Source organism: Pan troglodytes, chromosome 3 (assembly GCF_028858775.2).
Source record: "Pan troglodytes isolate AG18354 chromosome 3, NHGRI_mPanTro3-v2.0_pri, whole genome shotgun sequence".
Lineage (NCBI taxonomy): Eukaryota > Metazoa > Chordata > Mammalia > Primates > Hominidae > Pan > Pan troglodytes.
Genome location: NC_072401.2, coordinates 35,773,392 through 35,845,480, shown reverse-complemented (window position 1 = coordinate 35,845,480; position 72,089 = coordinate 35,773,392). Strand labels below are relative to the sequence as shown.

Sequence of the window (72,089 nt, the reverse complement as noted above, 5' to 3'; positions counted from 1 at the left end):
ATTGTAATTATTACAATTAGAGTAATTAGAGCACCAACATCAGAGTACCTAAATATATAAAACAAATACAGAGAGATCTTCAGGGATAAATAGGCAGCAATATATGAAGCAGGAGACTTTACTACCCCACCTTCAATGACAGACAGATCATGCAGGCCAAATATCAACATGGAAATAGCTGATTTGAACAATGCTGTAGACCAAATGGACAAAGCAGACACACACAAAACTTTCAACCTAACAGCAGCAGAATACCTGTTCTTTCCAAGAGCACAGGATTCTTCAGAATTGATTATGATTAGGTCTCAAAACAAGTCTAAACATATTAAAGAAGATTAAACTTATAGCAAGTATCTTCTTAAGACCACACTGGAATGAAACTAGAAATCAATAACAGAAGAAAAATAACACACCCTAGAAAACATTACAAACATGTGGAAACTAACTAACACACTCTTGAACAACCATTAGGTAAATAAGGAAATTTAAATGCCTTTTGACAAATGAAAACTAAAACAAAATTTACCAAAATGTATCAAAAGTATTTAGAGGGAAGTTTATAGGATTAAGCATCTACATTAAAAAAAGAAAGATCTCGATTAAACAACCTGAATTTACAACTCAAAGAATTAGAAAAAGAAGAACAAACAAAACCCCAAATTAGCAGAAGGAATGAAATAATAAATATTAGAGCAGAAATAAAATAATTTGAGAATAGAAAAAAGAAATAAAAGGCATTCAAAATTGAAACAAAGATGTAAAATTATCTGTTTACAGATTACATAATCATATGAATGAAACTATAAAGACTCCCTCACACAAACACGCAAGAACTATTAACTAATGAAGGAATTCAGTAAATTTGCAGGAAATAAAATTAACATAAAAATCTGTTGCATTTCTACACACTAACAATGAATTATTTAAGAGGGATATTAAGAGTAAATAATCCCATTTACATTGGCAACTAAAAGAAAAAAAATTAGGCATTAACTGAGCCAAAGAGGTGAAATACTTGTATAAAAATATTATAAAACCTTGATTAAGAATGTTTTAAAATATATAAATGAATAGACATTCCATATTCGTGGATCGGAAGAATTAATATTGTGAAAAATATTCATACTTCCCTAAGCTATCTACAAATCCAGTAGAATCAAATCTATAAGTCCCAGTGACATTTTATACAGAAATAGAAAAAAATAATGCCAAAATTGCTATGGAATCACAATGATCCACATAGCCAATAACTACTGAACAAGAGGAACAAAACTGAAGATTTCACACTTTCTAACTTCAAATTATATTATAAAGCTATAGTAATTAATAAAGTATGATACTAACATTAAAAACACAAACATTAATCAATTGAACAAAATAAATTTTCCATGAAAGGGCTGTGTGTAGAAAGTGACCCCCAAACACAGAAGGAGCTGAGAAACAAAAGAAGGCAGAAAAATCCTGTTTGTTGGTTTTGGATCATTTATTAGCGGAACTCACAAAGATAAGCATGGCCTTGGGCAGCTGCAAGACAAGATCTCCATACTGAAACCCCCAAGACACAGGGCTTATATTTTGTGGAAAATACACATGCTCTAGAAGGAATGTGTAGGTGGCTATGAGTGTTAAGGGCTATAATTTCTGCAACAGCATCAAGAGTTATTTGGGAGGTAACTTACAGTGAACAGCTTTTTCTCCATAAAGAATAATACATCAACTAGACATTTTGGAAGCACTCCCAAACTCAGGGTTGGTCAGGAGATACATGGCAGATTAGCATTTAAAATAAAAATCCCTCTTGTCTTCACTCTAGAAAACCCAGAAATAATCCCATGCATTTGCAGTCCACTGATTTTTGACAAGGCTGCCAAGAACACACAATAGGGAAAGAATAATCCGTTTAATAAATGGTGCTAGGAAAAGTGGATATCTACATGCAAAGAAAAGAAATTGGATCCTTATCTCACACCATACAAAAAAAATCAACTCAAAATTGATTAAAGACTTCAGTGTAAGACCTGAAACAGTAAAATTCCTCAAAAAAGAAAATATAGAGGAAATATTTTTGACTTTCCTCTTGGTAATAATTTTTCAGATATGATACCAAAAGCACATCAACAAAACCAAAAATAGACAAGTAGAATTACATCAAACTAAAGACCTTCTGCACAGCAAACGAAACAATTGAGAAAATGAAAAGGCAACCTAGAGAATGAGAGAAAATATTTACAAACCATACCTCTGGTGGGGGATTAATACCCAAAATATAAAAGAAACTCAGAAAACTCAATAACATAAACACCAATAACCCAATTTAAAAATGGGCAAAAGACCTAAAAAGACAGTTCACGAAATAAGAAATTTATTGGCTAACAGATGTATTAAAAACGTGCTCAATCAACATCTCTAATCAGCAGGGACATGCATATCAAAACCACAGTGAGATATCACCTTGTACACTTTATACCCGTTAAGATGATTATTACCAAAATGAAAAGAAAAAACAAGTGTTAGACAGATTTCTTTAAAAAAACAGAACCGTTATACACTCCTGGTGGGAAGGTAAGTACACACATTATGCAGTATAGCATGGTTGTTCCTCAAAAAGTTAAGAATAGAATCACCACATGGTCCAGCAATCTCATTTCTGGGTATATAACCATAGGAATTGAAATCAGGATCACAAAGAGGTATCTGCATTTCCATGTCCATTGGAGCATTACTCGAAACAGCCAAGATATGGAAACAACCTACATGAATAGATAAAGAAAATGTGGTATATATTTATGCATTGAATATTATTCAGCCTTTAAAAAAAGAGATCATGCCATTTGTTTCAACATGTTTGGAGCTGAAGGATATTATGATAAGTGAAATAAGCCAGATACAGAAAGATAAATATTGCCTAATCTTTCATATTTCAAAGCTAAAATAGTCAAATTCATAGAATCGGGGAGTAGAATGGTGGTTGCCAGGGGTTAAGTGGAGGGGGAAATTGTGGTAATGTTGGCAAATAGTACAAAGTTTCAGTTATGAAACATGAATAATATCTGGAGCTCTAATGTTCAACATGGTGATAATAGTTAATAATATTGCATTGTATACTTGTAATTTGCTAAGGAAATAGATCATAATCTTTTCACCAGAGACACACACACACACATAACTGTACGGTGATAATGAAGATATTAATTAGGTTGATTCTGATGTTCATTCCATAATGTACATGTATATTAAAACATCAAGTTGTATATCTTAAATATGTATGATTTTCATATGTCAAAGATTGTCTCAATAGAGCAGTTAAAATACAAAATAAATAATAAGGATATTTGTTGAGATGAAGAAAGCTTACCTTTAAAAGATCTTATTGTTTCTGCCTAAGAATAAATAATAAGTAGTATTAAAAAGTAAATAGTATTAAATACTATTACATAGTATTAGATAGTAAATAGTAAATAAATAGAACATAGGATCTCTGAAACATGTTATGTAATCTATGCAATTGTCTGATATAAAATGGAGATGTATCGTATGCATTATTCTCACTTCCTATTCAAAGTCTCCCAATTCCCTTTGGTAACGATACAGGAGGGGGAGGGAAGGGCTTGGTAGAGAAGGGCGGGGTCCCTGGCAAGGGCTCCACCATCAAGCTTGTGCTCCAGACCTAACAGAGAATAGGCACTCCTGATTTCACGCCCAAATGTTGCTTTTTCCAAGACCACTGGGGGCCGCCACGCCCCGCATCCTGTGCACATAAAAAAACCCGAGACCCTAGCAGGCACAGACACAAGAGGCTGGACGTCGAGAGGAGCAGAGGAGCAGAAGAGCACACTGACAAAAGGCAGCAGATGCCAGCAGGCCATCAAGGGTGGGATGACGTGCAATTCGGCTGGGGCCAGTCGGAGGAGAATCCGGCTGCTGGGTGACCAGACTCCAGGGGAAGACCACCTTCCTACTCCATCCTCTTTCTGGCCTCCCCAACCATCTTACTGAGAGCTACTTCCACCACTCAATAAAACCTTGCGCCCATCCTCCAAGCCCACGTGTGATCCGATTTTTCTGGTACACTAGGGTAAAAACCTGGGAAACAGAAAGCCCTCTGTCCTAGCGATAAGGCAGAGCTAACTAACACAAGCCGCCTTGTCATGGCAAAACTGAAAGAGCACACTGTAACACAACGCCCACTGTGGCTTCCGGAGCCGTAAACACTCAACTCTCCACGCTGCTGTGGGGTCGCAGCCCAAAACGCTCCCCACGTCCTGCCAGTCTGCACGTTCCTTATAAGGGTTTGAGCAACAGGACGCCAAACAAGTGAGCCACACCCTTGTCACAAGCCCTGTGAGGCGGATAAGGCAACTCCTCCCATTTCAATACGTGCACCTGGGCCTAAGGATATGCAAGCAGTGAAGAGAAGCACTGGCTCTTTCATTCTTTTCTCTTCCACTACCTCTCTCTGTTTCTGCACTGGTGGCTCCTCCAAAGTTGGGGTGAGATGATAAGGAATTCACGTAAAGAAGTAAAATTCCCTATATGACTGCTACTGTGTTAATTCAAACGTCAGTAATAGCTCGATTGCAGGTGTTCACATGTTGCTGTTTTCAGGCTTTTCTATTTACATTTTTGGAAGCCACATGAAAACTTAAAAAGCCACACTTCACAGACCCCAGATGCGGAAAGAGCGTATTCATGAGAGCTGGACTCTTGAGATTCCATCCTCCACAATTCCTGAGAAGGTCACCTCGAGGTTTGGGAAGGGTCTGTAAGGCAGCCTCTTGGAGAAGTCTGACTTACCTGTAAGGATAGGAGACTATTAACGATTATCTGCAGAACCGTTCAGGCTTAACTGAATGAATCTTCAAATGTGTTGCATAGAAAAGTGTACTTTCTGTTCACAAAGAGCATTGATATCCAAGTGAAAATTACTACCTGCATCACATAAATGAAATGCTTTTGCCCCCTTCTTGTTCTCTATATCATGCTCCCATGCTTCCCCGTCTGAAGGAAGCTAAGCTACGGTTCTTGTGTGAGCCCAGAATAATAGAGAAAAATTTTATTTGCCGTAAGATTAAAGTTTGATACAGGAGTGAACAGAACTTTATTATATCTGAAAGTAAGTAGCAACTACCAAAATAAGACTACTCATGTAAATAAAAGTAAAGGAAAGGCTCTGGGATTCCTAGAGATCATCGATGGGTAGATGTGAGAAATTTGGCAGAGCCTGACTGAACATAGTAGTGGAATAAAAATAAAGTCATTTCTTATTTTCGCCCCATTAAAGCCAACAGACTCAATGCATCAGTTATGTATGTGAGTCATTTGGGTTTCTTGTCAAAATTGCCTCTTTATAGCCTCCTTATATTTTTCTTCTAGGTTTCCTGTATTTTTTTACTCCTCTGTCAGCCAAGTATTATAAGACTCATCCAGGAAGTAAGAGCTTCACTATTCACTTCCCATACTTAAATATATTAACTCAGTTTCTATTTCTTCCATTATATTACTGCTGATTTTCTAGAACGGATTCTTCAGTATACATCTTACTGAGACTTTCTGATGCATTTGATGCTCATTTTTCAAACTCTTTCTTCTTCTATCTTATAAACACTATTTTGTCCGGTTTTCCGCCAGTCCTTTGTATTCATTTTATGGGATTTGACCCCCATATTTGACCTTTAAACATTTTATATTACAAAGAGTTGTAAACTAGTTAATTGTGCTTTACTTTTTAGCAGATTTTATTGTGTATATTTAGGGTATTCAACATGTTAAAGGATCCACATAGATAGTAAAGAGGTTAGTGAAGCAAACTAACATATCCATCATCTCACCATTGTGCCACTTTTTCTGTACTTTCTCTTCCATTGTTTTAATTTACACACCTGATTGAAAATTCCATCATTATGCTAATGACTCCCTAACGACTCCTGCCTGGTGTTTCTCTTTCTCCCTGACCGCATCCTACATTTCTACCTCCTTTATGTCCTCATACATGTTGTGTGTCATGTCTGTCTCTCAGTTACGTTAAGCTCCTAAGGTTCAAAATAAAATTGAATTATCTAGTATCATAAATCTCTTAGCTCTCATATACGTACAACTTACAATAATGGCAAAAACGTATCCCAACTACACAGACCTGAAGTCTGTTTTATAAGTTTTCACCTCCCCACACTTTCAATTAATTATCAGTCCCTCTGGGAAGCTCTTCCTAAATTGTCCTTTCCCTTCTTTGCTCTCATATCATGTTGCATATGCATTTATTTTAATGACTATATTGGAGTTTGCCTGTTTATGTGTTTGTTTCTTTCATTACAATGTGTGCTTATCTAGGATAAGAAATCTTGGGCACTTCTATAGGATACTACCTAACATAGAGTCTGCAACCAAATGGTAAATGTCCCATACATATTTTCTGCTCTGAACTGACTTTCAGTACCCTCATCTGAGTTTTCTTTCCTTTCTCACAAAAGGATTTCAGTGGGTCTAAATGTTTATGTAAAATACTTTGTAAATAAGAATGGGATGTGCAAATATTAGCTGTCACTAAGAATCTCAATTCCTCTGTGGAATGAAGCACAGTATAAATAAACAAACAACAAACAAATCAATCACTAAATAATTTATGAATGCATTTTAATTGTTCTTTAGCCATATATGATGACAATTTTTATAAAATTATTGAGTCAATTAGGAAAATATTATTTTGCATAGAATATACAATAAAAGTACAAAAACACTTCAGTGAATTTCCGTAAAAATAAATTTCACAGGTTCTCTCTCTGTCCATTCCTGCTACATAATATACTATTTTCTTTCTTTGGCATCAACAGAAGACTTCTAGCTTGCAAACAAGCTTATTTGCCCTTGCTGTGCACTGAGTTTCTGTAACCAGTTTTTCACCTCTGTTTTCTACAAAATGTATGAATTTGTTGTTACACCTACTGCTGTCCTCAGGATGTATTAACTTTCTTTCCAGTTATAATCAGGCTTCTACATCCTCTTGATCTTTATTCTCCTTAATCACTTTGCAGCATGTAGGATTGTTGATCACTTCCTTGTGGACATATTTCTTTCTCACTTAAATATCGTTCTCCTCCAACTGCTTGCTCTGCCTCACTTTCTCTTCATAATAGAGAAAACAATACATTTCCATTTCGTAGCCAGTCAACAAACACATATTCAATATCTCCTGTGAGTCAGCATTTTGCAAATGATAACACGAAGACTGTTCCCAAGGCATTTTGTGGGGAAGACAAATCTGTAAGAAATACAAAAAATGAGTTATTTATGGCAGTGAGATCACAGTGAAGGAACTGAGGGACATAGGTATTCTGAATGAATGAGGGTTAATATGACTATGTAAACAAAATAACATTAAAGGAAGAATTACATATCATACACCAATAAGTTTCTCTTTAAAATATTTATTTCTGTATAAGACAATAATAAATAAATTCAGGTATGAATCACTGACAGAAAATCAGAAAATATAAATCAATAATAAACAGGTTTACATTCACAAATAATATTGCTTTAGAAATGTCTATGTTAATTTCTCACTGTCTGTAATTAATGTTTCCTTTAATAATCAACTCACTTTAGCAACGAACTATGTGGTATTTATATAATATTTTTTAAAATCTGATACACAGTACACCTAATTTAAGTGCAGTAGTCTGTTGTAGCCCAAAGCTTTTATCATTGCTTTTGTGGTATTTCAGACTGATAGGATGTCTCCTGTCACTCAGAATGATCTTGCACAGTCTTGTTTTGAGTAGTTACGCATATGAAAAATAATCCTTTGTGACACTTTTTCTCCAATTTAAAGCAGCAATTTGTTTTCTATCTGCCTGTTTCATTGATAACTGTCATTGGTGAAAGGGAATTGTCTGTAACCCAATATAGATGAAAATGAATAGTGTTGCAGATTAACTATAAATATAACCCAGCTAGAGAAATTATATCAATTTGAGAAATATTGTTTCTAGAAGAAACACTAATATCAAAGAGGTGAAACACACAGTTTATGATACAATGTAGTGTTTTGTCCCTTTAAGAAAATCAAAGCTAACTTAATTTATTCCTCTTTCCATCTTTTTCTCTTCTCTTCTTTTCATTTTTGCATTGTATTGACTAATCTTCATTTCAGTTTATGTGTATATAAAACTGGGACACCAATCATACTTACCTCACATGATTGCTGAGAGGATTAAATATAGGATGTTCACAATAGTGATTGGCACACAGTAACTGCTGTTTTTGTGCTGTAATGTTATTTCATTATAACTTCATCAATTTCTTATGGGCCATTTGAATACTTTGTACCTTTGAAAACTTCTGATACTTACACTTTGAGTCCGGGACTCTGATTCTGTCTTTTACACTGTGTATGATAGATAGAAATGCTCCCAAAGCTATCTATGCCCTACTGGCTGAAAGCTGTGAATACGCTACCTCACATGACAAACGTGATGCAGATATGATTAAGGTTAAGGACTTTAAAATCTGGAGAGTGTCATGGAGTGTAAGGGTGAATTCTATCTACTCACATGAGGTCTTAAAACAGAATACTTTCTGTCAGGAATCAAGTGTGATGAAGCAGAAGGAAAAAGAGAGATATTTTTACTAAGACAACTCAATGGCTGACATCACCACTGGCATTGAACGCCAGAGGCAATAAGCTGAGAGAAAGACAGGCGGAGAGCAAGAGCAAGAGCCAGAGACTGAGGAACAGCGATAGCATAGAAAGAGGAGGAAAGATATACAATCACGTCATCTGCAAACAGGGACAATTTGACTTCCTCTTTTCCTAATTGAATACCCTTTATTTCCTTCTCCTGCCTAAATGCCCTGGCCAGAACTTCCAACACTATGTTGAATAGGAGTGGTGAGAGAGGGCATCCTTGTCTTGCGCCAGTTTTCAAAGGGAATGCTTCCAGTTTTTGCCCATTCAGTATGATATTGGCTGTGGGTTTGTCATAGATAGCTCTTATTATTTTGAGATACGTCCCATCAATACCTAATTTATTGAGAGTTTTTAGCATGAAGGGTTGTTGAATTTTGTCAAAGGCTTTTTCTGCATCTATTGAGATAATCATGTGGTTTTTGTCTTTGGTTCTGTTTATATGCTGGATTACATTTATTGATTTGTGTATATTGAACCAGCCTTGCATCCCAGGGATGAAGCCCACTTGATCATGGTGGATAAGCTTTTTGATGTGCTGCTGGATTCGTTTTGCCAGTATTTTATTGAGGATTTTTGCATCAATGTTCATCAAGGATATTGGTCTAAAATTCTCTTTTTTGGTTGTGTCTCTGCCCGGCTTTGGTATCAGAATGATGCTGGCTTCATAAAATGAGTTAGGGAGGATTCCCTCTTTTTCTATTGATTGGAATAGTTTCAGAAGGAATGGTACCAGTTCCTCGTTGTACCTCTGGTAGAATTTGGCTGTGAATCCATCTGGTCCTGGACTCTTTTTGGTTGGTAAGCTATTGATTATTGCCACAATTTCAGATCCTGTTATTGGTCTGTTCAGAGATTCAACTTCTTCCTGGTTTAGTCTTGGGAGAGTGTATGAGTTGAGGAATTTATCCATTTCTTCTAGATTTTCTAGTTTATTTGCGTAGAGGTGTTTGTAGTATTCTCTGACGGTAGTTTGTATTTCTGTGGGATCGGTGGTGATATCCCCTTTATCATTTTTTATTGCATCTATTTGATTCTTCTCTCTTTTTTTCTTTATTAGTCTTGCTAGCAGTCTATCAATTTTGTTGATCCTTTCAAAAAACCAGCTCCTGGATTCATTAATTTTTTGAAGGGTTTTTTGTGTCTCTATTTCCTTCAGTTCTACCTGATTTTAGTTATTTCTTGCCTTCTGCTAGCTTTTGCTAGCACAATGTGTTTGCTCTTGCTTCTCTAGTTCTTTTAATTGTGATTTTAGTGTGTCAATTTTGGATCTTTCCTGCGTTCTGTTGTGGGCATTTAGTGCTATAAATTTCCCTCTACACACTGCTTTGAATGCGTCCCAGAGATTCTGGTATGTTGTGTCTTCATTCTCGTTGGTTTCAAAGAACATCTTTATTTCTGCCTTCATTTCGTTATGTACCCAGTAGTCATTCAGGAGCAGGTTGTTCAGTTTCCATGTAGTTGAGCGGTTTTGAGTGAGATTCTTAAACCTGAGTTCTAGTTTGATTGCACTGTGGTCTGAGAGATAGTTTGTTATAATTTCTGTTGTTTTACATTTGCTGAGGAGAGCTTTACTTCCAAGTATGTGGTCAATTTTGGAATAGGTGTGGTGTGGTGCTGAAAAAAATGTATGTTCTGTTGGTTTGGGGTGGAGAGTTCTGTAGATGTCTATTAGGTCTGCTTGGTGCAGAGCTGAGTTCAATTCCTGGGTATCCTTGTTGACTTTCTGTCTCGTTGATCTGTCTAATGTTGACAGTGGGGTGTTAAAGTCTCCCATTATTAATGTGTGGGAGTCTAAGTCTCACTACCTGACTTCAAACTATACTACAAGGCTACAGCAACCAAAACAGCATGGTACTGGTACCAAAACAGAGATATAGATCAATGGAACAGAACAGAGCCCTCAGAAATAACGCCGCATATCTACAGCTATCTGATCTTTGACAAACCTGAGAAAAACAAGCAATGGGGAAAGGATTCCCTATTTAATAAATGGTGCTGGGAAAACTGGCGAGCCATATGTAGAAAGCTGAAACTGGATCCCTTCCTTACACCTTATACAAAAATCAATTCAAGATGGATTAAAGACTTAAACGTTAGACCTAAAACCATAAAAACCCTAGAAGAAAACCTAGGCATTACCATTCAGGACATAGGCATGGGCAAGGACTTCATGTCTAAAATACCAAAAGCAATGGCAACAAAAGACAAAATTGACAAATGGGATCTAATTAAACTAAAGAGCTTCTGCACAGCAAAAGAAACTACCATCAGAGTGAACAGGCAACCTACAAAATGGGAGAAAATTTTCGCAACCTACTCATCTGACAAAGGGCTAATATCCAGAATCTACAATGAACTCCGACAAATTTACAAGAAAAAAACAAACAACCCCATCAAAAAGTGGGCAAAGGACATGAACAGACACTTCTCAAAAGAAGACATTTATGCAGCCAAAAAACACATGAAAAAATGCTCACCATCACCGGCCATCAGAGAAATGCCAATCAAAACCACAATGAGAGGATGTGGAGAAATAGGAACACTTTTACAATGTTGGTGGGACTGTAAACTAGTTCAACCATTGTGCAAGTCAGTGTGGCGATTCCTCAGGGATCTAGAACTAGAAATAGCATTTGACCCAGCAATCCCATTACTGGGTATATACCCAAAGGACTATAAATCATGCTGCTATAAAGACACATGCACACGTATGTTTATTGCGGCATTATTCACGATAACAAAGACTTGGAACCAACCCAAATGTCCAACAATGATAGACTGGATTAAGAAAATGTGGCACATATACACCATGGAATACTATGCAGCCATAAAAATGATGAGTTCATGTCCTTTGTAGGGACATGGATGAAATTGGAAATCATCATTCTCAGTAAACTATCGCAAGAACAAAAAACCAAACACCGCATATTCTCACTCATAAGTGGGAATTGAACAATGACATCACATGGACACAGGAAGGGGAATATCACACTCTGGGGACTGTGTTGGGGTGGGGGGAGGGGGGAGGGATAGCATTGGGAGATATACCTAATGCTAGATGACGAGATAGTGGGTGCAGCGCACCAGCATGGCACATGTATACATATGTAACTAACCTGCACAATGTGCACATGTACCCTAAAAGTTAAAGTATAATAATAAAAATAAATAAATAAATAAATAAATAGGAGGAAAGGAGGAAGAGATACATAAAAACCATTCATAACTAGTTAGAAAATAAAACATCTAGAGGAACACCATTTAAAAGAGCAACAAAAATCTAAAATATTTAAGAATAAAACTACCAAAAATTACAGAATTCATGATTAAAAGAAAATTGAAAATACATGATTGAAAGACAGTAGATTTCCCTCTGAAACAAAACAAACCAAAAAACAATCCAATAGCAGTAAGTTAGATGGCTTTCAAAGACAAGGCCACTCTGAAAAAAAAGAATACATCAATGGAGGAAAGTTTTTACTACATATCAAGACTATATGATAAAACATACTAATTAGAATCAAGCGGTTGCATAGGATTCTAAAAATAGACTAATGTGATGATATAAAGAATCAGAAAGATAATGATATACATATAATACACTTCAATTTGATAGCAGAAGCACTAATCAGGAAAATACTATTTAATACATTTTTTTCAAAAAAATAAATTGAACAAATATGAAAAGAACAAAATGATAGAGGCAAGAGACAGCCAAAAGCCTAGGAAGGTAGGGAAGTGTTCCTGGAGGATTTCCAATCTGCCCCACAGGTGTTTACACAAGATATTTTGTGCACATAAGGGAACCTGCACATCAGGCTTGCCTGGGCATGCCCACAGTGGACTGGAGGCCCACATGCTCTAGGAGAATGTGGTGGAGCCACCAGGAATTTGGTCCTCACGCAGGGGAGGATCCTGGCCTCTTAAACTTGTAGTTGGTAGCCCTGGTATTCAATTTGTGAGGTGGAAACCTGCATGCAGTACCCCTCTCTTTGTTGAGAGCTTTCCTTTCACTTAATAGATTCTGTCCTCTTCACCCTTCAATGTGTCCACATGCCTAATTTTTCCTGGTCATGAGACAATAACCTGGATTTAGGTGATCTCAGAAGCAAAAATCCTGTATCAAAATTAGATATCAAATTGCTCAATATGGTGCAAACATGAAAATTAAATAATTTTGTATTTAGAGAAAAACCTAAGGAAATATCTTTTTATCTTGACAAATGGAAGTATGTGTTAAAAAAAAGCAGAAAGCAAGTATCTTAAAGAAATGATCAATTTTAACATACTCAAAATATAATTGTCATAAAACAAAAGCCCTACTAAATGTTCAAAGAAGAAAAAGACAAATGGATCAGTATCAAAATGGCTATAAAATTATGGACAAACTATAATGAGTATTAATTTATATGAAAAAAGAGAATAATCGATGATCAAAGAAAGAATTCCTCATGATCAAAGAATGGACTAGTTTAGAGAAAAAAAAAGAAATCCCCAATGCACATGTATCGACATGGATGTTTTTGCAAAATATTATAAGAAATGGTAATAGCAATTTGGTAAGAGACAGGATAATAGGACATAACTCATGTGTATTAAACACTTATTCATCAAACTTACAAAGTTTCTTATGCAAGATAAATAAGTTCTGGATATCCATTATACAGTGTAATAGTGCCTATAGCTAAAAGTACCGTATTGTACGCTTGACATTTTTTAATTGAGTAGATCTTAGGTTTTGTTCTTATAATAAAGACAGAAAGAAAGAAAGAAAGAAGCAGTAGGAAACTTTAAGAGGTGATGGATACATATATACCCTTGGTGTGTCGTCATGGTTTCACAGGTGTATACTTATTCTCAAACTTATCAAGTTGTATACTTTAAATGACTATAACTTTTTACATGTCAGTTAAACTTTGATAAAATGCTTATGGATATGCATATATTCAATATGTAAAAATATACACTGGAACAACATACATTTTTTTTTCTGAAATGTCTTTTGGGAAATAGAACCAGAAAAAGTATTTATACATATCAATTTTGGGTGATGTATACAACTTGTGGCTATTTTTAACAGACTCTTTACTTTTTATATTTTAATAAAAGTAAAATAGGGCCGGGCGCAGTGGCTCACGCCTGTAATCCCAGCACTTTGGGAGGCCGAGGCGGGCGGATCACGAGGTCAGGAGATCGAGACCATCCTGGCTAACACGGTGAAACCCCATCTCTACTAAAAATACAAAAAATTAGCCGGGCGTGGTAGCGGGCGCCTGTAGTCCCAGCTACTCGGGAGGCTGAGGCAGGAGAATGGCGTGAACCTGGGAGGCGGAGCTTGCAGTGAGCCGAGATCGCGCCACTGCACTCCAGCCTGGGTGACAGAGCGAGACTCTGTCTCAAAAAAAAAAAAAAAAAAAAAAAAAAAAAAAGTAAAATAGGTGGAGGACAATCTATCAGTCTTTTGCTCCTTTTTACAACACTATAGTCCCATTAAAAAACACCACAACCCACTTCAATTTTCACTATGAATTGTGGAAAAGTCTGTAGTTTAAAAGTTTGACTTGATTTCTGTGAAAATATTTGTATTCTGAATTGGCTTAAAATTAATTTTTCCTGTTAACCACTGAAAATGTAACATAAACTGAAATTTGCATTTAAAATATTTAATTATTATTCAGTTGAATTCTGCTTTACGTTTGTAAAGCTACAAGAGGCAATAGAAGTTTTATTTTATTCTCAAATAAAAATCTGAAAATTATTCTAATTTTGAGAACTTTTAAGTAATTGACTGATTAATTCATGTGTTCATGATGGCAGTACACGTCTATTGATCTAAGAAGAGTGCTAAGCTTTGGACATCAAACAGTGTTTAAGAAATTACTATCATGATTTCTAGACTGTTTAATGTGTTTGGAATATTTTCTATCCATCTTATGTAGACATAAGAAATAATTTTTCTAACTAATATTGAATATCTGCTTGGGAAAGACCAGGAAAATTTTTACTCTGCAAAGTGACAGGGATTGAAAAGAGATATGTAAGTAACTATATGACAACTGAAGAGGTTGGCAGGTTTATTGAATAAATACATATCTGTTGATTTTAAAATCATTATTATTTTGTCATTGTTAAGTACACCATAAAATGCCATCAAAATGACCTCTTTACTGAGGTTTAATGAAATAATATATGTAAATGATCACATCTGTTCATTATAAAAATTAATACATTTATATTTTTAGAGTAATAAAACTTTTAAATGCTAAAATTCCCAACTCTTTTATTCTTTTATTCATAATAACCAGAATCCTGACTCCTCTAGCAGACAAAATTGTAAAAATGTAATGCGTGTGTGTAATTATAAAATATAAGAGTCATGTTTAAAACAATTGTAATCATTTTCTCTTGACAATAAAAAGTCATAATCACTCATTTTGACAACAAAATGATAGCTTCTTTTTATAGTTGACTCAGATGTTCTAAGAACTTAAGGAATTGCAGTTAAATTACTCACACTTAAATATCATTTATAGAGCATAGATCTGTTCAGATATTTTTACCAATTTTGCAAATGGAATTCAAATGCGTATTTTTAAAAATTTAGGTATGTCAGTTTTAAAACTGACTTGAACAGAAGTGCTATTTACAAATCAAACATCTTTTTAAAGTTGATGTAAAATAAACTCCTCCTAAAAATGGCCTTATATTTTTGCTATGTATTACTATAAAGTATATGGTTTTTAACTTGCTATAATTTTTTCTACTTAGAGAATCATATTTTGTGATAAATATAAAAACATTACAGACCTCATTAAATTATCTAGTACTATTTTTTGACTACATATTTTAATATCCATGTAAACTTCAGTGGCAAGAGAGCATTTTTATATAGTTTGAAATTTTTTTGGCTAAGAAAGAAACATCTTTTGTGGGCAATGGACACCCAGGGTTACCACAGAATTAATGTCATGTATTTTAATATGTGTATTTGAAAAATTTTGCCTATGTTCTAGAAAATCTTAAAGATTTGTATTTTGCTATTCTTCAAATATGTAGAGGTGGCTGATATTAATATTTTTTCCCAAGTAAATTTATATTTTTGTCACCAAATTAAGTACATTCTCATTCAATGAATACTGACAGCATGAATGATATGAGGTGGTAGTCTAAAATATTTAGAAATAAAAGTGTTCTTTGCATTGAACCAATGAAAAGATATTCCATTATTTGCTCATTTTTAGAATTATCGTCTTTTTATTTGTTCAATGTTCTCTTATTTTTATGAAACATTTTATTATGATGTCTGTATTAAAATTATTTTTCTGCAAAAAGTTTATATTATGATTAGTCTCTGAAAACAGCAAATATCCATAAGCAAAATTTGTTTCTATTGGAAATAATAAATCACATTTAAAAAAAGAGATGGTCAGAGATAGGATATTCACAATATGACATGTATATTTAGTCATAATCTAAACAACAAATTATTCCCCTGCATTTCAAACCTATTTGCCTTTTAAATAGATGAAATGGGTATCTACTACTGCTATCATCTCAGTATTTAGACAATTTTTATGACAATTAACCGGTGACTGTCACCACACAGGATGCATTTCTATGGAAGGTGTAACATATTTCATGTTGTATGATAGTATAGTACTCAATGATGTATTTTTGTGTTGTTTTATAATTTGATAAGAAGAGTTCACCTACTTATCTTAATACTTTTGGATTTTTTTTCATGATATACATGGCATATGATAGTGTGGCCAGATAATTTACTTTGTTTACTTTTTGAGTTTTAGTTTATTAGTCATTTATATTTTCTCATTTATATAATCTATAATCCATCATATACAATTTTAATATAATTATTTCCCAGCTCTCAGATTAAAATCTATTCACATGAAAAAGCATTTTCTAATTAATAGAGCTAGGTGTTTCAATATTCATATTCCACCAAATGGCATACTGCTTCTCATGAAAAGTCACGTGTGTGTGTGAGTGTGTGTGTGTGTGTGTGTGTGTCTTCCTCATGGTTGGCTTGGTAAATTTACAACCTTCTCAATTGTGAGACACATGGCCTCCTCGTAAATGATTCACAGGATGCCCAGAGGTATAGTTAAAGAGGACAAACTGATGTCATGAATACGTTTGTATAAAGCTCTATTAATAATACATTAGTTCTCTCTTGTAGAGCTCAGGATATAGTGCCTAAGTCCAGTAATGGTGAGCATGAAACTAAGCAATTATTTATTAAGAAAATGTGTCTGCCAGCACTTCCTTTCACTCTTTGTAATGATTGCCTCAGAAGAATAATGATGAAAGTACAATAAGGCATTTAAAATAAATGTTTTACTATACTATTGTTAAAAACCAGATCATCTTTATTAATTTCTATTTTAGTAAATTGTCCTTATTTCTTAATCTTTGCTGGTGGAATACTACTAGAAATTACACATTGTGATAAAAATATGCCAGCAAAGGTGTAGCAAGGAAGAAAATATTACATTTAACCTTCCATTTAGCAGATGTCTTATACCTTGATGACTTTATAACATGTTTCAGAATCATTTTTATATGTACCTTTTATATGGATATAGATAATAGCTGTACTAATACTTGTAAAGTGTTATACACATTTTCCTCAAAGTTGAATTATTTTACCAATCTATCATGAAAATAAAAATGTCCCTAAGAAAAGCAAATCCTCTGATTAAAACAAGTGTCTTAAACACATCAATTTATATCCACAATGTCTGCAAATCACTAAAATGACCATAATGAGATTTTTAAAAGTATTGCCCACAAGGACAAAAACAAAGATGAGGAAAAAATGGCAATATATAATGGGATCTGGAAGGAAGATAAATGAGAATTGGCTTATTTGAACCAAAAGTTTTGAATTCAAGACAAAATGAAAATCAATTTATATCCTAAAATTCCAAAACACTAAGGAAGATATGGCTGTGGAGATTTTATGAAGAATTAAAATGAAAAGATTATGTGGCAGCATTTTTAAAGAGGCCAGTGGGTCTGTTTTACAGATAGGAATTTTCTCTAAATCCCTGAAAGAAGCGTGGAGGTTATACCCTGCAAAGGATAAAAGGGAAGGTCTCCTGATGTCAGGTAAAATAGGGCACTCAGGTGTCACACAAAAGAACAGACATTGAGTATGTAATTTTGAAATGTAAAAGCCACAACCTACTTTCTTCATATGCTAGACAAAACATTGGTAACTAGGAGGTTTAAAATTAATGTAGGATACTGGAAGTTTTCCCTTTAAATGCATTGAATGCAAGAGAAAATGCATAAAGGTAATCTTATGGAGTGTTTGTGTGTTGGGGGAATAGAAAATGGTCTTTTTGGAGCAGTTTCTTAATTTTCTATCACTGAATACAAGTAACAGCTAAGGATCACCAAGTATTTATGAAAATATCTAAAATCAAAAGCAGAAGTAAAAAAACAAAAATAAGTACAAATTAAAGAAAAGAGAGATAAGGCTAGAATAATAAAACATTAAAAATTACTGTTAATATTCTTAGCCTCTTAAGTACATGTGATAAAAGAATACTGTATTAAATACTTACTTGCCCAAAAATGAAAGTTAAAAATATGATAATAGAAATTTTAAATTCTGTAGAAATATTGGAAAATAAAGACACTTTAAAAAGTCTGCACAACTCACTTAGTAACATGAAATTACAAATATTTCATTTTCTAATAACACTTTTTGTGCCTACATACATTATTGATAAATACCATTACAGCTATGTTTTATATTATTTTTATTCACAATGAGATTAATTATAAACATAAAATGTACAAGCCACATAAAAGTTCACATTTTATTCTGGAAGTAATCTTTGACCAGTGTGATTCTGTCTTGCTAACTTATCTTGAATTATATTGTTACCAACCAATATTCAATAGGTAATATTCCAGTTTGGGACACAGCCAAACAGTATAAAAATATGTGAATTTTATTACTCCATTCTCACACTGCTATGAAGAACTACTTAAGACTGGGTAATTTACAAAGAAAAAAGGTTTCATTGGCTTCGTTCTGTGGGCTGTATAGGAAGCATGACTAGGAGGCCTCAGGAAACTTATAATCTTGGCAGAAGGTGAAAGTGACACAAGCACCTTATTCACATGGTGGCAGGAGAGAGACAGAACGCAAAGTGGGGAGTGCCATACACTTTTAAACTACTAGATCTTGTGAGAACTCACTCACTATCATGAGAACAGCAAGGAGAAAATCTGCCCCCATTGATCCAATCACCTCCCACTAGGCCCCTCCTCAAATTTGACATGAGATTTGGGAAGGGACACAAATCCAAACCATATCATGAAGATATAATGGAAGTACAGATTTAGGTGAGTATTATAAAGGAAATATACACGCGTTATGTTTCTTCTTCATGTAGTTTTCAAGGAAGGCCTCTTGGAGGGGATGACATTTAGCTGCAGATATATAAGATGAGAAGAAATTGTTTTGCAAGATGGCGGTGGAATGTTTTTCATGGTTGAGGTATAAATGATGCAAAAGCTCCGAGGTGGGAAAAAGCTCAATGTGAAATAGGACTTCAGAAGCCAGTGTGATTAGATTGCTATGAGAAAGTATCATGAGATAAGAAAGAAAAGCTCAATAGGGATCAGACCACACAGATTCTTATAAGCCATGGCATGCAGTTTAGGTTTCCTTTTAAGTGAAAAAAAAATCCCCTGGAGACTTTGTAAGGAAATATTATTATTTAATTTGTTTTAAAAATGGTCCTTGTTTTAATCAGTTAGAGCTTCTATGACAAAATACCATAGACTGAATGACATACACAACAGGCATTTATGTCTCTGGTTCTGGAGGTTGGGAAATCCAGGATCATGATGCCAGCAGATTGAATTCCTATTGATGCCTCTCTTCCCAGCTAGCAGATGGGTGCTTTCTTGCTGTGTTCTCATAGGTGGATAGAGAGAGCAAGTTGTTTGATCTGTTTTTAAGAAGGGTACTAATTCTCACTCTCATTAACTCATTTAAACCTTATTGTTGCCCAAAGACCTCACCTCCAACCACTATCTGTTTGGGAGTTAAAACTTCAACATATTGATTTTCGGGGAACACAGTTTAGTTCATAATAGTCACTCTGTATGCTTAGTAGAGAAGTGATTGTGAAAACAACAGAAAGTAAGCAGGAAAAAGTTACATTTTCTTCATATGAAAATTAATAGTTGCTTGGATATTTGCTGATTGAATAGAAGAGAAAGTGATTGATTAAAAATGTAATCTGCGAGTACAACAGAGAGATTTCTAACTGACTGTGGGTGGCTGTTGGACAAGGTAATTCTTTGATCTCTTTGGAATTCATTTGGTTGTGATATTATAATGATTATTGTAATGAAAGGTTTTGTTAAAAAGTTGCTAATTTCATAATCCAGTTGATTATAAAAATCTATATTATCATGCAATTCTTAAAATAATATTATAGATTTATATATATTTAAATTAAATTTTTCCTTCAAGACTTTAATCTGGCCCCAACGGCACACTCAGGGATAATAGAGAGCTAATACCTTGTACATCTGTTTCACTTTTTAAAATATTGCATCTGAACGCGTCTATAATGGTTAGTAAATACCCACTGCCCCAATCCCTAGAGTGTTCACTCTTTCTCAGTCAGAACTTTTGGACTTTCTTGTGATCCAATAATTAGAGAATTAAGCCCTGGCATAATAAGGGGTATTCAAAAGCCTGTTCTAGTTTTATGGTTTAGTACTTGTGTTCACTCAGAATGGAAGATACCCAGTCACATATTTTGCATACCACACAAACCAATTTTATTTAATTTTTCTCCAGCTAAACTTTTCTGGTTAGACCCATTACATCTTTTGAAACCATTTTCTTAATTTATAAAAAATACTTTAATAGAATTTTGTATTGTGATTACAATAAATATGTAGATAAATTTATGAGACAAAATCTTTACAAAACTGTAAATTTTGTGTCAACAACACAGTTCCCTCATATATTCAAATTCTTTCTTATGTCTCAAAATAAACTTTTGTAATTTTATTCATGTTAAATTCGGCACATTCCTCAATTTTCTAGTGGTTTTTATTTGCTTGTGCTTTATACTTATGAAATTAAATTATTTTATTGGTAAATAATTATCAGTTTACTTCCTTTTTTTCTATACTTATATCTCTTGTGTGTATATTACACACATCGGTGTTTTTGCCAAGAATTTTATGGTATGCTTCTGAGCAGATGAGTGATTGCACTTCTGTACTTCCTTCAAATCAAGTATGACTAGTTGACTGGCTTTGAACAGTATCTGTATATGCCATTTCCAGGTAGGATGTCTAATAGCCAGATAATAGTTGGTCATGTTTCCTATTCGCTGACTCAGTCATCCGTAAATAACATGTAGAGGTGATTGCTACATTAGCCTGGGTACCTGAGTGATTATAATGTCATACGTTCAAAGAAATTTTTGGGCTTGTGATATAAGACATTCACATTTTTAAAAAACACTAACTTTTTTCCCCTAAATCACTAAGATATGACATTATTTATTCTTTATTGTGTTTTCTTAACTTTTGACAATAACAAGGATTCCAGAGTAGATTTAAATATTTCATTGTGGGTGCCTTAATTAAGGAACACAGCATAATCTTAGATCTTGCATGCATTCATTATGCTACATGTCTGGAATAATTTCTACAAAATATGCTAACTGTGGTTAATATTAATCTGTACTTTCAGTTCAGAGAGAATTGTCATTTTTGTAATGTTTTCTATAAGGAAATATATATAAATTATTCTACTAGAAAAAAATGACAACCAATTTTTGCCTATAATATGTGCATGTGTATGCATACATATTTATTTCTTTTTAAAAAATAGTGTTTCTAAGAAGACATACAGGTGGCCACTAAATATAAGAAAAAAATGCTCAGCATCACCAATCATCAGAGAAATGCAAATCAAAACTACAATGAGATACCATCTCACACCAGTCAGATGGCTATTTATTAAAAAGTCAAAAAACAACATGCTGGTGAGGCTGTGGAGAAAAGGGAATGCTTATACACTGTAGGTGGGAATGCAAATTAGTCCAGCCACTGCGGAAAGCAGTCTAGAGATTTCTTAAAGAACTTAAAACAGAGCTACTGTTTGGCCTAGCAATCTCATTATTGGGTATATACTCAAAATAAATCATTCTACAAAAAAGACACATGCACTTTCATGCTCATCACTGCACTATTCACAAAAGCAAAGACATGGAATTAACACAGGTGCCCACCAATGGTAGACTGGATAAAGAAAACGTGGTACATGTTCACCATTGAATATTACACAGCCACAGAAAAAGAATACAATCATGTAAAAAGAATACAATAAGGTTCTTTTCAGCAATGTGAATGCAGTTGAAGGTCATATCCTAAGTGAATTAACACAGAAACAGAAAACAAAATACTGCATGTTCTCATTTGCAAGTGGTAGCTAAACATTGAGCACATATGCACATAACGATGGGAACAATAGATACTGTGGAATACTAGAGAATGAAGGGAGGAGGTGTGAATTTAAAAACTACCTATTGGATACTGTGCTCTCTACCAAAGTGACAGGATCCATATTCCAAACCTCAGCATCTTGAAATACTCTCCTGTAAAAAATCTGCACATGTGCCCCCTGTATCTAAAATAAAAGTTGAAATTAAAAATAATACTGTTTAAATTTGAAAAAACTAACTCAAACTATATATATAGTTTGAATATATATAAAAATACATGTATATTTCTACTATATAATGAGTTTATTGAGAGGAGAAAATAATTTTTTTAAATTTACCTCTATATTATCACATACGTGGTTCAGGAAAAAAAAATTTTGACTGACGTTCTAACTGCAAATGCTGCTATGCATCTTGTAGTTTCTGTACTTCTGATGTAGTCAAATACTTTGTACTTATAAAAGGATATAAAACTTGCCTTTGTTTAGAAAAGAAAAAAATTAATTTCATTTTCAGAGATAATAAAATACTGACATAAGAGAGCTTTAAATGACTATATATATATATATGTATAGTAATCTGCTTATATTTGAAAAAGTAGTTATTATTTTATGAGGCATCATTAACTTTAATGGTAGTTTTTCTGCACATATCAAGTCTCTGCCCATTTATTGTACTGAAAATTCTTATTATAAAATTAGTATAAATAATTTCACACACAGTGCTCCAGTTATCTTTTTGTAAGAGCATACTTTAGTTAAATTTGAATGCCTAGGCAAGGAGACAATAATTAGGATGCCAAATTATTGGCATAAAACAGTCATAAAATAAAATCAGTCATCTTTATCCAGAACTGTTCTTTTTGCTGATTTTAAGATTTAAGTCATGAACACATTATTACATATATCCTGGCATACAAATCTGAAGACAAGTGATTTATCCTGTCAAGTGTTTTTAACTACTCTTACTGGAATTCTTTCTCAAAACACGTATAAAACATGGTGGTGTGCGTGTTGGCCAACTACTGTAACTCCAGACCTACTTGACTTTGCCTCTAGATATTCAAGACCAAAATGTTCTTTACAAAATTGTCAGTTTGAGGTAGAAAATATATATTTTTTCCTTCCTAGGAGGTAAGTGAAATGGTCTTAGTAAATAAGTTTTAAAAATGTAATGTGCCAAATACAAGAATAAAGTAAAATGAGATGAGTATATGGTAATGATGGATGAAACATGGTGATAAAGATTTGTATGGCAAAATAGCTAAATAAAATACCCAAATCACAGGCACTGTAAAAAGTGAAGTAGTTAAATTGTAAGAAGGATAAAGGTAATTCTCATTCATTTTTATACATCTATCATATCCAGAAAACATTCTTGTCACTTGTTGGGAAGGTACAAGACAAAGATTTTAAGAATGAAAATATACAATATGGATTATTATGGTCTCATTAAAATATATAAATGAGGGGCCGGGTGTGGTGGCTGGCACCTGTAATCCCAGCACTTTGGGAGGTCAAGACAGGTGGATCACCTGAAGCCAGGAGTTCAAGGCCAGAGAGGAGCCTGCCAACATGATGAAACCCCGTCTCTACTAAAAATACAAAAATTAGCTGGGCATGGCGGTGCATGCCTTTAATCCCACCTAGTCGGGAGACTGAGGCAGAAGGACCGCTTGAACCCAGGAGGCGGAGGTTGCAGTGAGCCAAAATTGTGGCAGTGCACTCCAGCCTGGGCAATAGAGTGAGACTCCTCAAAAAAAGAAAAATATATATATATATGTGTGTGTGTGTGTGTGTGTGTACGTGTAAGGACTGTCTTGACATTTTCAGCTTAAAGGGCATCGGGAAAGGTATAATTTATCACTGTATTTATTCTGTCTTCTCTTTAATACTTAAAAGTCCCAAATTATTCTTTTACGTGTTTCAGGGTTCTCATTTGAAGAAGCTCATGGATTGGATGCTGTTAAGACATCAGCTGTTAATGCCTCAGCTCTCCACAATTCCCAGACATTGTGTTCCATATTATTAATTCTACATTTCTAGAAAGGTAAATGTGAATGTCCAAGATGAACCAGTCAATTGTAAATGGAAGGCTGGGTCCAAACGCAGGGATCTGACAAGAAGCCATCATTGTGTAAAAAGAAGCAGACATTTCCACCAAAGAAATAGTGGGCTCTCAAACATATTTGTGTCTTATTCTGGCTACCTCTGCAATTTCACCTTGAATCATTGTCACCATATCCCACTACGCTACAGGTATTTTGTCTCCCAGCCTCTTGACTATACCAAACTATGGTTTCAAATGTCGGCTCCTTTCACTTACTTCTTCTAACTGGCATGAGCCTCCCTTTACTTCTTGCAGCATTTACCTTAGGAGTCTCCTCTGCTTGCCTGCCAAGTTTAAATTACCATGTTGAAACTAGCATTCTCTCCATGTGTATTCTGTCAAATAATCCTTTAACCATCTCTGCAAATAATTTATTGCAATCTATGATCTCCTTTATTCTTTTTTGATACTTTTTAAAGATTTGCCGTTAGAATTTAACTTCCAGGGAGAGAAAATCCTTTTTGTCTTCATACCTGTTATATCGCTAGTGAATAGCACAATAATCAATACATTTGTAAACAAATAAATTTAAATATTTCAATAGTAAAAGCAGATTTGAATTTATGATTCCTTATTTTTTCTCTTTCCATTTCACAATTTTAGAATATAAAGAATTATCAGTTATGTTAAGCTATTAAGTGTAATTGGTAAATATATATAAGTTATTAATGTAAAACATGAGAAAAATCATATACTATTAGCATTATTTGGAGTTAATGTTGCTATCTGGAAATCTTCATGTTCCTAATAACACTAATTTTTAAATTTTTATACAACACCTAAGAAATATAGTAAGATGCTAAGTGTGTATGGAGTGAAATCAAACTGTAGTTTAAATCCTAACTTGACACTTTCTATTTATGTTGTTTGATATCTCAGTGCCTCAGTTTCTGTGATATGAGGAGATAAAAATGGAACCTATGAAATCGATTTTATGACATTAAGTAAAAAAATACAACACAGCGTCAAAAATATGTTGTCTATAATTATGTTTTCTTCTGAAGATTAGAATCTTCACTAATCATTTGTTTACCTCTCTTAAAACGAAACACACAGAAAACTACCCAGCTTCTTCTTAGTAAATTGGTTGGAAATGTTATAATCCAATGAGAGAATGTACTATATTTTATTGTAACAGATTCCAAAGCAACTGTGAAAATATTTGCACTGAAATTTGCACCATACTCAATATAAATAAATTGTAATTACAGTGGTGATTTATTTTGTAAATCATGGATTTTTTTCTGTAATACAATTTAAAATTTTAATTCTCTTTTTCATCTGCTTTACAATAAACAATAAACTCTTCTTCAGCTTGAACACATACAAAAAATACTGCTTTTTAACAGTATGTGGTTATCTTTCTTATTTATGCCCACAGCGAAAAAGATGAATTTGCTGTTTAAACTATATGACAAATCTTCAACTGTTACTGGCAATAATTGTCATTCTACAGCAGAAGTCTCACTTTTATTTTTGCTAAAGGCAGAATATGTCTCTTTTATGTCTAAAACAGAGAGGATGGAAATAATTTATCTATATAACCATTTGAATCCTAGGGAAAATATTAAAAAACTATGTTTAGGAATTCAGTGTCTCATTTTCTTAAATGTAAGTTTTTTCTTAAATTTAAGTTTATTATAATAGTGGGATGTATGATTCAAATGATTTGCTAACTTAAGAAAAATCATTTATGGTTTTACATAATTGGTGTTAAATTCTGTTTTTGAAAAACGAATTCATCAGATTTCACATTTTAAATAGATTATAAGGATCAACAGAGATGTTAAATATACATAGATGAGAGAAGGGAACGTAAGATTAAAGCTTAAGTTATTTTCTCGAGGTACCAGAGGTGGTCCCTAACAGAACTACTACTTATTGAACCCAAGACTGTTGATTACCAATATTATAATTTCATTACACTGGGTATAAGATTTATTACACCAAGTAAAATATGTTTTTAAATTTGCAATTGTATATTTTGAGACTCTGTTTCAGCTGTGCTATTACACGTGCCATTTTTCTACAGATGCTTGAGACCATTATAGAGATAGCATTAAGATACTCAACATAATAACTTGTATTTTGTTTTAAGTGTGAAAGTACTTAAAACACCTGTTGAAATAAAACCAGATCATTACAAGATCATACATTTGAAGAATCGACTGACCCTTGTCTACCTCCTAGACTTTTTTCTTTTTATTACCAAGTGGTAACAAATCACACATTTTATCCTTCACCAGATCGAAAACAGAACTCAGGTTGTGTTAGTCCATTCTAACGCTGCTATATAAAACTACTTAAGACTGGGTTATGTATTAAGAAAAGAGGTTTAATTGACTCACAGTTCTGCAGGCTGTACAGGAAGCATGGCTGGGAGTCCTCAAGAATTTTACAACCATGGTGGAAGGCAAAGGGGAAGTAAACAGGTCTTCACATGTTGGAGAAGGAGAGAGAGAGAAGGGGGAAGTGCAACACAGTTTTAAACCATCAGATCGCCTAAGAACTCACTCAGTATCACAAGAAAAGCAAGAGAAAAGTCCACACCCATGATCTAATCACCTCCCACTAGATCCCTCCTCCAACCTTGGGAATTACAATTCAACCTGAGATTTGGGTGGGGACACAGAGCCAAACTATATCATACACCTTTGCACATCAATCTTCCTCTCATGACTACACATTTTTATTTTTCTTTGATAATTCATTTCTAATTCTATATCCTCTATGAAGGCTTTCTTACTTCCCTAATTAAGTTGAAGCCCCTGTCTTCAAGCTCTCCATCACAGTTGTCACTAGTCCACTAAACAGGTCCCCAGACTCTGGATGGGGCAGGACCTATGTCTATCACGTTCATTCATTTACTGTTAATAACTCCTTAGTGCAGTTGTTGGCATGTGGTAAGCATTTAATCAACATAATACACTGAATACCTCCAGCATATATTTTCACTATAATAATATATCATAGCTGTAGATAGGTAGAGATTTCAACTTTGAACAGACCTGTGTCAGATATTCACATTAGTTGGGACCACTCAGTAAGGTTTTTTCATCTTCATGAGCTCCAGTTTTATACTTTTTTAAGAAATAAAGGATATAATGATTAATAACAATTATCTGGCAATTTGTATGGAAGACTAAATAAACTAATATAAAAAGCATGCTTACATGAAGTCTGGTAGATAGTAAGTACTCAGTAAGTACTTAATAAATGGTATTTGTTATTGTGCTTGTGATATAACATTATTATGTGTTTTTAAAGTTATTTTTATTGGAGGATAAATTCCTGGATACCCAGAATCTAACCACTTAATATATAATAAGTATTCAATAAGTATTTATTGCATTAATATTTATTGATTAAGTTTGTTCAAATATTAACAAGCAAACTATAAAATATGTGGAAATAAATTATAAAATGATAAAAGATGAAATTTATTAATTATAGAATTGTACTTATTTGCTCCATAGTTGTCTATTTTGTTAATGCTAGCAATTTGAATATACATTTAGTGAGGTAATGTATGTAATATAGTTTGTCTCTGTGTCCTCACTCAAATCTCATCTCAAACTGTAATCCCCATGTGTCAAGGGAGGGACCAGGTGGAGGTAATTGAATCATGGAATGGTTTTTTCCATGCTGTTCTCGTGATAGTGAGTTCTCACGAGATTTGATGGTTTTATAAGGGGCTCTTCCCCGTTTCCTCTGGCTGTCTCATCTGCCCCCGTGTAAGACATGTCTGCTTCCTGTTCTGCCATGATTGTAAGTTTCCTGATGCCTCTTCAGCCATGTGGAACTGTAAGTAATTAAACCTCTTTTCCTCATATATTACCCTATCTTGGGCAATTCTTTACAGCAGTGTGAATATGGACTAATACAATGTCTAACTATGACAATGTATTAAATAAATATTTTATGGGAGTGTGTGAAAAAAAACTAAGCAGGGACTTGTGGTAATGAAACATAGGGATACTGATCAATTCCTCTTCACAGAAAGTAAGTATACATGTTGATGAAATTATTGAAAACAGAATTGAAGACAACAGAAAATAAGCAAAGTCAAGTAAAAATACATATTTAGTCATTACTATGGTTTTTTATATCAGGCAAGATTGTATTGCCTTCTTTCTATTTCAATTTTCTTACTCTATTTTTCTTTCTATTGCTATTGCCTGCTTCCAATTTATTACTAGGTCAAGTAGTGAAAACTCACAGCTTTCCACTCTGGAGGTGATAGACTGAGTTAGAAGAAAGTAGCAGAGTACTTGGAAAAATAACGTGTATGATTTTGAGTAAGAGAGCTTTAGAAGGACTGTACTCTTCACACATCACTGAAGGGCTGCTAAAAAGTACATGCATAAAAAGAACACTGGGAGTCCAGCAAAAAATTGAAAGAATGAGAAGTTTTGCAAAGTTTTTGGACCATTGTATGTGTTTCTCAATTTACACATAGCTCAGGCCTATAGGCTTGAGGTATTAAGCATAAAATAACCTTTTCAGAAATTACTTTTCAGTAAGCTATGAATATGCTTAGGAAGTCAGGCAAAAGTGAAAACAAAGAGGAGAAAGAAAGAAGAAAGGAAGGAAAGAAGGAAGGAAGGAACAGAGGGATACAGAGAGGAAGGGAGGGAGGGGAAAACATGGAAAGAACATCAGAGACATCAGATAATGAACACCATGAAAATAATTTTACTGTTTGATTGAAGAAAAGGTAATTGTCTACTTATTTTTTATTTTTATTTTTTATTATACTTTAAGTTTTAGGGTACATGTGTACAACGTGCAGGTTTGTTACTTATAAAAGCAAAACAATAATGAAACCATAACAGTAAAACAAAACTGAAAAATCATTTTGCAACAACAAAGTATACAATTTTTAAATGGTATAAAATCCAAGACATGGAAAGAAACAAGAATATATAAAGTTTGTTAGACCATTTTCACACTGCTACAAAACCTTACCTGAGAGTGGATAATTTATAAAGAGTTTTAATTGACTCATAGTACTGCATGGATGGGGAGGCTTCAGGAAACTTATAATCATGGCAGAAGGGAAACGGGAAGAAAGGCACCTTCTTCTCAAGGTCACAGGAAGGAAAATGAACACAGGTGGAACTACTAAATACTTATAAAACCATCAGATCACGTGAGAACTCACTCAATATCATGAGAACAGCATGGGGGAAACCATCCCTGTTATCCAATTACCACCATCTGGTCTCTCTATTGACAGATGGGTATTATGGGGATTATAATTCAAGATGAGTTTTGGGTGGTGACACAGAGCCTAACCACATCAAACATATATGCAGGGAAAAAGTCACTGGAAACTGACTCCAGGTGGGCACTGATGTTGCATGTTAGCTGACCAAGACTTCAGTGAAACTACGATAAATATGTTCAAATAAAAAAAGAAAATATTTGGAAATAATTAATTGAAAATATGTTAATAAATGAGTGAAAAAGCAGAAACTCTCACCAGAGAAATATAAACTATAAAAAATAACCAAATGGGAAATCTAAAGTTAAAACATAAAATAACTCAAATAGAAAAATTACCCAATGGGCCCAAGACCATAATAGAGATAGCAGAAGAAATCAGTCAACTTCAAGATAAATTAACAGAAATTGTCCAGTGTAAGAAAAAGGAGGAAGAAAAGATTAATTAAAGGAAAATAAACAGAATCTCAGAGAACTGTGGGATAATAGCAAACATTTACATGTCTGAGTAATGACAATCTAAGGACAAAAGAAAGAAAACCAGGCAGAAAAATATCTGCATGAATAATGGCTATCAGTTTTCCAGTTTTGGGGAAAATATTGGCTTACAGGTGCAAGAAGTACAGTAAATATGTAATAAAATAAAACCACATGTGGACACAGCATAACAACATTGCTTACATGGAATACTAAAGAGAAAATATGGGATGCAGAAAGAGAAAAGTGACACACACACACACATATATATATATATATAAAACAATTAATGAAATAATAGCTGATTTCTCCTCAGAAATAATAGCAGCCAGAAAATAGTAAAACGTTATATTTAAATATTCAACCATAAAAAACCTGTCAACCAAAAATTCATTATTGAGTATAACTGCTCAAAAATGAAAGAAAAACAAAGATATTTCTAGACAAACCACCAGAGTTTATATTACATTCTTTTATTTCAAAGTCTTAGAAATGTTTAAAGTAAAATAAAAGAAACGAATATTCCTAATGATATTGTCCCATTTAATTAAAATATTTTGAAAAATTTAGGAGAAATAACTATGCCTAATGTTATTATGCTTTATTTTACATAAAAATAAATGTAGTGTTCTGTGCTTAAATTGTTATAATTTCTTTCATTAATTTATAGCATATACTTTATATACATTAATTTAAAATCTATATGTTTTAGAAAACAAACATAAATAATTTTAAGCATATGCTAATAAGCAAGTATCTACAAGTTTCCTCCTTTTATCTAACACCTTATCTTTGTAGATAAGTCAATTTTGTATTGTGTTTTTGAAATAATTTTATTTGAATAAACAAGCTAGAGTTCCTTTCACAAACATAACTTTATTAACCCTTTGTAGAAGATCAGGTGAAATTTCAAAATTGTGTGATATGGTTTGGCACAAAACTCATCTTGAATTGTAGCTCCCATAATTCCCACATGTCGTGGGAGGGACCCAGTGGGAGATAATTGAATCATGGAGGTGGGTCTTTCCTGTGCTGTTCTCACGATAGTGAATATATTTCACAAGATATGATGGTTTTATAAAGGAGAGTTCCCCTGCACACGCCCTCTTGCCTACTGCCATATTAAGATGTGACGTTGCTCCTCATTCATCTTCACTTGTAATTGAGAGACCTCCTCAGCCATGTGAAACTGTGAGTCAATTAAAACTCTTTCCTTTATAAATTACCCAGCCTTGGGCGTGTGTTTATTAGCAGTGTGAGAACAGACTAACACATTGTGTTTTTAAGAAAGCACAATGACATGTTTTGGGCTAAATTGTGTCCCCAAAATTTATTTGTCAAAGTCCAAACCCCTAGAATGTGACTGTATTTGCAGATAGGTAAATAAGGTAATATGAATAGGCACTAATCAATGTGACTGATGTCTTTATAAGAGGAGATCAGGATATTGACAACAGAGACCAAGGAATGGCCACGTGAAGGAGAAGGCAGCCATCTGTAAGCCAAAAAGAAGGCCTCAAAAGAAACCAAACTCACCCACATCTTGATCTTGGACTTCTAGTCTTCAAAACTATACAAAAATAAGTTTTGTTATTTGAGCCACACAGTCTGAAATATTCGTTATGGCAGCCCTAGGAAACTAAGTTTATTTTTCTTCTGGTTAAAGCTAATTAGTCAACACAGATGGTCATCCTAAGTACAAGTGAATTTAGGATGATATGTGACAAATGGTGCTGCTAAATCCTCTAACTTGAGGGTTAGTCATTATTCATTCTGAGAACATGTATATAATGATTTTAATTTAGCTACCAATATAAAAAGGTGAGACTTTCTGTCTTTGCAATTTCCTCATGGATTTTCAGTGATACACATTACATTCTAGTTTAATGCTCATTCAATAATAAAATTATTTTCCCTCTTTTTACCTTTGTGGGCACTTTTTCTGGGTTAAGAAGACATTGTGTTTCTTATTACATTTCCCCCAAAGACTCAAGAAGCATCACACGGTTATGTTTGCTGTTAGAAGCTTTTGTTCCTCTTTTGTCAACAAGGCATGCCTAGACTAGTCCGTTGTTCTCAAAAGGAAGATAAAAAATAGGTGGAGAAGAGCCTCTGTGGCCAGGTGCACCTGCAGAAATCATCTCCTTTAGCCACCCCTATTCTCCCCCTAAAGCATGAGCAAGATTGGCTAAGATCAGCAGAATCCACAGGCATTCCTAGCCTAGATCAGCTAACATTCAGCCAACCCATGATCTTAAGAAATGCATACTGTTATATACTTATCATGTTTTTGGTTATTTATTTTACACTGTGGCAAAAGATAACAGAAGGAGGTAATAGAAGAGTCAGGGTTCAAACACTATCTCTTTTCTTACTTATTGGCTATTTAACCTTCAGCAAGTTTCTTAAACTCTTGAGGTTCCTCATGCATGTCATATGCATAATACTTAATTCAAGAGCATTAAATGAGACGAGCATACAGTTGTTGCATACTAAGGAAATAATATGTGCCAAATGCAGCAGTAGTAAAAAATATAAATATATTTCAGATACTAAATATTCAGTGTTTTTATTTGCCAAAGAACTTTCTTTTTTTGTTTGTTTTTTCATTTATTTCATCATTTGTTTCATACACCTACTATGAAATATATAGTTTCTACTATGTGTCAGACTATGTCCCATGCACTGGGAATAAATCAATAAGTAAAATAGCCCCAATATCTGTTCTTATGTAGCTTATAGTTTACATAAGAATAATATGAATTGTTGTAATAAAGATAATAGCTTCTAAGATTGATAAAACATCTAAGTATAATGGGAAAATAGTAAGATCTTATTTTTCTGTCACTTGGAAGTATGTATTATAGTTTAGTAGAAGAGATAGACCACAAACAAATGATAACATGAACATACATACTTAATTGCAGCAAGTATTACAAAAATAACATTTTTATAAGTGATATAAAATTTTTAACAGTGAGATAGTCTGGGATGAAAGTATTAGAGATTTAACAAAGGAATGCTGTTTGAATTAAACTAAGCATGGATAATTTCATTCAGAGAAAATGGCCTTAGGGACTTTGCATACGCTAATGCTTATACCTGGAATCCACAGATATTCTTCTCTCTGGTTAGTTGTCTCTTACTCTGTGACATAGAAAATGGCAAATACAATAGACCAGATTGGAATAGTCTATTGTTTACTGGAAATTCTCAGGGGATATTTTTAAGTATATATGTCTGAACTATGGAAATGGCAAATACTTTTGCCCTGGTGTCCAAATTATTGAGTATATTATATCAAGACATATGGCACCCACAGAGCTAACTAAATGTGCTATGTATTTTTTGTTTTTGTTTTTTGTTGTTGTTTGTTTGAAGGGGAGAGTGGAGGCAAGGGTAAATCACTCTTTCCACAGAGGTAACCGTGACTAAATACAAATAAAAGGAAACATAAAGTCTGAAATCCCTGCTTCTTTTGAGGAAATCTATACAAGCAAAGTAGAATAGTCAAAAAAAATGCTGCATAGTAAAACAAGGTTCACTATGTGTGATTATTTGGAAAAAATCCAAAATTGTGATGTAGTCTAATAATATATTTTATCTTTAAATTTCTGAAGGGATTAAAAGTTTCTCTTTTGTGAGTTTCTCTAAATCATCATTTTACTAATTCGGTTTATATTGAAATAGTTATAATTGGGCCATTCCCAAAGTTAATCACCTCACATAAAAATCCTTGTTTATGAAGAGCAGAGAAATGACTTTGTAATTTAGAAGCATATATTTAAGATATCTAAGTCCTATTAAAAAGAGAACAATGAAATGGAAGCTATTAAAATTAAGCTAGAAATGTAACTTTGTTAACAATATTAGATCTCTTTATTGAAGTTGCTTGCTTTAAACTGTGTTATGGCTTCTGAGATGTGCTCTACCATTGCAAATTCTGAGATTATATAATTCTTACCACATTTCAGACATCACAAACCAGAAAAAAAGCATTACCCCTGCTATACACAGTAGTCTTTAATTAATGGACTGGTACTCCAGTTGCAAAATAATAAATCCATATCCTTTGCATCCTGGAACTATTATATGAGTGATATGAAGGAGCACTATCCCAGATACTTCTTTGTTAATTGAGATCTGGTTTATTTACTTTTATCTTATTCTTCATTGTTCATATTTCTTTGAATAGATTACTCTACTTTGTAGTCTCTAAACTCTAAATACATGAACCAAGACTTTAGAGAGTGATCAAAATCATGAGTTGTCAAAGAAATAGGACTAGAGTTGAGGAAATACTGTTGACAGTGAAATTTTTCAATACTGATGCATTTATGCATGTATGCATACCACACATTAGAATAAAATGAAGCATTACACTGATTCCATGTATTTATTCCAATACATGTCTAACAATTAGCATTTGAGTACAAGTTGAGTATCCCTAATCTGAAAATCCAAAATCTGAAATATTCCAATATCTAGAACTTTGGGTGCTGACATGATGCTCAAATAAAATGCTTGTTGGAATATTTCAGATTGTGGATTTTCAAGATAGGAATGTTGAACCAGAAAGTACAATGCAAATATTCCACAATCTTAAAAATCCAAAATTGGAAATATTTATGGTCCCAAGCATTTCAGATAAAGAATATTCAATCTGTATTATTTCTTTGAGCACAAGAAAGAAAAAAATAAATAACATTATTATACTATTGTCAAAACAAAAGTTGCACATGGCAAAGTTAAACAGGCTAAAAAAAATTTATTCAAGTTATTGAAGTGGTCTCGTTGTCTGGGGTGATACCCGAGGTTCGTTGTCTCACAGCCAGAGAAAACTAGGACACAGACACACAAAGAGTGAAGTTCAGAGCGAAAGATTAATAGGCGAAAGAAAGAGTTGTATATCTTAAAGTGATAGAGTAGAATTTGAAATTGTAAGTTTGCTAATGTCAATGGACAATTGAAAGGGAAATCAGGGCCAACAGGTAGGAAAAAGGTTGTCTTAAGTTTAGTTCAATTTAGGGAAACTTAAAGGCCCATTTGATAACTATGTTTATGCGGTTTTAGGGAGCTTAATAGGTTAACTTTTTTGTGTGTGCTAGGTTCAGAACATCTACAACTCAAGAGGTTATGACATATTATGCTGAATTTCCTACTAAATAAATGACTGTATATTTGCAAATTTCTCATGATCCCACACCTGAAAACAGTATTTATTGTTCCAGGTTTTATTTGTCCTTACAAAAAACACTTACAGTTTTTCTTTCTTTTTTAAGATATTTATTTATTTATTTATTTTCTTTCCAAAATTTTTTATTATACTTTAAGTTCTAGGGTACATGTGCACAACGTGCAGGTTTGTTATATACATGTGCCGTGTTGGTGTGCTGCGTTAAATCTGTGCCATGGTGGTTTGCTGCACAAATCATCCCATCATCTAGGTATTAAGCTCAGCATCCATTAGTTACTCTTCTTGATGCTCTCCCTCCTCCCACCCTTCCACCCTCCAACAGGCCCCAGTGTGTGCTGTTCCCCTCCGTGTCCATGTGTTCTCATCATTTAGCTCCCACTTATAAGTGAGAACATGCAGTATTTGGTTTTTTGTTCCTGCATTAGTTTGCTGAGGATAATGGCTTCCAGCTCCATCCATGTTTCTGTAAAAGACATACTCTCATTCCTTTTTATGGCAGGGGAGTATTCCATGGTGCATATGCACCACATTTTCTTTATTCGGTCTATCGTTGATGGGCATTTAGGTTGATTCCATGTCTTCGCTATTGTGAATAGTGCTGCAGCGAACATACGTGTTAATGTATCTTTATAATAGAATAATTTCTATTCCTTTGGGTATATATCCAGTAATGGGATTGTTGGGTCAAATGTTTTTTTCTGCCTCTAGGTCTTTGAGGAATTGCCATAGTGTCTTCCACAATGGCTGAACTAATTTACACTCCCACCAACAGTGTGAAAGTGTTGCTTGGCTCCACAACCTTGTCAGCATCTGTTGTTTTTTGACTTTTTGATAATAGCCATTCTGAATGATGTGAGATGGTAGCTCATTGTGGTTTTGATTTGGATTTCTCTAATGATCAGTGATGTTGAGCTCCTCTTTTTCATGTTTGTTGGCTGCATGTACGTCTTCTTTTGATAAGTGTCTATTCATGTCCTTTGCCAATGTTTTAATGGTTTTTTTTTTTTTTGTACATTTGTTTAAGTTCCTTGTAGATGCTGGATCTTAGACCTTTGTCAGATGGATAGATGGCAAAAATTTTCTCCCATATGGTAGGTTTTCTATTCACTCTGATGATTGTTTCTTTTCCTGTGCAGAAGCTCTTTGGTTTAATAAGATCCACTTTGCTCATTTTTTGCTTTTGTTGCAAGTGCTTTTGGCATTTTTGTCATGAAATTTTTGCCTGTGCCTATGTCCTGAACGGTATTGCCTAGATTTTTCTCCTAGGGTTTTAATAGTTTTGGGTTTTACATTTAAGTCTTTAATCCATCTTGAGTTGATTTTTGTATATGGTGTAAGTAAGTGGTCTGGTTTTAATTTCTGCATATGACTAGTTAGTTCTCCCAGCATCATTTATTAAACAAGGAATCCTTTCCCTATTGCTTGTTTTTGTCAGGTTTGTTGAAGATCTGATGGTTGTAGGTGTGTGGTCTTATTTCTGGGTCCTCTATTCTGTTCCATTGGTCTATGTGCCTGTTTCTGTACCCATGCCATGCTGTTTTAGGTTTTAGTTACTGTAGCCTTATAGTATAGTTTGAAGTCAGGAAGTGTGATGCCTATGGCTTTTTTTTTTTTTTTTTTTTTTTTTTTGCTTAGGATTGTCTTGGTGGCTATACAAGCTCTTTTTTGGTTCCATATGAATTTTAAAATAGTTTTCTTTTTCTAATTCTGTGAAGAATGTCAATGGTAGCTTAATGAGAATAGCATGGAATCTATAAATTGCTTTGGGCTGTATATTGCCATTTTCACGATGTCGATTCTTCCTATGCATGAGAATGGAATGATTTCCCATTTGTTTGTGTCATCTCCAATTTTTTGAGCAGTGGTTTGTAGTTCTTCTTGAAGAGGTCCTAAAAATATGGAATGTTTCGTGAATTTAGCATCATCCTTGCACAGGGGACGTGCTAATCTTCTCTATATTGTTCCAATTTTAGTATATATACTGCTGAAGTGAGCACTATAAAAGTTTTTCTACAAACGATGCCACATATATAAGTAGCCATAAAATTCTATCTTGCATAGCTGCATTTTCAAGATGATATTATTTCTTAATCATATGCTATCTTTTCCTACACCCAGTGTATTTTCTTTTAGTGAAAAGTATTTAAAAAATGGGACTTGAAGGCTATAGTTGTAGGACACAATTGTATTTGCTTCTTAATTTTTCAGTATGACAGTTGAACTTATTTGTATGTGTTTATACAGTCATGAGCAGTATAACAATGACAGACCATATAAACGATGGTGGTCCCATAAGATTACAATAGAGCTAAAAAATTCCTGTCACCTAGTGATGTCATAGCCATCTAAACATAACAGTGCAATGCATTACTCACATATTTGAGGTGATGTTGGTATAAACAATCCTACTACACTGCCAGTTGTACAAAAGTACAGCTTGTACAATTACATACAGTATATAGTATGTGATAATGTCACGAGATCCTTCGGGTGTTGCTTTTCCAGCCAGAAACCTCCGTGGCCAGTGGTGCCTTTGCCTGAGTTTTGCTAGGGCCTGTTTGTCTCATTTTACCCATTCAGCCTGGCAGGCTGTGTTCAGCTCATCCTACTGGCCTGGATGCCACACCTGCCAAGGTTGAGACAGGCACGGAGCAAGGAGGGGTTTGTGGGTGAGCAACTGTGGGGTCCAGCCACTGTGCATAGCCAGGCATGTTGGTTTCAGTGGGGAGGGCAGCTCCAGGCACCGGCATAGGTGTCAGTTCCCTGTGAGGCTGTGGCTCGGCCAGGCATACCACAAGCAGCCTCCATGGCTGGCACTGGGGAATGTGGTGGCACCAGAAAGCTGAGAGATTCCAGGAACCACAGAGTCCCAAAGAGGGTGTCACAACCCGGGTCAGGGAGCTGCTAGGTCTGGGCTCCTCAAATGGCCACAGCTCTTCTCTCCTTTTCTCTTCACTCCTTCTCATTACCTGCAACACGGCAAGCAAGGGGAGTGTTTCAGCCTGTTTGTGTTACAGCTCTTTCAGCCCTGCCATTTGCTGAGTCCCATTTCCAGGAAGAATGAGGTATGTGAACAAGCATAAGGTGAACAAGGCAAAGAGGCACTTTATTGACAGAACAGCTCAGAGGAGACCCACAGTGGGTAGTTCCCCTCTGCAGGCAGGTCATCTCAATGAATGTCCACCTCTCAGCAGAGGCGAGACCCACAGTGGGTAGCTCCTCTTCACAGGCAGGTCCTCCCAACATCCCTTTAGCTCTGGGCAGACGAGGCAGAGAGGAGACCCACAGTGGGTAGGTCCTCTCCACAGGCAGGACATCCTAACTTCTGTTCAGCTCTCAGCAGAGAGGGGTTTTACGGGCTTCAGAGGGGAGGAAGTGTGTGCTGATTGGTCCATGGACAGCCTTAGGTAGGCCTGGAAAAAGCACCATATGTTCTCACTCTAGTCCATGGAACTGGCACCCTGTACCAGGCCTGAAGGTGGGGCTTCACTGGGAAACCACCTCTTTCCACCCAGGAGCCTGTCAGCCTACCGCTGCCATCAGCATGCCATCCACAGAGTCCAGGCTGTTCAGGCCAAGGGTTGCCTGCAGGTCCGTGCTGAGCTGCCCTTAGTACCCCCTCAGCCTCTCTCCTGTGCTGTCAGGGCCCAAAGTCTGGAGGGGGCCAGGGAAGCAGAGAGCTGGCATGTCAGCACCACCCTGTGCACAGGCACACCTGGACGGGTTGCAACAGTGTCTGAGCTCAGCCTCAACTTTGCTCCAAAATCAAAGTGGAGGACAGGAGGAGGGGGAGTCCAGGCACTGGGGGCAGGCCCTTCTGAGCCTGCAGGGGTGGGGGCCTTCCCAGACAGCACAGGGATGTCCGGGTCTGCAGCTGTGGCTGGGCAGCTGCAGCTGCACCCAGGAGGGCAAGGCACCCACCCCTCCAACTTGGAAGCAGGCAAGGCTTCCCCCTGTTCCCAGCTCCTCTTGGCTCCATGGAGCACACAGCCCTGGCCACGCCTCCCTCACTGCAGCCAGTGTCATGTTAGCGTCCACTGCAGATGGGCTGCTGCTTCCATCAATACTGATAATGATTGACTATGTTACTGGTTTATGTATTTACTATATTATACTTTTCATCATCATTTTGAAGTGTACTCTTTCTACCTATAAAAAAGTTTACTGTACAATAGTTTGCTGTGTTATGTTGGCAGCAGCCTCATACATCTCATTTATGGTGTAACTTGATTGCTTCATTTTCTCTTGTGCTTGGTTTAATCTTTTGTTGTTTTGTTCCTCATGATCCAAGGGATACAAAATCCATGACTAATGTTGTCAATAGGTGGTGTTGTTAATAAGTGATTGACTGGGAAACAAAATTAAAAGTGATTAAGGACTACAAAGGTGGAAAATCAGGGGTGGTTATTGCTCATCAGTCTCATTTTGTCATAGCTATAATCATGAAGAACAAGAAAAAAGTGATAGAAGGTGTTTAAGAACCTGCTTGATTAGGTCAAGAGTTTGAGACCAGCCTGACCAACATGGTGAACCACGTAAATACTAAAAGTACAAAAATTAGCCAGGCATGGTGGTGTTTGCCTGTAATCTCAGCTAATCAGGAGGCTGAGGGAGGAAAATCGCTTGAACCTGGGAGACGGAGGTTGCAGTGAGCAGAGATCGAGCCACTGCACTCCAGCCTGGACAACAGAGCAAGACTTCGTCTCTAAACAAAACAAAACAAAACCAAGAAACAGAATCTGCTTGATGGAAGGCAAAGAAGCTTACAAAACTTTGAGAATGACTTAGATTAGATATGGAGAAACTTCTCATGACCTGGATTTAAAAGCAGACACAGAAGTGTATCCTTCTCAGTATTATGACAATCGCAGCCGACGCAAAAAGTTTGTTTGCAACATTGAAAAAAAAGATTGAGCCCATTTCACAGGTTCTAGCTTGGATGCAATTCTGGCTTTGATGCAATTCTGGCTTTGATGCAAGCTTATTTATATGTATTCTTTTAAATTTTATTATTACTATTTTATTTATTTGAGACAGGTTCTCACTCTGTCATCCAGGCTGGATTATAGTGTCACAAACATGACTCCCTGTAGCCTTGACCTCCTAGGATCAAGTGATCCTCCCACCTCAGCCTCCCAATATTCTTGATTCTTGTTTCTTTGGATTTCTCTTGCTATCTCTCCAGCTCAACAATGTAGCTGAAAATAATTGTTAAGATATATCTTATGAAACATGTTAAAATATAAGATAACTGCTATCCTAGAACCTATCTTCAGACATCTGGTATATCATATTTTCAGAAACTGACAACCTGTTTTGATGTAAAACAGTGTTCTATTTTATTAGGAACAGAATATTTTACTCACTCCATTATATTTCCAGTCCTAAGAACCAATTAATGGAATCAAAACTAATTTGGAAACATAAATTGATTTATGAATCTTATTTATGCCATGCCAATTCAGATTTCTTAAATATAGAGTCCATGGATTTTCTTCTCCTTCAAATAATATAAAGAGGTTTTAGTTGCTTTATTCTAAATTCTAGCTGTTCATGTTAGAAAGCCCTAAGTAATCTAATATATTAAAATATTTTATTGTGTTATATTCCACCCCTAGATAACACAAAGAATGTAACTAGGAGGTAGTAAAACTATGATATTTGCAATAGTTAATACAAATTATGGGCATAAAGGTCTTTTCTAGGTTACCATTTTATCTCTAACATTTAGCTCAGAATAAATCCAAATTCAGAGCTAAGTTTTTATTTTTAGAGCAAAATATCTTTTAAAAAATGTACTACATTACTTTTCCCAACTTTAAAATATACGTTTTTGAAAGAAAGTTATAGAGGAACTCTTAAACATAATAATACTAAAAAAGTGGCAATACCTTGTAATGCAAGCAAAATAACAAATTTGATCTATTATTCATTCAAGTTAAATATTTTCTCTATGCAAATATTATCAAATTTTAGTTATTTAAAGAGATAATCAAAATATGCAGTCAAGATGTAGGAGAAATACATTATTGATGTGTGCTGGGCAGTTAGTTAATAAAAAATATATATTATCTTAATAATGTGATTTGGGGATTTTTAAAGTTTTTTTTTAAAATTGCAATTTTGTGGGGTTTTTGGTATTATTCTCAAGAGCTTTAACAAAAATCCTTTCACCATTTTCCATTTCCAAATTGTATTGTCAGCTACTTTAATAACATAATTAATTAGTAAATTTGAATATAGTGTCCAACTTTTGAGTAAACAAGGTCACAAATTTGTGTTCTACTACAGTACTGTTGCCTTTGTACTTTTAATGAAACAAAATAATAATATTCCTTTGGATCAATGTGTTGTAATCATTTCTGTAATATTGTAAATTTGTGATTACTCAAGATTTAATAGTAAATTCATTAATCTTACATAACTGACTCATTTGCATAAATGTCTGTTTTGTATAACAATTATCCTTACAAACTGCACTGTTTAAAGTGGAAACTCATGCTCAAGTGTTTCCTATACTATACAGAGACATTAGTACACTTATCTACAGTATTTATGATGATTGATTGCATGTTCAACTTGACTGGGCCACAGGGTGCCCAGATATTTGGTCAAACATTTTTTTCTGGGTGTTTCTGAAAGGATGTTTTTGGGTGAGATTCATATTTAAATCAGTAGACTGAGTAAAGCAGATTGCCTTCCATAATGCAGCTGGACCTCATCCAATCAGTTGAAGTCCTGAATAAAACAAAACTGCCATCCCTCCCTTGGATGAGAGAGAATTTTTCCTGTTGATGGTGTTTCAACTGGGACATTGGCTTTTTTTTACTGCTTTCACACTTAAACTAAAACATTGGCTTGCTCTGGGTCTTGAACCAGCCAGGCTTCAGATTAGAACTATACATTTAGGTCTCTTGGTTCTCAGACCTTTAGATTCTGACTGGAACTAAACCATAGCTCCTCTAGGTCTCTAGCTAACTGATTCACACTGCAGGATTTGGTAATTGCCAGCCTTTATAATTGTGTGTGCCAGTTGCTTATAATAAATCTCTCTCTCTATATATGTGTGTGTGTGTGTCTGTGTGTATTATATTGGTTCTGTTTCTCTGGAGAACCCTGACTAATACAAAGTTATAAATATTTCAATTGGAAAAAAATATATGCGACTTCACTGTATATATTCATTTTGGTGGAGAGAAAAAGATGCCATCACAAACATAACTCAAGGCAAAGATTTTGACTATAATTCAAGATAAGGGAAAAATTTTAAAATGCTTTCTTTACATGCTGTGTTTTTTCCTCGAAAGAGTTTCTGTTAACGACAGAAACTCTATTAAAAACTAATATATATTTATACATTTATATTGTACATTTAATAAAATGTACAAATAAACCACTAACTTCAGATAATACATTATCTCATAATCTTTTATGCATTTGGCTTATGAAAGCATTAGATTTTGCATTGTTTTGCTGAAATAGAGACATTCTGGCTTTATTGGGTCATTTTCATAATTTTTTGGTAATTGTATAATTAAGCAAAGGCACATTCCAAAATGTAGCTCTTTATATTATGTAAAATATAAAAAAATGCTAAGTGATCACCATAGTAGTTTAAAAAAGAGTAAAGCTGTGAATGAAGCTTTTATACATATGCTTATTATAAATATCCTACAAATAAATAAAATAAATAACAGCACTTATGAAGAAATTAAAATTTAAGCAGATGTTACTGAAAACATACTTGAGGTGTTTACGTTAAAATGTTTGCAAAATCGAAAACAGAATGCAAATGGTTGCTCATTTATAAAATGCTTTTCACATACTTTTTTTTAAAACTGGGACTATAAGTTAATCAGACAACACACAGTCCACATTTCTAGATACACAATTTAAAAAATGACTTTTCATGATTTGAAATCAAACAAATATACTGTACTACACTTTAAAAGCTTTTATAATCTTTAAGCCATTTTCAGGCTTTACCAAGACATCTCCACTGCCTAATTTGTTTAGGGTAAATATTTCTGCTAAAAAATTGAATACTTTCCTTCAAATCAGTTCTGTGCTATCTACAGATTATTATACATTCCTAAAACAATAACATTTTGAAATGCATGAAAACATTATCATACTTCTTAAAGTGATCTTCAAAGTGCTAATTCTTGTCCTGGTCTAGGTGATCCTATGCTCCCCCTACCGTGTTTGATTTTCTATATTGACAATTTCCAGGTTTACCTGGTGAAGAAATCTCCAGTTCTCTTTTCCTTATACATTTGATATTCATGCGATATCACCTAGATATTAATCTGTTCCTTTGTAACTGTAATATATAGCTACCATCATTCTGGTTAGTTCTCAGGAAAGTACAGACTATAAATAAGATGATCTGATTTTCAGTAAAGCTCTCTTCTCCCCTTGTATACTTTGATGTACTTCTTGCCACTGTGTTGCACGAGCTTTGATTTCTTTTTCATCAAAATCTCTGCTACTACCATCATCATTTTTATTTTGGGAACCTCTCTTCTTTTTCTGCTGTTTTTTCTTTTTTTTTTTCTTTTTCAAAATCAGTGTCATTGCCTGACACTTTTACTTCATCTTTGTTTACTGCAGTTTCACTCTCAATAACCCCATCTGCCTGATTCTGTAGATCCTATTTCACTGGAACAATGGCATGAGCACTCATATATATATTTTTTTGATTTAGCAGTTTTCTTAGATACTTAGGATTCTATTTCCAACCTCTTCTTTGATCTGTTCTTGTCAGTATCAACTTGCCTATTTTATTCTGGTTATTTCTCTGCAGTGCAGATAAGCTGATCTTTCTCAAACGTCTGCCATTGCCTGCCTTGAAAATTTAATCAATTCTGCGCGGAGGAGTCTTCTGTGATACTATCTTCTTTCTCTACCACTTGCACTTTTTGGTTTACAATCACATAAGAAAGCTTCTCAAGTATAGTTATACATATTCATATTTCTCATCTTCAAAGTCAATAGATTGTGATGATACGATTGTTTAGATTTCTATAAATTCTGTATACTTGCAACATCCTAATTTATTACTACAATCCATTTCAACCATCCTCTTCAACAACAGTGACTGGCAAAATGTCAATTGAAGAGCTGAAGCTACATGAGCAATCTCATAGGAAAGCTTCATAAAGTTTCTAAGGATACCAAGTTTGAAACAAAAGATTTGCTTCTCAACTTTGGTTCATTTTTATTTTTTGGGGAGATTATATAATTTTTTTTACTGAAGTACTCCATGACATTATCTTAATATACATTGTTGAACATCTAAAGATTTTAATCCCAGCCATATGAGATAATTATTGAATTCTATTCTTCAAACTGGGTAGCTAAAAGGGGCTTCATTTTGAAAGGTAATCATCTCTGATCAGCTGTAGTATTAGAATATTATCACTTAGTATGCTAAGTAGATTGTTGTTATATTGGGGCTCAAATTCAGCTAAATTTAAGAGCAAAATATTATATGCTTATATTTTTATTTTGATGAACAAATAATACACAAATCTGTCTTATAGACATTAGGATCTGGTCTCCTCTTTAGCACATTGCTATAACCAAGAACATGGAAAAACTGAATGGATAACCATACATTTCAACATGCATTGAGTAAAAACTAAAAATTGTGTCTTTCTTATTGACTTTCAAAACTATCAAAGCACTGCTAAAGTTTATGGCTCAAGTACTTGCTATGTCGTCAAATTCTTTCTATGTTTTCAGGACTGTTCAACAGTTAAAGTAGTGAAAGCTTCGGCTGTCCTCATGAGTATCACTTTATTTCATCATTTTCTTGGATAGTATTTTGTAACAGCCTTGATAATTTTTAAAAACTTTCTTTTACGATTCTTTTTTTTATCTTTAGAAATAATATTTTGCTAATGATGCCACACAGATCTTGCCTACATTTTCTAATATTCTTTAGCTGGATTTTCTCAGTCTTCTGGTCAGGCTGTCTGACGGTGGCATGTTTGGACATGAACCTCATGAAGGAGGTGAAGAAGTCGTTCCTACTGACATTGTATTGGAACTGCTTCCTGCCCATGGCATCCTCCTTTTCTTTTCATTCTTACCCCTCTTGCTGCATGATCCTGCGTGCTGCTGCTCCTGCTCCCAGCATGCCAACCCGGTGGGATGTACCTCTGACTGCGTGGTGCTGCTGTTGCCATTTCTAGCTCACCTATTTCTCTTTTAATTTTAACTTTTATTTTAGGTTCAGGGGTACATGTGCAGTTTTATTATATGGGTAAACTTGTGTCACAGGGGTTTATTGTACAGATTATTTTGTCACCCAGCCTAGTACCCAATAATTCTTTTTTGATCCTCTCCCTCCTCCCATCCTCCACCCTCAAGTAGGACCCAGTGTCTGTTGTCCCCCTCCATATGTCCATGTGCTCTCATCATTTAGCTCCCACTTACAAGTGTAGCTCACCTATTTCTAACATTCAGCTCAGGACCTTATTGTAAACGTTTGATTTGTGCCACAGCAGTGTTTCTCAAAATGTCCGATGTCAGTATATTTGTCTCCTCGGATGTTCCCCAAATATGCAAATTTCAAGAAGTCAGACCAGCTGGATCTGAATCATTTAGAGTTGGGTCTGCAATGTAAAAGTTAATAGGACTTTGATAAAAAGCATGAGGTATGCTGTACTTGTGAGTGAAAACATACTATGAGCAGTCAAACTAATCATTGCGTTTAATGAGCAATGTGAGGCAGTTAAGCTGCTGAGAAGAGAGGGGAAGGTGAACTTGAGGCACGGAACAGAAAAGTACTGCACTCTTGTCTAAGTAATTTAGTTATGCACCTATTCAACAAATGTTTATCAAGTCCCTATTATATTTTAGACACAGCTCAAGGAGCCAGGTATCTTACCATATGTGCTAGTGAATAAAATGAAAAGCATACTTCTCTTCATGGAACATGGAGTGAGCCTGAGGAGTGAGAAGATTAAGCGAATAATTTTACAATTTCCTTCAAGTAGTTTGGTAAGTTGCACAGCAACATTTCTGTCTATCTATCTATCTGTCTGTCTATCTATCTATCTATCAATCATCTATCTATCTATCATCTATCATCTATCTATTTATCTATCTATCTATGTAACTGTTTTACCTGAGTATAAACTTCTTCTCCAAAACAAGAGAACTAGCCAATATCTAAGGGTTGCTGCCCACACTATCATTTCCCAAGGGAAACAGCAACATGGAAAACTAAAATTTTTAGCTACAATGACTCAAATAGTTTTTCTAGGAGATGTCTGAAGTACAACCCTAATGCTATTTACGCAACTGAGATCACTATGTGTGGCTATTAATCCAGGAACGGCAATAAACACAGAACACCAGTCAGGAGTTAAACCTACCCTGGTGACTGTGAGAGCCTGCCAGTGCAACAGGTCAAGGGCAAAGGAACAAACATGGCTTTTTTATTCTTCAGTGCTCCATTATCTATAGTTTTAAAATATATTTAGTTGTATTGAGGTACCATTGATGTACAATAAAGTGTACAGTCTTACAATGATGTCTGTAAGTGTGAAACCACCACCACAATCAAAATTATGAAAATTTCCATCAATCCCAAATGTTTCCTCATGTTTCTTTGAAACTCATCTTCCCTTCGTTATAGCTCCAGATTCCAATATATACATAATCTAAATGTCACTGTATACTAGTTTGCATTTTCAAATATTTAATGCAAATGGAATCACACAGCCTGGCTTTCAAAAAAAGCGCAGCATAATGATTTTGAGAATTGTCCATGTTGTGTGTACCAACAGTTTATTTATTTTGTTGTGGTGAAAAAAGCACCATGAAAATATGGGTTTCTCAGTTCTACACAACATAAAATATAGCTTTTAACAAAGCTTTTGGGGTTTAGGACGTTATTGCTAACTGTGAGAACAACGTTTTACAGCAGAAGTCTAGAACTTCCTCAGTTTACATAGCTGAATAGTTTGTATTGCTCTGTACTATTTTTTCTTCTAAAGTTTCTAATATTCTGTTAAAATGTATCTTTAGCTCCAGAAGATTAATTTGGGAATTTTAATTTTTGATCTTTTGCTTCTGTCATCTTCAAACTAATGCTTTCCTTCACCTTCTTAAACAGATGTAATATACATTTAATAGCTTTCTTAATGTTTTGGCTACTACCTCTATAATCTCCATTATTTTTGAATCTGTTTCCAATAATTGATTTCCTTACCATGAGTTGAATATACTGACATTTTCTCATGTCTGCTAATTTTTTTATCAGATGCCAAACATTATGTATTCTGCATGGTTGAATGCTGAATACTCAGTATCCTTTTAAATATTGTAGAACTTTGTTGTGGAATTTGGTTATGTGAGTAGGAAATACTTGATCCTTAAGAGGTTTGCTTTTAAGCTTTGCAGATACAACAAAGTCTAGGGCTACCTCCGTGCCACTACTAAGGCAGTATCCTTTTCAGAACTTCACTTGATGCTTCTCGTGTAGGAGATATTTCTACTCTGACTTATAAGTACCTGAATTATTTGCAGGTCTTCTTGAGCTCTGAGGATTTCTCTACGTGCTCCTTTTTAGTGGTTGTTTCCCTGGCTCTGTTTCTTTTCATCCATGACCTGTTCACTATTCAGCTAAAGACTTGAGAGGAACTCTCTTTGGATCTCCAGAGTTCTCTCCACAGTTTTCTCCCCTTTGGTACTCTAGCATGCGATCTCTGGATGTCTGGGCTTATTGAGCTCTGAACTTCGTGTTCTCAACTCTGGGGAACCTCTGGCCTTTTCTAGTGTTTCTACTCCGCATCAGTGTTACTGCTGCTTGTAATCTCTCTGCAATCGGTTAGCTCAGCCAATTCTGTGGTTCATCCCAGGTACTTCCATTCTCTCAGGAGTAAATGTCCTGTATTATCTATTGTCCACTATGTGAAAACTCTTGTTTCACATGTTTTGTCTAGTTTGTTGGTTATTTAAGGTGAGGTGATAAATATACTCTATTTTACTACATCATGGAGAGAGGTAGAATTCTCAACATTATGTTTGAAAATTAATTTGTTAAAATTTCTCCTCTGTTTAGTGAAATAGACTTTGCAAGAAAGAAAACATTTCACACATACGTTCCTACCTACTTCAAAAAATTTAAACACAGAGATTTTAGTAATGGCTGATTTATTAAAACATCAGTTATATTCATCAGTTAAACATCACAAGATTTGTTAGCAAATTCAACCAAATATCCCTTTAGACAGATGATAATAAACAAATGACAGTTATATATAACATAAATGAATTTCATAATGTTGAACCAAAAAGCTATGTACAAAAGAATTTATATTGTGTGAGTCCATGCGTGCACATATCAAAAACATGCAAGAGTAATCTATGGTATTAGAAGGTATAATCACAGTTCATTTGTACACACACACACAAATGTGATGATCATACAATAAGAAACTTCTTGGGTGCTGGTAATGTATTTCTCAATATACCTTGCAAATATTTTCTCCAGTTATTTTTAGCTTATGTGGATTTGTTATATTTTAGTTGTATGAGAAATTTTCATTTGTAGCTGGTAAAATTTATAGATATTATATCTTTTTCTATTTTAGCATTGAATTCTTCTAAAATATTTTAGATTCAATTTTTTATAATTGTATTTAAATATTTGCTCCATCATAGCAAAAATCTGTGCTCCAACAACATATGTTTTGAAAGCAGGAGTGAGATATCCTTTCTATTACATGTTTTTTGTTTTGTTTCGTTTTGTTTTTTTGCCTATAGAAAGCAGCTACTTGGTTCAAAACCATTTTTTATATCTTAATTTTATAGACAGATTCTTGCTTTCTTGCCCAGACTGGAATGCTTCAGTCTAACAATTCAGATGCTTATCTCCTATGGAAACACCTTCAAAAACACACCCAGAAATAGTTTGCTAGCTATCTGAGCATCCCTTAGCCCAGTCAAGTTGACATACAAAGTTAACCATCACAGTGATAAATTAAATGCTTCTGGAGCATTTTACACTGTGTAAACATACAGATATATATGAGGCAATACTATATACATACAGTATGTGGATGTGTATATACAGATCTGCATATATATTATATAGACAAACACAGATACTATAGATATATTATATATATATATAATTGACTCATGTGTTATGCTAGTTATGAGTTATGCTAGTTTCCAAGATTCATTAAATAGTTCTATTGTACTCTTTGTCTATTTTATTGTATTAGATGACTTTCAGGAAGGATGGTATGTTACTGTGTTAGTTTAGCTAAATATCTAATCAGTTTAAATGAACTTGATTTTACAAAATTATCTTCATTGCTTATAAACGCATGTACTTATGAAAAACCAAAATCCACTTTAAAAAACTTTTCTTTATCAAAAAATGATCTAAAAAAGGATGGAAATCCGGGAGATAAAAGAATAAAATTTACAAAGAATCCCAGTGTCTTCTTAAAGGTACAATATGATTTTTTTTAATCAAAAGGCCCTAATTCAAGTTTTGTGAAGTGTTACATGAGGGTTTAGCTGTGTGATTCCTGATAAAGTCAGTGATCCTCATGGACTATAATGGGAATCACACAGCTACAACCCCAGGAATCACTTTGCACATTCAGTTATGTCTATAAAACTGTTTAGGCAATTTAGATATTATTTTGCTTCAGTAAGAAGAAATAATTTAGTGTTTCTAAAAGCTTTTAGTCTCCATCAAAAAGCACAGACTAAAACAGTTTAATATAATTTTAAAGAAAGAAATGATCAACATAATTAAATGTTGTGAAAATGTTTTGGCACTACTTAATTTCATATCATGTAATAAAATGAAGAAATGTAGTACAATGACATGAACATTTAAATGAGAACGCAGCATCTACCATGAATACCTGGTCTGGTGACTCCAGAGTCAAAGTACTTTTGGAATTTTATTATTTTCATCATTTGTCATCTTTTCCATGCAAATAACAGTGATCATAAAACAATGGTACATTCCCTTAGAAAATTCAGAGGGGAAAAAGAGAAAAAATAAATCCGGTGTTTAAAGTTTATTCATTTATAAATAAAAAATTGGGCAAGTTCGTATCTAATTTATCAAATATCTTTTACTCCTTTTCAATTTTACTGTATTTCTTTCTTTTTATTTTCTCACAACACACACATATGCTCACACCCAAGCACCTATGCACACACATGAATGACTGTGAAGATACCCAAAAACTTTTATTTCTATATATTCTGGTAGCTAAGAGGGTTTTTCTAAAGCAAGATTTCTCAAAAGGAAATCTATCCCAGACCACTTTATACATAAGTAGGCATCAATAACAGCCTAACCTCTTTGTATGTCAATTTTCTCTAATCTGTAAAATAGGGATACTATTTGATCTATATCGTAGCATTATTATGAAGAATACATGTGTTAACGTGTGGAACAGAACTTTTACATATTATAAGATCTCTAAATAAAAGCTAATACATTTAGATTATTTACATCCACATTTCAACTAGACATTTTACATTATGCATACTTTGCCTAAGGGTAGTGGTAAGGTATTTAAAAATCTGGACACTAATCATAAGCATCAAACATTGTGCTTGACATTATGTTGTGCATTCTGTAAGTGTGCTATAAATTTGTACATATTAATATGCTTATTTTGACAATGAGGAAACAAGTGCATAATAGTTAAGTGTGTTATTGAAGGTCATGAACTTAGTTACTGGTAGAGCTGTAAATAAGACTTTGATTTTCTGGCAGCATATTAATTCATGCCAAAACAATTTTGTATATGTTGGATAGGTGCTGCACAAAAGCTCTGAACAAAGATAATAAGGTCCCTTCTCTGATACTTCTCATGTTGCAGCAAGAAGTGAGAAAAAACAAATATGTTAATAAATACAAAAAATATTTAACAATGATAATTTTCCAAAGAAAATAAAATGAGTTAATTTAGAAGAAATAAATAGATAAAGAAGGGTTATTTTAGATTAGAGTTACCAGGAAAAAGCTGTTAGCAGAGTTAACGTGTGAACTGAGAAGTTAATGATGTGAGGGACTTCTCAGTCGATCTAGGGGTGAGAGTGCAGGGTCAGGTTTCAAGACAATGAGAACTATAAGAATAAAGACCTTGGTGAGAGAAATAGTGGGATTAAGGATGCCAGCTTGAGTGAGTGAGTGAATACTAGGGATTATTGGGAGCCCGGTAGAGTGGCTCAGGCTTATAATCCCAGCACTTTAGCAGGCTGAGGTGGAAGGACTGCTTCAACCCAGGAGTCCAAGACCAATCTGGGCAACACAGGGAGACCCATCTCTACAGGAAATTAACAGCAACAACAAAAAAAAGATTACTGGGAAGGGAAAGAAAATGATTGGGAATTGAATCAACTATAATAAGTTGATTTTGGACAAGTTAAGTATGCAATATCTGAATAGATTATTTAAATGGAAACATCGGATTGGGAATTGAAATATACGTGTGATGCGTAAGAGCAAAGTTATCTTTGAATGTATGATGTTAATTTCATTGATGGCACTGAATGAGAGAACTCATACAAAGAAGTGCAGGTGGAGAAAAGAAGAGGGCACTGGGCCAAGCTTTGGGGTACTCTAAATTTTAACAATAATTTTTTCAAATGATCAGCAAAATAGAGATGAGGCAGTTGGATCTAGACAGAAAACAGATCATATTGTCATAAAAGCTAAATGAAACTTTTTTTTCTCAAAGAGATAAGAGAGATCATGCCTACAAGAAGCAGTTAAATGGTCAAGGATGATGAACATAGAAGATAGTTTACAACACGGATTTTAGTGGAATGATGTGGTAAGAGGTCTGATTTCTCTGGATTAAGGGAGCACAAGGAAGTAGGAAATTAGAGGGTGTTGTTTGGGACAACTCTTCCAACAGGTATTCTAGAACAGGAGCAGAGACCTGCTTTAGTGGCAAGTAAAGAAAGGCTATGCATTAAATGTGAAAACATATTAGTAAAAGTAATAGACCATGTTAGCTAATAAAAATGATCAAATAGAAAAAGTTAATGTGATGATGCAGGAGAAAGACAGTAAGTGGAAGAGCAAAATATTTAAGATGATTAGAATATATTGAATCTTGGACACAAAGAAAGGGGTTGGCCTTAGATTATCAGGAATGTATTATTCACTTGAAGAGGAGGAAAAGAAGAGAGTGATAGTCTAGTTACAGCTGTTAGGCTCATTTAGGATGTTTTCTAACACCAACCACCAATTGTCTGAGACACCAAGTACGTGCCCTATGAATTATTGATAGTTGAATTCTGACACTATAATTGGAGTTAGAATCAGACTCAACAAGTCAAGGGCTCGGTATCAAAAGAGTACCCCCACTTCAGAGGCCAATCACAAGTCCAGGTCATTTATACTTCTGACTGCCTAGCTATAAAATGAGGGTTCTTGCAATCTCCTCCTCAGCTTCCATAATTTGCTAGAATGGTTCACAGAAATCAGAATAGCATTTTACTTACATTTACTGGTTTATTATAAAAGATATTATAAAAGACACAGATGCACAGCCAGATGAAAATTATATAGGGTGAAGGTCTGGAAGGATCCCAGTGCGAGAACTTCTGTCCCTTTGAGTTGAGGTGCACCACCTTTCTAGAACATGGATGCATTCACTAACTCAGAAGTACATCAAATCTTGCTGTCCAAGAATTTTTGCAGAGTGTAATCCCCTGCTCTCCACATTCCTTCCCAGAATTGGTAGGTGAGGGAAAAACTTTCAGCTGTCTCTTCACTTGGTCTTTCTGGTGACAAGCCTCATTTGGTTTTATCAACGGGCCCCACACTAAGTCACCTCAATGACAAAAATTCAGGTATGATCAAAGTGGAATTTTTAGACATAACAAAAGACATTTCTATTACTCAGGAAATTTCCAAGGTTTGGGGTGCTCTGGGCCAGGAACCAGAGGCAAAGACCAAATATATTTCTTATTAATACCATAGCTGATATATTTGCACTATGGGATTACAGAAAAAACATTTAATTATATCCCTGTTCTTAAGAGTAAAGTGAAGTTGTTGAATTGCTTTGGTGGGTTAGACATCGAAGGAGGTAAGAGAATGTACAAAATATTTGTTTAGCCAACTAAGAAAGTAAACATACTCATTGAAATGAAGCAGAATTCCTGTAAAATGTCAAGTGCATGAGCTAAATCAAAGTATCAGATAATCAGTATTACTTGAATCAGGGATGAAGATAATGTTAAAAATTTCAAGTAATTGGTAATTAAAGGGGCTCAAAAAATTAAAGAGAGATCTAGGACATTGGGGACAACTCCCTAGGTCCTGTCTCTCCACATCAGACATGCGCTATCTGGCCCAGAATAACAAACTGAGTTTCTAATTATGTCTGCAAATCATTTCACACAGAAAGCAGAATTTTAGGGAATGAAATGTATGCATTTTATATTTCAGACAATTGTGTAGGTTATGATATTATTCAGAAAGCTCCATTTCAGAGATTCTGGGGTTTATTTAGTATAAGAAATCCTTTGGGGAGGGAGCATCTTGGTAAGTTTATTCAATAGATAATGGTCTTTTCTCCTAACAAATATTTATCTGGAAGTTCAGTTGCCAAGGGCCTGGATCTGTGCCTACTTCTCTTCCTTTTCCCTCAAAGGGGTTCCACCACCCTCCCAAAAGGAGTAAGACAAACATAGACCAACTGTTTTAACTCCTGATTTTTCAGTGCTTATCTTCAATTTGTGCACTTAGTGGTTTTTAAATGAGAGAAGTCATTAAGATTTTGCTGTTGTTTGTTTTGTAAGAGGAGTAGGGTTAATGGACTTGAAGCTTTGAAAAGGTTTAGAAAATATTAGCATGGGGATAACAGAGAAAAATGCCTAGGAGGTAGTGGTCTAGTAGTGGAGTGATAAAAGCCAAAACTTTAAAAATGGTATAGTTATTGGTAACAAAAAAATTAAGATATGAAAGTGGAAGGTAGAAGTAAAATACACAAGAATACTGTAGAAGGTTAGTGAAAATTGAGAATCTGATTGAAGAGAAAGATACATATATTCTTCAGTTAAAACTTAACTGCTATAGAGAAGTTAAAGTGGCATGCATTTACATTGAACTCTTGTGAAATATTTTGTGAGTTAAGTGTCTGAAAACTATTGTGTTCAGTGTTATTATTCTAAAGGCATAGACCTTTTAGGGCTGAACCATGTTTTTTGCTAATGAAATCTACCTTTTAATGTTTATTCATAAGGTCCTAATTAATTGTCAAGTGCAATCCATCAAAACAAATTGAGATACATTTGCAGAACATTGTGCAGAATCTGACCTTCACTAAATTTTACCTAGCTAAATCTTCTCTATACTCCTTTGAAAATTCCATCATTAAGCCAAACGTGTTTCCCAGTTGGCTTGGATGTCAAGGAAAACTATAATGTGAGCAATTGAATAAGTTTAAATTATATATTTAATAATCAACCCTCTTCTACTCAACAGCCAACTCTGGCAGTCCTACAATTACTAAGAATTAATAGTGGGGATAACATTATTTGCTCCCCATAGAACTAGAAGATTTTCTCCCTTTTAATGAAGTAAAAAACAACTAGGTTAGAATCTGAGCATGACACATACATGCATTTCATACCCATGACATAACCACACCATCAAAAGAATAGAAAAGAGTATGGGGCTATATGTTATAATTGGTGAAATCTTCCAATAGCAAAAAAGTTACACCAGGCCTACTGAGTTAATAATAAAAATATATCAATTAAGTTGTATGACAAATACCTATTGAACTTAAGAACAGCTTAGGTAATTCTAGTAAAGCAGAAATAATTTTGACCAGTAAAGCATTCTGGATACTATTTTAAGTAGTTTGGCATTAATTGCAGATTAAAGTATGTGATAGTAAATTAGGCAGTTCAGATTATTAAAAATGTCCTGTTTTCCCCCAGTGCTGAATTAACCTATAAAGTATAAACTGCATGTTTACTTGCTTCACCTGTAAATATTCAGTATTAAGTACTGAACTAATTATTGATCAGGTATCCTAGGAAAAGAAAAATGATTAAGACAGTAACTATTAACATATTTATATTTACATAATTTGCAATGTCCTGGGAAGAGAGACAAGTATAATATTAGCAATATAACATCTGTAGATAACATCACAGATTTTAATGGAAAAAAAAAACAGTCATGGTGGAAGCTCAGATCACAGCAAGATCAACGCTCTTAGAGTCTTGAAGAACTATTTATTTTAGGAAATGGTGCCTGTATGTAAGATTAAACTTTGTTAGCAAAATTCCCTGAGCCAGTCAAAACATGGAGGGAGTTATACAGTCATGTGCAACATAGTGATAGACTGCATGTACAATGTGTTCCCATCAGATTATAATGGAGCTAAAAAATTCCAATTGCTCAGTGACATAAAAGCCATCATAAAGTCCATCTGAAATAGATTACTCAATGTTTTGTGATGATGCTGGTGTACACAAACCTACTGGGCTGCCAGAGGTGTCAAAATATTGTAAGTACAAGTATATAAAATATGTAATACTTGATAATGATAATAAATGATTATGTTAATGGTTTGTGTATTTACTATCGTTTTTATCATTATTTTACACTGTACTCCTCTATTTATTTAAAAAAAAAGATAACTGAAAAACTAGGCAGATTCTTCAGGTGGTATTCCAGAAGACATTGCGGCTCCATGCGTGTTATTGACCTAAAGGCCTTCCAATGAGAAAAGCTGTGGGCGTGGAAGACAGTGATATTGATGTCCTAACCCTGTGTACGCCTAGGCTAATGCATGTCGTTGTGTCTTAGGTTTCTGCAACAAAAGTTTAAAAAGTAAAAATAAAGAATAAAAAATATTAGAAATAGAAAAAAAGCTTATAGAATACGGATATAAAAAGGGAAATATTTCGTATAGCTGCAAAAAGTGTTTGTGTTTTTAGCTAAGAGCTACTACAGGAGTCAAAAATTAAAAAAAATAAATAAAAATGTTTAGTACTTTGGAAGGCTGAGGCGGGCGGATTTCCTGAGCTCAGAAGTTAGAGCTTCTGAGCAACATGGTGAAACCCCGTCTCTACTAAAATACAAAAAATTAGACGGGCATGGCGGTGTGCGCCTGTAATCCCAGCTACTTAGGAGGCTGAGGCAGAAATGCTTGAACCCGGGAGGCAGAGGTTGCAGTGAGCCTAGATCGCACCACTGCACTCCAGCCTGGGCAACAGCGAGGCTACATCTCCAAAAAAATAAAAACAAATAAAAATGTTTTTTAATGTTTAATTTTTTAAGCAAAAACGTTACGGTAAGCTAAGATTAAGTTATCAATGAAGAAAAATTTATTTTTGAAATATTTAGAGTAGCCTTAGTGTATAGTGTTCGTAAAGTCTACAGTAGTGCCCAGTTATATCCAAGGACTTCACATTCACTCACCGCTCACTCATTGACTCACCCAGAGCAACTTCCAGTCCTGCAAGCTCCATTCATGGTAAGTTTCCTATACAGAGGTTTTAAAAAAATCTTTTATATCGTATTTTTACTATACCTTCTCTATGTTTAGATACACAAATACCATTGTGTTATAGTTGTAATGGTTTGTATCTTCGTGCAATACAACATTGTGTACATTCGGTATCGGTATTCAGTACTGTAACATGCCATACACGTTTGTAGCCTAGGAGCAATAGGCTATACTCTATAGCCTAGGTGTGTATGTAGTACCATATACCATGAAGACTTGTATAAGTACACTCTATGTTGTTCACACAGTGATGAAATTACCTAAGGATACGTTTCTCAGAACATATCCCTTAACATTGTAAGGCAATGCATGATTTATGTCAGGTTGAGACAATGTGAACTGATTCCCAGAGTGTACATGAAATGTTTAGGGTGATAATATTAAGAGGGTGGGTTGGGCCCATAATTTCAAGCATTATGAAATATACTCATTAAATTGTTTTATATCCATTTTAAATATCATCACAAGTCAGAGAGAAATAAGATGCCTACAGAAAATTGTAGAATTCTGTAAGTAGTCAAAATAATGTTTCCTTCTTTTCTAGATATAATAAATGTTATTTATTTTATAAATGATATTATAAAAGTAAATTATGCCTTAAAACATTTAATTAAATATTTACAAATGTGCTTCTCCTTAATGAAACAATAAGATTGTGGGAAAACAGCATTCTACCATTTTTATAGTTAACACCATTAGGAAAAATGAAATGTGACTAGCAATTGCAGCAAGGCAAGGTATTAAGGGTGCAAGGCAAAGCAAAAGAGGGAATTGCTCAAATGTAGAAATAACACTTCTTCATAGAAAGTCAAATGTTACACTTTTTCAATATACAGAATATATTACTCTAATATAAAATAATTGTATTCTTTGATTCAAATATCAGAAATAGGTATATTAAATCTGTAAGCTTAGAAATTGAAGGGAAAATTGATCCAGATAATTGATCATTTTGACACTGAAAGAAATAGGATTTTAAGGAAATATTCATTCATTAAAGGATTCAGATTCTGAAGGGTATTGATAACTGTTTAAAATAAAATGAATATCTATGAAACAGTTCCAGTGCTAGGTTGGCAATAAAAGGAAGAATTCAATAGAGCAAGATTTATCACCAGAATGAGGAAGATCATTGACAGGAAGGCAATGGAAATATAATTGTGTTAGATGGTGTAATAATAAAAACGTAATAAAAAGGTCAAAGGCTTATAGGCTCATAAAACATTTTGAAAGGTGAACAATTCATATTCTATTAGCCAGACAAGAAAAAATGTGTATATGATATAGCTACTTTTCCCCATAGTTTAGGAAAATGTTCTTTGCTAACCCATGCAAAGCTTAAGAGATTTGTATGCTAGAACATTATCCTGCAAACCTATTTCTTCTCTGATAGAAATGAAGGCAACATTGTTTACCAATAGATGTTGATAAAATATAAGAAAGTCCTAGCCTACTATAATATTGTATTATAATTTTTATTCTGTATTTTTGATGCATTATCCTGACCACAATGGTGGTTAGCAAATATTTTCTTTTGTTTTATTACTAGCAGTAAAGAATTTCAGTCCTAGGGCAAATTCACATGGAAATTTATTATAAGGATAACTCCTAAACTTAGCTAAATAATTTTAGATATTTAAGGTTAATACTAACAGTAGCATAGAAAGACTATGAACAGTGATGCCACAGGAAAATCTATTTGGCTTCCCCACTGTCACTTACACACACACACACACACATATAACATTACATGCTCATCATATATACTTTATTTTGTGTCTTATATATTATATTTCATGCGTTCAAAGTGACAGAATAAGTCAGTAATTAATTCCAAGAATAATAAACTCCTAGAAAGCAATAATACGAAAATAAATAACAAGTGAAAACTGGAAAAATAAAAAGTCATGAAAAGACGTTCATAGAAGAGGAAACACCAATTGCCGAAAAAAAAAAGATATGAAGAAAGGCTAAACCTCTTTGATTTTAAGGGATATGAACATCAAAATTGCTTTTCAAGTAAGATTTTACATGCAGTCCATTGGCAGAAATTCAGTCTGACAACACCAAATATTGGAGAAGATGTGGATCAGTAGGATTATTTGGTCATTGTGAAGGGATAGGAAGTGCTGAACACTTTAAAAACAAAATTGGTACTGTTTTTCACATTGGGAACATCTGTACCAAAGGACAAGGACAATAATGTTTATAGCTTTGATCTGTTGGTGGTAGTTTAAAAACTAATTATCTGAAAACAATCAAAATGTCTGTTGATAGGAAAAATGTATACATAAATTGTATATTCACACAATGGCATATATTACAGTAGGTGCAATTATGCAATGATATGAAAGAATCCTAGTAACTTAACCGTGAGTTGCCAAAAAGAAAATCCTGAAGTAATAACACGATATTTTATAATGTCCAATCAAAACTAAGCTTATATCATTAAATCATACATATATTTGTACTAAAACTATAAAAATTTAAATAGGAAAGAAATCATGGTGTCCTCAGACAGGAAAACATCTGTGGAGAAGGTAGATTGAAGATTTAGGGAGAAAACCATGAATAGACATAAGAAACAGGTCATTTCATTGTTGTTTGGTTGGAAAGTCAGTTTATTCATGTGAATCATGCTATAGTAAGTTCTTAATTGAATCGTTTGTTTACTTTTTAAAATAACAAAAGGCCATATATGGAAAAAAAATAAGCTTAATGTAATTCAGTGTATCAGGAACAAAAACAATCACCATAATAAAACCTGTGATATAAATTCATATTGTATGTATAATTATTAGGTAAATAAATAGTGAATAGAAGAGCCAAATTTGTCAACAATATTTTTAAGTTGTTTTAGTCTATAAAAGTAAAATGTACGAGTAGGCCTCCAAGTGTCATGGCTCCATTTTTCTATAAATCAAATTCCTCAAACTTTCTTAACTCCACATTCTGCATATAGAAAATTGGCATAATTATGTCAATTTGCATAGTTATTTGGGGAGATTAATTGCAATTATATGTGTGAAAAAAATGGGGAAGTATATTTCCTCAATAAATACTAACCTTAAAACTCCTAATGGTGGCAGACTTTCCCCTCTACTAATATTACCTGGAGATGTTCCATATTAAAATCAGATGTTTTGGATTAGCAACAGACACTATCTATTATGTAAGCTAATCTTTCTGATCATGTCCTCAGAAGAAAGTCACAGACAGCCCAGTTGTTTGTAGTGGGTATCATACCACATGCAGTGCTGTAGAAGTTCTTATTTTTTACTGAACATTAATGTTACCAATATTCACCTAAAATGTTGCATGTCTCTTTAGTTCATTCTATTTTTATTGCTATATTATCAATCATTGTATTATATACCGAGATATGTTTTCACTTTCCTGTCAGTAGGCATTTTGTTTGTTTTCAAGCTTTTTAATATTAATAACATTATTACCATAATAACAATTTCCTGTTAATGTCTTCTGTTCTTTATGTGCAAAACATTCTCTTGAGTGTTTACCTCAAAGAATGCAGGCCAGAAGTTATAAACATATTTATCATATAATGTAACTTTTTTCCATTTTGTTCTGTCCATTTTGACTCCTACCAGAAATGTGTAATAGATATGATTAATTTACATGCTTTCCCTTGTGTGTTTTTCTCATATTTCTTATTTAGCAAATTGAATATGAACAAGATAGTATTGCATTATAGTCTTTATTTGCATTTTCTTGTTTAATAGTAAAGTTGAACCTTTATTTTAAAATCTGTTAGTTATAACTGTTTCACCTGTGAAATTCCTGTTCATTTTTCTACCAATTTGTCCATTGGATATGTATGCTTTCAAATTGGTTTTACAGGATTTATGAATATTACTTCTTTGTTGGTTACAGATGTTATGAATATATCTCCTAGTTATTATCTTATAGTTTTAAGGTGTAATTTTATAAAACAAAGTTTTAAATTTTAATGTAGTTAAATGTATCAATCTTTGTGTCTTGTCTAAGCAATTACTTCTTTCTTGATAAACCAATGCACCTGTATATTCTTAAATTTGTTAAGTTTACTCGTGATATATAAAACAGCTATAGTTAATTTTTCACATGCAATTAGGTAAAGATCTAATTTTACATTTTTCGTGTCTTTTAATAGATGGCTCATGATTTATATTCCAGTTATTCTATAGTCCTTGCTTTGCTCAGTGGTCTTCCAGGACATCTTTTGTAGCAAAGTTTCATATACTCAGGGGTCTGTTTCTGGGCTTTCTACAGTTTTTACTTTTTATTTTTATTATATGTTAAGTTCTAGGATACATGTGCAGAACATGCAGGTTTGTTACAGAGGTGTACATGGTGGTTTGCTGCACCCATCAACCCGTCATCTACATTAGGTATTTCTTCTAATGCTATTCCTCCCCTAACCCCCACCCCCTCACAGTCCCCAGTATGTGATGTTCCCCTCCCAGTGTTCATTTGTTCTCACTGTTCAACTCCTACTTATGAGGGACAACATGTGGTGTTTGGTTTTCTGTTCTTGTGTTAGTTTGCTGAGAATGATGGTTTCCAGCTTCATCCATGTCCCTTCAAAGGACATGAACTCATTCTTTGTTATGGCTGCGTAGTGTTCTTCTGATACTTTTCATTCAGCTTATTTTACTACTCTCCATCCCATATATTCTTTTCATTCACTTTCCTGTATTTCTACAATACTACAATAATTTTTTCATAAAATGTTGTTAATTTTAACTTTGTTTTTTCATAATTAATTAAAAAATTTATTCAATAGTATGATCATTTTAAATATTGTCTGCTTGTCTACCAGTTGATAATAAAATTAAATACCATCATCATATTTATATTATTATATCAAATTTGTCCCCTGAGCAGAAACAAAAATATGATCATATCTATTTTATTTCTTAATTTTTCTTTTCTGAATAATATTATTATTTCTCTATATCTTGCATTATTTTAATGTAGACAGCTTCAAAGTCTAATAGACACTGGTAAATATTTTTAATGCCATTCCTCCCCAACACACACACAAATATCTTCCTCCAGAAAAAATCTGTCCATCTCCTTGCATCTCAGTGGATGAATCTTTGGGCCCCATGCACTTTTATCTTGTTATCATGTCCTGTTCTGTTTTTCGCTTTTGTTAAATTTGGGTTTATCAAGGGCTCTGTGAACTTGAAAGTGGCTTTGCAAACTGCAAGATTTACTTTGCACAGCATTACCTGAAAGCAAAAATATAATATGCTCAAATATCATGACACATGCTATGTCTATCAACCCACCCATAATAGCACTCTTAAGCCTCCTCTCTAAGTTGCTTTAAGTTATTTAGAAAAAAAAAAAATCCTTCAATTTGTATTGCAATGAATGAGTGTAGAGAGAGGATACAGTGCTTGGCTGCTAAGCACTTCAGTTTACATATGCAATAGGTAGGTGAGATAATTAATTATCTGCAAAAGAGATGATACAGTAAGATAATTATGCGATTGAAATATTATCCAGATTAGGAAAATATTATTTAAATCAGAGCTTTATAGAGTAGTAAAAGCTTGGCAAGACCTATAATTTTCAAAAGAGTAGATGTTCTTAGTCTTTTAGAGTCGGTGGGTGCTAAACTTGAGCATCTAAATTTGTACTTGGAAAGACACATTTATAGACCCTATGCAAATCATTTTAAAAATTTATTCAAATTATTCTTTTAAAGTTATTTTAATTTTTTCCAAATACTTGGAGGATTCATATTGAGTTAACCAACTATTGAGCAGAAAGAGTGTAGGAATATCTTTCGGAAGATGTTAAAACATGTTTTGCTTTGTCAGGTAAAGGAAAGTTTTGTGAAAGAATAACATTATTTATTTCTCAATATCTTCAAAAATTTTAGCAAAAGTTCTTAAAACAGGTGTCTATACGAGCTGTCTGCAATTTACTTCTCACCTTTTTTTTAATCCAAAAATACTCCATTTATCCTCCTCCTACAGCCACTCATACAAAGATGAGCAATGAGCTCGGCATGCCAAATTTGGTGGTCAATTCATAGACTAAACTTATGAGAATTGTTTAATACATTTGATCATCCTTCCTCTTTGAAACACAGGTTTACCAGGGCACCATATATTCCTACTTTTTTTGTTTGTCTGCTTGTTTTTACTCATGTAGTCACTGTATCTTAGATTTGTTGATAGTTTCTTTCCATCATTCTAAACTCTACCATTTGGAGATCCTTCATGAAAGACAAGTCTCTAGCTGGCTTTGGCCAACTCAGTTCTTCCTCCTTTCTCACTTGTAGTTCTCAAGAATAACTGTAGAATATGCCTGGAATGCAAAATTCTGAGATGAAAAGACACTAGCTTGAAAAGCCCAAAATCTGTTTTAATCTCTCCTAGAGTAGGATGTCCTTTAATGCTATAGCCCAGTACAGGTTGTCCCCTGGTATAAAACCAAGGGCAGATTATGCTTTTACCACCTCTCAGCTGTGGTGCAAAGTGGGGCGTGTGCAGACAAAACTTCATCCACAGTGGACAGCTTTCTTAAGTCTTAGGGAATTGGCTTACCATGAAACCTAGGCTTCAGTTGTCCTTTGCTGCCTGTCTGTGAATTAAAAAGTTGCTTTGCTTAACTTGTTATGTGAGTGTTCTGTCTCACCAGCCTCATGCAAGTGGATTGATACCCGTGCCTGGAATTTAGAGAGGTGTTTAGAGCCCTGGTATTGACACTGGCACATAGTAAAGGACTTCACACTGAGGGTTCATATTGAAGCCTGTGGTCTCTTTAAGAAATTTTAAATCTGATGTTAACAATGGTCAAATTTCTATCTACACTTATGACTTCTGAAGTCTAGATTTGTCCATCCCATGAACCTGCTATTTATGCAGCTTTTTCCCTCTCTGCAAAATCAATACTTTTCTTTCAGTTCCTCAGATCCAAACTCTTTATTCTCCCTTGATTCTTTGTTTTCTCTCACAACCCACTACAAGTTCATCAGCAAAATTGTGTAATTACTACCATTGGAATACAAAATAAAGAGGAGAGACTTATTTTAAATAATTGATTCACATGACTGTTGGAGATGTCTGGAATTCTGCTGGCTGGAGGCACAGTGGGGAGTTGATGTTGCAGTTTGTGTCCAAAGGCAGTTGGAAGCAGAATTTCTTCTTTCTCAGTCTCAGTGTGAGCAGTCCTCAGTCTTTTTCTCTTAAGGCCTTCATCTTATTGGATGAGTCCCACCCACATTATGGGAATGTAATGAGCTTTACTCAAAGCCTACTGATTTAACTGTTAACATCATCTAAAAATACACTCCCAGGTGACATATAGACTTATATTTTACCAAATATCTAGATACTATGGCCTAGCCAAAGTTGAAACATAAAGTTAAACATCACATGAAGAATGAAGGTTCATTTGCCTTTATTGAATGCCCAAATTTCAACTAGTTAGTACTACAGTGGTCTAGATGTACACTCATAGATTTTCAGACCCATTCATGGGAAGACTAGAGGTGGTGTCACCTCTTTCCTCTCTGAAAATCATTTCACATAAACAGCACATTTATCTGGAACACTGAGAATGAGAATTTCAGACACGGCACAGGACTTGACTTGAAGGCAACATAGGTTGAATATTTTTCAGGCTGAGGGTCATTGCCTTTCCCAGAAATAAATTAAGAAAATAAAATCTGCAGATTTGGATTTCTAAAGATAAACTCAGTGCTCTCTTCTAGTTGCCTGCTCCATTGTTCTAGCCTTGATATGAAGATATATATTTTAAAGATGATTCCAGTTTACAAACCTTTAAGTGCTAGGTTTGGGTAACAGAATGTAAAGAGCTGTAATCATGAGAGAAATGGTTAAGTCTCTTAAAGGTGATTTCTTTCCTTTTTTTTTGTCTTTTCTTAGTCACATGTTTTGCTAATATCTTTGGAAACTCCTCTCTCTTTGTACCTCCTCCCAACACACACACACACACACACACACACACACACACACACACGTATACACGTGTACATTCAGACCTGGTGGAAAATAGATGTATATCATACTTTAATTAGGTTTGTAGGAAAGACTTTGCCTTTCCTTCCTTGTTTTCTTAGTTATTATACATTGAATTTATCTTCAGTTGTGGCAGAGTAGAATTCAGGAAACTCAGGCAAATGCCACCATTTCTGTCACAGTGAAGCAGATAATTTATAGGAATTATTAATATGAAACAATTTAGTGATGAGCTATTGATGTAGAAGTTATGGGAAACACCTGGTAAGAAGAAAAAGTAGAAGCAAATGTGGAAGAATTATTTGGTTAATGAGAGGGAAAATGTAATATTTGCTTGTAAGTTTCCTGCAAACTTGAGCATAGAGGAATCCTTAAAAGCAGCAACTTGGGGGAAGATATACTGAGAAACCTATCCTATTTTTTATACCTTTGTTCTAGGATACGATGTGTTGAATGATAAAACACATCACTTGAATTTCTTGAAGTTCTGGTTCAAGCTTACAGCTCTAAGCACAATAACAATAAGTGTTAGCTACATTAGTGAAGTAAGTAGAGAAAGAATTTATGCAATTTTCAATGGCTAGATATAGACTGCATATATTTTTCTTTTTCTCGTCATTGCTGATCTTTGAAACTGTAGTTCATATAATTTTAGTTTTAATTTTTTCTAGCTAATACCATAACTCTCCAGGTTCTTTCCTGTTCATAATTCTTATGATTAGTTTTGATCTTTGGCCTTATTACTGAACATTCTCATATATCTAATCATATTAGCTACTTATTTAGCCTGTAAACTTCACCTAGGAGATTTGAAAACATAACATAAATTGAAATTCACAGTTTCCCTTTGTGTTAATTTGTGTCTACTATAAATGCAGGGGCTACATGTTATTTAATTTAGTTTTTATAATTATATACAGCATTATTTTGCTCTGAGAAGTCTCTTTTGGTTCGTTTAAATCAACTTTTTAATTATTTTTCTACATAACAAGTTCTTTAACTTATGGTATATTAAAAACTAACAGTAAATTGAAACTTATCACAGCTAAGTTATGGGTTACAAGAATTAAATGGAAGTCACAAAAATAAGCACAGAATTGAATGTCTAAATTTTATGAATACATAAAGTTACTTAAAAGTCATCTTTGATATGTGTTCTAATTAATCTTGCATCATGACAAATTGCTTATCAGTAATTTCTTGATTAGTTAATAACCCTCACCCAACCGCTTCATCATATTTCATGTGTCCACAAGGCATTTTCTTGTATCCGTCTCATCTCAAATTCACTAGCAAATATTCCACCAATTTATTCTTAACATTTAAATTTAAAGGAGAATTCACCAAAGCCAAGCAAAACTAATCTTAAGAAGGCAGCAGTTAAATAATTAGAATTTTTAAAATTCTCAGTGTAAAATAAATCAAATCATATAGCAATATTCAAAAGTCATTTGATAGAGTTAATTCTTCACACTCTGCTAATAAAATAATATTCCCTGACCAATCAGTCCACCTAATATTGTTAATTATAATTCAGTCTATAATGTTTTTTCTCTCAATAGTAAAAAACTAGAGGTTTCCTATTAAAGTAAGGAATAAACAAGATATCTGATAACACGACGTAATTTGAAATTTTTGCTGACTTTATATTAGTGCCATAAGGTGTAAAATAAAAATATAATGAAATTACTTGTATTTTCCTAAACTGAGGCTGTGTTTACATTCATTCTCTATATACTTTTTTCTATTCATTTTGTATTATATTTATTGTCATGTTTATTAATCTCTTACAGGACAATGTCTAAATCTACAGTGTTTTGTTTGTTTTAATTTCAGATATTTTAGTCTTTATTACAAAAAGTTTCAGTTAGTTCTTTTCTATATTTTCTATTTCTCTCATCACTGTGTTCATGCATTTCTTTAAGTACCTGTTCACAGTAATAATGGCATTTTTAATTTCTTTGTCTGCATGTTCTTTCATTTAATTTACTTCTGAGTCTGTTTCTATTGACTAATTTTTTTTCTTATTACAGATCATATTATTTTTTGCTTCTAGGTATATCTAGTAATTCTTTAGTGTGATGATGGACATTGTATAGTTTACATTGCTAAGTGTCTTGATTTTTTGTTTGTTTGTTTAAAGCAGGGATGTTCAATCTTCTGGCTTCCTTGGACCACATTGGAGGAAGACGAATTGTCTTCGGCCACAAACTAAAACTAATGATAGCTGATAAGCCAAAAAAAATATTAAAAAATCTCATAATGTTTTAAGAAAGTTTATGAATTTTTGTTGGGCTGCATTCAAAGCCAGTACAGGTTGGAAGAGCTTGGTTTAAAGAGTACTGGTCTTTTTTCTAGGAAGCAATTAAATATTGTACTTCAGTTTTATAAATTAAAATCTTATCTTAAAAAGCTTTATTAGGGAGGGTCTAAGCTAGCTTTTACTCTAGAGACACTTCAGCCTCTGTACTAAGGTGTGACCTTTATTTGATCTCTGATAAATACCCCGATATTCTCTCTAGCTTGTCAGAACCTGCAAAATTACCAGCAATTTGTGAATTCTTGAGATTAGTTAGCTCATAGCTTCCCACTCATGTTTTGCTTAGCCTATTGATTCTGTGTTCAAGCACATCTTCATACTCTACAAAGATTCAATTGTGACTGTATGCAAATTTCTGGAGCTGGTTATTATTATTCATAGTTCCCTTTTCTCTGGGAAACTGCCTTGCAAATTCTATAATTGGAAATCAATTTCAGTCTCATGCACTTAGTGAAAACTTTATGCTCTGCTTGGGGGTCTCAATCTCTACTAAGAATTCCATAATGTGCTTCCAGACAGAAGAAACAGAATATCACAGGAATTACCTCATTACTTTCCCTCTCTCATGAGTCATAGTCTTATGCTGGCTAGAGTTCAGTGATGAAACAATTGTTTCATATATTTTGTCTAGTTTTCTCACTGTTTAAGGGGCTAATTTAATTTCATAATAGCTGAAAATTTTACGATAATTTGGGAGCAATTATGAATACCCAGAATATGTATATATGTAAATGTAAAAAAGTATACATACACACACACACATACACATATACATTAAATATTGTCACATTTCAAAAGATTGAAATTTTGCTACTTAAAGAACAGATTTTTGTGTACTTGAATTATGTAAAGTTAGTTACAAGGATATATATTTAATCTAATATGTAGCATGCATATTTAACAGCTTTAGCAGAAGCTGAGGTTAGTAATTAACTTTTGCATCTTTAGGCAGAAAATATTATTATAAAGGTCTAGATTCTACAATATCATAAACTAGAGTAGAGGGATTAAGTGTTGGTAACTTTTATAGTGCCTGCTGTGGCTTTCAAACACTGGACCAAGATACAGGAAGAAATGAGTAACCCTAGAGTTGGAATTTTAAATTCAAATTATTTGTGATATATCTTGAGAAAAACAGTAACATAAAATATTTTCAATATCAACATATATCAGAAAAATCAGAAACAATCTCATAAATATATGAGTGAATATTAATAAATACAAACCACTTTTATTCATCTTGATCCAACCAGGTCAATACTAAAACAATAGAACTAGGAGAATGGAATGTTACGACAGACTGTGGAATCATTGGCACCATTTTTTGACTAAGCAGGAAAAAAATCCACTAACAATTTAAAATAAAACATAGAATTAGTCCTCTAAATTTAGAGACCTGGATTTCTATAAATAATTTTTCATTGTTTTATTATAAAATTAATAAATTTATACTTCATTATAAATGTTGACTTAAGTTCAATTTATTTTACAATAAGGGAGAGTTTTTAATCCTGATAATGGCTATTATAAAAAACAATATGAAACCATATATTCAAGATTTGCTCAAACTATAGACTATTGATGTTGGAACTCAAAGAAAATAACTGTGATGTTATTGAAGCTCTATTATATTGTGCTCTATTGAAGCAACCTTTTTTTTTTTCAAATAAGACAAGAAGAACAGTGCCTTACATTTTTTTTTCTTAATTTCCCCATCCTGACACCATAGGAAAAAGAATTGAGGTAAATGAAAAAAGGGGGAGTTTTATTTATTTCCCAATATGCCAGTGAAACAGGAGAAGGAAGTTCCCTTATCCCCCTAGCAGGGCCTGCAACAGGGTTGTGGCTTGCTTCTTTGGTGCCCGCTGCTCAAACTTTCAGGTCTTGGGGAGCGTTTTTTGTGCTCCAACCCCACAGGAGTGTGTAGGATTGAGTGCTTACAGCTCCCGAAGTCCCAGTGAGCGTGTTACAGGATGCTCTTTCAGCTGCGCCATCTGCAGGCAGTTTGTGTTAATCACCTCAATTAGATCCTCTACCTTATGGCAAGGACAGAGGGCTTTCTGTATACCGGGTTCTTGCCCTAGAATATCGGAGAAATCGGATTACACGTGGGCTTGGAGAATGAGTGCAAGATTTTATTGAATGGTGGAAGTAGCTCTCAATGAGTTGGCTGGGGAGGCAGAAGGGTGATGAAGTGGGAAGGTGGTCTTCTTCCGGAGTCGGGCCACCCAGCCGCAGGACTCTCTTCTGACTGGCCCTTGCTGAATTCCCCTCGGTGTCCGCGTCGTCGATGGTCTGTCAGTGTCTGCTGGTGTCTGTCGGTGTGTTCTTCTGCTCCTCTAGATGCCCAGCCACTTGTCTGTGTGCCTGCTGAGGTCTCTCAGGTTTGTATGGGCACAAGATGGGGAGCATAGCGGGCCAGAGTGGTCTTGGAAAATGCAACATTTGTGCATGAAAACAGGAGTGCCTGTTCTCACTTAAGTCTGTGGACACAGGTCTGAGGGTGGAGCCCTCGCCAGGGACACTACCCTTCTCTCCGCAGCACTTCCCTGCCCCGCTCCCATACCATTAGTCCTGTTCTGTTTAGGTAGGGCTTCAAAATGGCTCTACATATAAATAGTGTCCATTAGTGATAATGCCCTAAATAAATGTTTATTGTTGACAATCAAACTGGTAAGCAAACCAGTTAAATACCACTATATTCCTGGGTTCCTGGAAGGAAAACTCTTTCTAGAGAAGTTCCACCCCCATTTCCCTTTGTCTCCTTATCCAGAGGGAATGTGACCTATCTTACACTATAGGTTACGTATTTGCAGTATTGCTGATATTTTACTGTATAATTTGCTCTGTTAACACAATCTAAGATCTTTCCCTTGTGAAAGAGTATTTATTCAGGTATATCTGGTCTGGATAAGTCAAAGATCTCTAGGAGTTAAAATAATACATTATAAGGTCTTGATTTTCATGTAGCTGTTTGGGAAGAATTTTAGCCATATTTAATGAAGACTTATGATGGAAGGGAGACAGAGCAAGACAGTGGAATAGAAGACTCCACCATTCATCATCCCAGCAAGGACATCAATTTAATAACTAACTACACAGAACAAAACACTTTCATAAGAACCAAAAATTAGGTGAGCCCTCATAGTACTTGGCTTTAACCATGTATTGCTGAAAGAGGTACTGAAGAGATAGAAAAAACAGTCCTGAATTGCAGATGCCACCCTCCCCCACCTCCAGATGGCAGCCTGGTTCAGGAAGCTCCTGTGGGCACTGGGGGAGGGAGAACACAGCAATTGTGAGGCATTGACGTCAGTGCTGTCCTGTTAGAGCAGAAAAGAAAACCGGTGCAAACTCTCCTGACACCCACCAATGGGAGGAGCATTTAAACCAGGCCAGAGGGGAATTGCTAATCCCAGTGACTGGAACTTGAGTTTGTGCAAACCTTGCCACCAAGTGCCAAAGTGCTCTGGATCTCTAAGTAAACTGGAAAGGGAGTCTAGGTCATAAAGACTGCAACTGTTAGGCGAGTCCTAGGTCTGAACTGGGCCCAGTGACAGTGGACTGGGGAGGTACATGACCTACTCAGACATGGCTAAGGGAGTGCAGGCATCACCCCTCCCCGGACCCCTGGCTGCACAGCTTGCATCTCCAAAAGACACCCCTTCCTTCTGCTTGAGGAGAGGAGAGGAAAGGTTGGGGAGAACTTCGTCTTGCATCTTGCATACCAGCTCAATCAGAGCAGGATAGGGCACTGGTCAGACTTGGGAGTCCCTGTTCCAGTTCCTAGCTCCTGGAAAACATTTCCAGACACACTCTAGGCCAGAAGAAAACTCAATGCCTTGAAAGGAAGGACCCAGTCCTGGCAACATTTATCACCTGCTAACTGAAGAGCCCTTGAGTCCTGAACAACCAGCAATAATACTCAAGTATGACATTAAGGACCTTGGGTGAGCCTCAGAGACTTGCTGGCTTCAGGTGAGACTCAGCACATTACCAGCTGTGGTGGCTATGGGGCAAAACTCCTTCTGCTTTAAAAAACCAGAGGGAAAAGTAAAGGGGACTTTGACTTGGACCTTAGGTACCAGCATGGCTACAGGGGTTTGGAAGTAGAGCACAAAATAGGCTCTTGTTGTCCCTGAATTCAAGACTTGACTCTTGTATGGCATCTTTGGAGCTTGGCTGGGCCAGAGGTGAACCCAATGTCTTGAAAGGTGAGTCTGAGGCAGGCACAATACACCACAAGCTGACTTAAGAGCCCTTGGGCCTCAAGAGAACATTGGCAGTAGTCCAGCAGATCTCCTCATGGCTTGTGGTGTCAGTGGCTATGGGGTGACACTTCTGTGCCTTTGAAAGGGAAGGAAGAATGGGAAGGACTGCATTTTGTGTGTGAGTGCCATCTCAGTGGCAGTACAATAGAAAACTAGTAGATATCTAAGGTCTTTGGCTCTAATCACTGACTCCTAGACAGCACCTCTGGCCCCACCCAGGACTGGGAGAACTCGCTGCCTTGAAGGGAAGGACATAGGCCTGGCTACCTTTGCCACCTGCTGATTAAAGAGCCCCAGGGCCTTGAGCCAACATAGGCACTTGCTAGGGAGTGGTTACAGCAGGCCCAGGGCAGGACTCAGTGCTGTGCTAGCTTCAGGTCTCACCCAGCACAGTTACAGTGATGATGTCCACAGCGGGTGCTCGTGTCACTCCAGTCCCAGCTTTACATAGCTCAGAAAAGAGAGAGAGACTGTTTGGGAGTAAGTGATGAAAGAACACAACAGTCTCTGCCTGGTGACCAAGAGAATTCTCCAAGATCTTTTCCAAAATCATCAAGGCAGTAGCTCTGTAAGTCTTCAAGAACCACAACATTACTGGGCTTTGGTTTCCACCTAAAGCAGATACAGCTTAGATCACAACACCCAAGTCCTTTCAAGTATTTGGATACCCTCTACAAGAAGGATGGGCACAAATGAGCCAAGCTGATGAAGACTAACATAAATATAAAACTTTTTAATGCCCAAATA

General features: G+C 34.6%; 1 non-coding gene across 1 annotated transcript; it reads right to left on the bottom strand.

Annotated features, from left to right (window-relative positions):
* Nucleotides 1-37,100: 37,100 nt before the first annotated feature.
* Nucleotides 37,101-37,206, bottom strand: LOC112209027 (U6 spliceosomal RNA). The gene has a single exon (XR_002943715.1). It is a non-coding gene; the product is annotated as a U6 spliceosomal RNA (small nuclear RNA).
* Nucleotides 37,207-72,089: the final 34,883 nt, after the last annotated feature.